Source organism: Hetaerina americana, unplaced genomic scaffold, assembly GCF_022747635.1.
Source record: "Hetaerina americana unplaced genomic scaffold, ioHetAmer1.1.p SCAF_11, whole genome shotgun sequence".
Lineage (NCBI taxonomy): Eukaryota > Metazoa > Arthropoda > Insecta > Odonata > Calopterygidae > Hetaerina > Hetaerina americana.
The window spans coordinates 9,659,980-9,732,068 of NW_027286181.1; the positions used below are offsets into that span (position 1 = coordinate 9,659,980).

The following is a 72,089-nucleotide window of genomic DNA, read 5'->3' on the forward strand; positions in this document are numbered from 1 at the left end:
ATTAAACGTAAAATATCTTAGCAAAGCAGGAAATGGGTGAAATATTTGATGCGACCAAATGGCTGAGAAGCGAAATTTTTGTGAAAAGGTCAACCTAGTAACCAAAGTAAGGTCAACTTTCTTTATATTCTGTCCAAAAAGTGTCTTTAACTTTCCCAAATGGATGGACAAAAAAGCGGTGGTGTATGCGGAAATTATCTATGGAGAAATCCTCTGGAAATACTGGAATTTGCTTGCAAATTGGGCATGAAACTGTAAAACACCGAGTAAAAGATTATTACTTGAACATCTTAGCTTACGATGATAAACCGATGAGTATAAAAATATCTCGTTCCTTAAAAGCCAAAATTGTTTTGGAATTATGAAAAAAATGTTGAAGATGTCGAAAGTTCAATGTATTTATTACTCATTAATAAAAAAATATATAGCAGAAATGATGAATTTTGCCAACTGGGATATTATATTAACGGCTTGCAGGATGATACTTTATACGCATACTTGACGATGAGAAAGAAAGGGCATAAAGGGAGACGAAACTAAAAAGGACCGTGGAGGTGGATAACATTTCTAAAAGGTTAAGAAAATGTGGGAGAAAAAAGCTATTTAGGCTTATTTCGTAATATCTATGAGGAAGGAATCTGGCCGGGAGACTTTGTTAGGTCAGGTGAAATCGATCAAAAGGAAAACAAATAAGGAACTTGGTATGGTGGCCGAAGAGAGGGGTTTGTTCGGAGAAATCCTAAGAAGGCCGAAGAAAAGGATGAAGGGGGTATTGATCTGTAGTGGGATTTTGAACACAAGGAATTGGCAGGAACAGTTTAGGACGGGATGAAGGAGAAAGGAAGCACTCAAAAATGAAGAGGGACCTGATGTAGACTAGGCTGCTGGATTGTGTTTTGTTCGGGGTTAAATAATATTTATTTGGTAGGTTTGTCCATCTAAAAACTGACCTTAACCGGTAGATTACCTAATAATGTATATATATATATATATATGTACATATATATATATATACACGAGGGTCATCCGGAAAGTAGTACCCGTTCGTGAAATAAAGACACAAAAGTAAATATTAACAAACATAAAAAATTTTATTTGAAAGAGGATACTTTAAACTACTTCTCAACATAATCTCCAAGCAAATTAAGGCATTTGTCATAACGTGTGACAAGTTTCTGTATTCCTGCTGCATAGTCCTTCGCCGCCAGCTCATTGAGATACGCGAGGGACCCATCTTGCACAAATTTTTGCATAATGCAGATTGTGTTTAACAATTTCATGAACAATTGTTCGAGAAACATTGGGAAAATGCTCACAGATGTCATCAATTGTGACGCGCCGATCGTTCCTCACGAATTCGTCAACTGAGCTCACCAGTTGGTCTGTAATGACAGACGGTCTCTCCGAACGCTCATCGTCGTGTGTGTTCCCCCTCCCCATGTTGAAGTTGCGACACCACCGCCGAACAGACGACTCGTCCATTACATTGTCTCCATACACCTCCTTTAATTGGCGATGAATATCACATGGGCGAACGTTTCTTGCATTGAGGAATTTAATCACTGCCCTCACTTCACAACTGGCGGCGTTCTCAATTTTTTTAAACATTGTAAACAATCACAGAAACAACACAGGCAATGCTAGCGTCACGCAACTTGGCTCAGAGAAGGCAGACAAGCCACTGAAGCTATCTGACCTCGTCCAGCGGCTACTCGCGTCGTCAGCACTTCATGCGGCACGAACGGGTACTACTTTCCGGATGACCCTCGTATATAATCTATATATATATATGTATAATATACTCACATATATAATATTTTATATATATATATGTATACAAAATATATATTGCGCCATTTTTTTGCCCTAAATTACCATGATCTGACTGATCTAAAGGCTTATTATGTTTTTCATTCATAATTGTGTTTTAAATATTTTCTTTGAGACATTGTTCAATATTTAGATAAAAATTTCCCAAATTTCGTCACATAGTTATGAATTATTTCACGTTGATCTCATTGAATCAAATTGAGTCTACACATTCCATGGGTATTTTTCATTATTTCCTTACATATATAAATATAACCATTGATTAGAGTGGCCGGTCATTTAATGTATTTTACTCGCGTGACACACTCTTACATATTTTTATGTCATAGATACTAGTCAAAATCTTATTTTAATAAATAATAAATTACACTTCAAAATAAATTATTTTACATTTTTCCATAAATGAGCTACAATAATCAAACACAAGCCAACAAATGTAAATTCACAACATTACGTATGAAATTCCTATTGAGTTATTGGAAGATTTTACGAAAGGATCGCAAGTTATTTTCAATTACAGTCATCTTGCTTATCTGTTATAAGGGCATCCACAGTCAAAAGAATCAAGTCATACCATTAGCCATAGCAAGAAGAGAAAAGATTGAAGTATGATCCAATATCTACTTATGAAACCTTCCGATTACTACTACTACTATTACTATTACTATTTAAAATATATTCAAACAGCCACAAACATTATTTTCCCATTATAGTTGAAATTAGGTTAAAAAATGAAACAACTTCCAGTCAAGGGTTGGAAGTGTTGGAAAATAACTTGTGAGATCAATTCAGAGTGAAATCCATGACCAATATTAGCTTCCACCCTTCCCCTTTTGATCTCCCTTTGCAAGATGCATCCCTTGGCAAAATTATGTGAAGCATAAGCCTTGAAAGTTTTTTCTCACCTGATAATTCCTAACCAAATAACTTAATTGACAAGCAGTTGAAAATTTGTTCCAATAATTCTTTATCTTTTTATTTTAGTTAAACTGCGGAAAAAAAATATGGGAACTGTACTTTGCTTAAGATGTACTGAACCTATGAAAGGGAATTACTTTCCACAACTAATCTACTTTTAATTTATTTTTCGCCAGCTATAATATTGATAGTATCTTCAGCTGATTCACTCACTAGAGCTTTTTCACATTTTGCATACCTGAGATGTCAGCTTTCCAAACAACCACGACAACTGCCTCCCAGTAATTAAGAAAATTGCCAAACTAACTAGACAGGACTACAAATATATACTTCACTTACTTCGTTAAATAGTTTGATGCCAATATTAAAGGAAGTGAAGGCTGAAAGTTGAAATTATATTTGTGAAGCTAGTATGGCGGCAGAGGCCATACTCTACGTCAAACTTTCCATCAAATACAGCAATGCATCGTTGAATATTCTCTTCAATATTAAGTGCCTGAAATAGGATTTTTTCCCAGCGTACTTACAGATCGGAGCCACGTCTTCATCTACAACGGACAAGAGGGCAATACGCAATGCAAAATTCCAGTTGTCAAGGGAAGTGCTGAAACTCTGGTCTGGCCGAAGATATTCTCATTTACATTATTTATATTTCCTGCACCGAGAACATCGCTCCAAGCTACATTCGATGGAGTGGACAACTTTTGTGGATGACGTAAAAGGACTAGTGAGTAAAATCTCTTCTCGCAAATTCGGATCTAATAAGAAAAAACTAAGTATTCCTTTGACGAATTCCCCACAAAAATATCCCTTATTTACATGTCATCACAGTTTTCGAACGGCTTCAAATTTTATTCCGGCCGCAAGAGTTGTTCACTTAAGTAACCATTAAAGAGGAGATGAAATTCTTAAAGAAAGGTTTCAAGTTTGCCCCCAACCCCCTTCCCGTAAAAGTCTCTGAAACCGACATTAAGAATTCAGCCACCGATTGTGAGGTTTCTGAGCCGAAAGAATATCTGACCATCAAGCAATAAATCTCCAAAACACTACGTGATAGTACTACCATCTAAAAGGTACCGTTCTACCTGTGTGTAGCTAAGAGTAAGGAATTAACAAATGATTTCCGAATGTATATACTTGGAGATTGCTTCTGCTAATATCTACAGCTGCGAAACCGCGTAACGGCATTAGCGTAATCCTGGGCTCACTTTTCAATTCATGGGCCCTTATTTTATTATAAACTCCGAATAAAAATATCCGAGGTTGAATTGAAGAGTGTAGAATAAACGGGTACATTCAAAATAGAGACAGATGGAGTTAGCTAAAATCCTTTCGAATTTCTTTCAAGTGTTCCCCAGGGAGGTGCTAGTCTCTGTTATTCCTATTTTACGTTGACGACCTTGACTCCGTAGTCACTAGTAAGATACATTTATTTGCCGCCAAAGCAGTGTTTTGCCGTGATATCCGTGATCCGGAGGACATAACAGCTTGATCGGATTACCTTATTCTAAACAGTGCTGGTGCGACATTTGGCAATTAGAAATAAAATTAAAAATATGCTCAGGGATAAATTTTTGGAAAAAGAGCAATTCCCACCCGAACGCCTTCTGCATTGGGAACACCGAAATGGAATGTTTAGCCTCAATTAAATACCTAGGCGTTACCCTCACTCACGATCACTCCAGGGTGAATCACATGCAGGTAATATATGGAATTTACTAGAAGAGTGTTGGGTAAATGTGATGAATAGGTCAAAGAGAAATGATATATGTCATTGGTTAGGCCTCATTTAGAATATGCTGCTAGTATATTGGATCTTTACGAAATTGTATTAGTTTCCGAATTGGATCGCGTGCAGCGTAGAGGAGCTAGATTTGTAGAACTTTGTTATGATTGAATTAGTTGTATATTCAAAATATTAGAGCGGCTAGGCTGGGAGTCATCCACGGAGCGAAGGTGAAATTGCAGATCGAAGCTCTTGCACAAATTGGAAGGAGGATGTTGAAAAGTATTTTTACCGCCATCGTACTACGGTTGGAATTATCATGTTAATTAAATTAGAGATATTAAGTGCATTACAGTTAGATTTAAGATATCAGGGTACATAAATAAATAAAGAAATAAAACTATACCGTGGATCTGGTGAGAATCTGAATTCCTTCAGGGAATGGAGCTCGGAAGTGAAGCGGGTCGGTGGTGTCGTAGGAGTTGACGAAACGCTGTTGATCTTCAGCCTTATCCCGAGGATTGATCGTGGACCTTAGGTTTGGAACCCAGTGGAAAGCATTCTATCAGGTTGCGTTCCTTCTGCATGGATATCGGGGCGTCCTTCGTCGACCTTCAGCCGGAGTTTCAATCGTGTAGGAACCCCCTTAACAGTTCTTGTGTTCACGACGCATTTGAGCCCGTCAGGTGTGTACGCGGGTAAGATATTCAAGCACTGCAAGGCAGGGTGTGTGGTAGGGGGTGAATATACACCAGACCAGGTTTTACACGAACGTGACCCTACCGCGATCGAAAAATGTTACTATGATCCCTTATCGTTCTTTGAAAAAATGGCATCTTGAATCTATCTGTTCTACATTTAATTGCTCTCATTTTATTGACATGATATCTCCTACCGTAGAAGGATGCGGTTGATGATACATTTTCAACAACCATTGCTGAAGAGACATCCCTTTAATCCATGCAAGGGTTTCAATATGTAATTCACCCTTGGCTCCGTGATGGGCTACCAGCATAGTTCTAATATTTTGGATGCGCTAATGTAATTATAAAATATTACATGCTAGGTACATTTTTAGGTCTATTGCTCAACATATAGTCCGAGAAGTAGCAAAGAAGATAACATTAATACGCTTTATATCGAAAACAGTTGAATGGGATCGAGATGGTGCGGGGGCTAACGTACTGGCTTCCCACCCTGAGGGCGCGGGTTCAAATCCCGGCGGTGTTGAATATTTTTCAGAGGTATCTCGATCCCTACTTGAGGTGCTTTGTGGAGGGCACTTTGAGTGAGTACGGCGTCCGTCGGATGGGACGTTAAGCTGCGGACCCCTTGGCGCCTTTCGTAAAGAGTAGGCTAATGCCGACGCCGGGTTTCTCTCCACCCTTCATCCTTTCCTGTCCATCCCCTATGGCGCAAATGACCTTAGCTGTCGGTCGCCTCCCCTAAAAACTACTACTACTACTACTGTATATTTAAGTTGGGAAGGCATTTAATGCAATGATTAGAATGCCCAACACAGAAAAATTATGTACTTTTCCGCCCTTTCAAATGATTCATGAAAAAATTGAAAAATCGCATTATATTATATGAGCATATATATATGGTGGGTAATTAGCTCAATCATAGTGATGTATTTAAACGCAATGCGTAACAGCAATAGTAAAAGGTCCATTTGGGTTAGTCGTATCCGACGACACCGTTGCTATGGACACATGTTTACATTGATGTCATCACTTCAAAAATGGGTGCATGTTTGTGTGAGTAGTACTTCTTATTCTCTTTAGTAATATTTCATAATGTACACTATAGGTAAGTCTTTCTTTAATTAGTTAATATTATCATTCACATATAATTTTGTGAAATCAGTCGGTAATAGCTGTGGGGATTTTAATGCTTTCCCATGTGCCTCGATGCTCTACGCAAACGGTCAATTGAAAGAAAATGGCCATCAAATGCTTACATTTGCAAACGTTTTTAGTGCTAAAAGAGATAAGCGTAAAAATTTTGAACTTAAAATAAGCCTTCAACTCTAGTGATGAGTCAAGAAGGATTTTTTTGTGTCATTTGAAAGCGACAAAAATTAATTGAAATCCGTGAAAAATGGAAATCGCATTTGGTTGAGGGAATTTTAACGCGAGAAGCACAACGAATCACTGATGAACAGCGGAAATTACAAAGCGGTAGGATTTCATTAATGGAATCCTGCTTCTTCTAATTCGCAGGTTTCTAGAAATCGAAAAAGGAGGCGGATGCTGAAGGCATAGACATAGGAGGTGAAGTGTCAAAGGAGGGTGGAGGGACCGTCGTGGAGGAACATGCAAATGTTGTAGAAGAAGGTAGCTTTGGAGACTGGGACTTAAATTCATGTGGGATGCCACCTTGGGTCTAGGGCCAAACTTAGCGGGAGGACTTCAGGAAGAGTCGAAAGAAGAACTGAGTGATGAGTTTATCGGAACCAAGACCTCAAGCCCTGGTGGTGGGGACGATTTTGAGGACCTCGCTGATTACTTTCGTGAATTCTGGGAGGGTGTTTTCCTGAGGGCGAGACACCGCAGAACGTCCCCGCTGGGAAGGCGGCATTCTATATAATGAAGGTTAGCCCTCTTAAATAATCTTTGTTCTTTCTTAAATGTACATGTGACGTCAATGAGAATATATATGTATAAAATAAACCATTTCGAAACACAAAAAAGCGTGTGTCGTTTTATGGTAGTCCTTTGAGCCAGTATTCAGAAATTATTGAATCTCCTTATAGACCTGCTGGATCAGTCATCAAATTAAGACAAACAGCATATTGAGGTTAAGAGAAAGGGTCATTCTCTTCTAAGTAACTCCTCCTATTATATTAATAGGACGAAAGCCTTAAATCTGTGTGTATCATCTTGCCTAAATGACCAAGTATGCACTTCAGCTATAACGTTAAGCATAATCTTTCTACATCACTGGAACAGGTTTTTTTTGTTTAAATAGATTCCAATCTCAAGACTATCACACTCCCTAGTGTGCCAAGAAGTTATTTCAATGTTTTGGCAGATTAAAGCTTGGTTATCAACAAATCTCCGTGTGTGCGTATATTTGCAATATATAACCACATATATATATATATATATATATATATATATATATATATATATATATATATATATATATATATATATATATATATATATATATATATATATATATATATATCAACACACATATACATACATACGTACACACAAACATGCGTAATATATTGGTGAACGTGAGTGTACATAATTATGTATTATTTATACGGCCGACATTCCTTGGCCTCAACTGACAATATTTAAGCACAAAAACATAATAGAGTACGTCCTTTATAGCTCACACGAAGACGTTAAGCTAAAGATACAACAGCAATCTGCGTTTAGAAAAGCTGAAAATTAATAATCGAAATATAGAACCAAGAAGAAAAGAAGAGCACGTTAATTAATCCCAATAAATTATAAGTAATTAGCTCATTCATTAAGTTTTCCGGCGCGAATTATCCCCAAAGCAATCTTTGAAAACCCATGTTTCACAGCGCTCATCATTTGCTTTCAGTGGAGAGAATTTGGAGCGGAGGGGAAGTCTGGAATGAAACGCCTCGTTGAAGACCGTCGATCACCGCCACACCGCAACATCGCAACATCCGAAAAATGGAGCACCCTGACCGATAGGGAGGCTTCACCACTACTCAGTTTAGGGGTTTAAGAGATGGAGGAAGAATGACAGAAAAATCTGTGGAGCGTGCATGGGAAGTGTGGGGGGAGGCATACGGATTCAAGGAATATCTGTACGGAGCGGACAAACGCACCCGTGAAAACACCTTAACGGGGAAATTTGGGCGTTCCCTTGTAAGTAAGCCAGGGAATGCAGCCTAATCGTCCAAAAAAGGCCTCCGCAGGATGCTTCAGAATCGGCCTTTTAGGGCGATATTTACGGTATAGAAGTGGTGGCGAAATCGGGCGGCATACAACAACGATCGCCACCTCAATCCAGAAGATTCCTCCTCGATGGGAGGGGAATTATAATTGGCTTTACATATTGTTCGCCTTGGAAATTTTGGAATCCGGGGTCGCTAAGCGATACCCAGGGACACTCCCCCACAAAAATCTATACATTCATCATCCATGTATTGCGCAGGAGAAATAGTACGAAGAAACCGCGTGAATATCAGAGAGTTGGTGTTTCGTGGAGAGACTGTGGAGGAATGGCATCGAAGGAACGCAGTGACTAAAAATTACTTACATTGGAAAAAATTGATGTCAAAATAGGAAATATGGCCTCTGTCTCGATAGATTAAATTGTTGCTGGTGCTCATGAAAACGTGGATATCATGTGTCGACTCAAAGTACAGGGTTCGTCCGGAAAATAAGTGTACTGACTACTGATTTTTTTCTCGCCGCTCCAGGCGCGCCCAGCACCGCTCTGACGGGCTGCGATTGGAGGGGGGTATGTTGGCAAGCGACACTGAAAAAGGCAGTTGGCTCTGAGCTGTGGTGTAGTGAGGAGCTCTGTTAACGCGAACCTCCACGCTCGACCCACGTCACGAAACGCGATGCCGAAGTTTTTGGAGCAGCGTTATTCCATCAAATTTGCGGTAAAGCTTGGGAAATCGTCTACCGAAACTGTCGGTATGATTAACCAGGCTTACGGGGAGTCAGCCATGTCCTGAAACATGATCTTTCGGTGGCACAAGATGTTCGTGGAGGGCAGAGAAGAGGTTGACGACGAGTCTTCGAGAGGTTCCCTTCGCGGGAGCGTTCCAGGAATGGGAACGCCGCTGGAACAAGTGTATCGACTCACAAGGGTCCTATTTTGAGGAATATTAGCTTAAGGTATGTAAAAGTGTAATAAATTTTTTTTCCTGAGCTCAGTACACTTATTTTCCGGACGAACCCTGTAGCATACACCGAGGGGAGTACTCGATGCAAAGTGCAATTATAAAGGGATCTTCATGAACATTCAAAGTTAAAGCCATTCAGTTAAATTTTTTAAACGAAAAGAAACTGTTTTTAGCCGTCTGGTTGGTAACTTAATGTGTATTTCCAAGTTGCATAATCATTACTATGATATCAATTTTAATGTTCAAAAAGTAAAATTTACAATAACATGTAGTATTTATTTTATTAAACAAAGGTTCGACGGTAAAAATAAACAAGATTTTTTGATTTTTATGTTATTTCTCTTTGAAAGTATAATTTTTAATAATATTTTTTTAAAAGGTTAATTTGATTAAATTGATAAGATGCACAGACTTTTTGAAAACTAATCTGCTTTATGTACCGCTCTTACTACCTCCAGATGACAAATGTCTTAACTGGGTTCCTTAAGTATTACATAAGGGTAATTCAGATGGACACCGATGACATCAAGTCCCTCCACTCGCTGTTTTCTGAATCGTCCTGTTAAATTTAATGACACCTAAATGAAAAACCATGATTGGATGTTAACGCTATTACGATGGCCTTAAATATTTATTTAACGCGAATTAGACGGCATAAGTTGGAAAATTTTATAAGGGATTCATTATTAATAAGAAGACGATCCTCCTTAAAAATTCTAAAAACCGTAATGTTAAGGCAACATTACCCGTATTGGTAGAAATGGCCGAAGTTTAAAAAACCAAGTCGAAGAATATCATAAACTCATTCAAAGCATAGGTGCAGACATAATTTTTGCGACAGAAAGCTGGTTATCCACTGATTTTATCGACAGTGAAATTTCCCCAAGATCATTTTCCATTTACAAAAATGACAGAACGAATTGAATAGGGGGTGATTTTTTTATGGCAGTAAAATATGCCAGGGTCAGCAGGGCTATAGTAATTCCGGGTAATGGTATGGAAAGCGTTTGGTGCGAAAATAAAGGTCCTGATTCCAAAAGAATTTGTGCATGCGCATTTTACAGACCGCCAGTGCAGAGAGACAAGTCAATACTAGAATTAGATCAGTAAGTCAAAGGTTTTTATCTCAACACAAGGTACGCGATTTTACGATCGGTTGGGAGTTCAATACCGCATCAATTGACTAGAGCACGTGTAGTTTAAAAACCGACGGTAAAGACAAAGATATCTGAGAATCGCTTGTGAATTATTTCACGTTGATCTCATTGAATCAAATTGAGTCTACACATTCCATTTCGGTATTCCCAATGCAGCAGGCTTTCGGGTGAAATTGCTCGCTTTCAAAAAAATTATGACGATGTACTTTTTTGAGTTTAGTTTTAATTCCAAAGTGTCGCACCAGCGCTGTATAGCATTGAGGTCATCTGATAAAGCTGCTCTGTCCTCTAGAACACGTATATCACGGTAAACCACTACATAATCGGCCAATAAACGTATCTTAATAGTGACTACGGAGTCAGTGTCTTGAACGTAGAGTAGGAGTAAAAGAGGTCCGATAACACCCCCCCGGGGGACACCTGACATAACTTCTTGTATTGAAATAACTCCTGATTATCGAGGTGTCTCACGATCGAACTAGCAACTATATATTTCATAACCTTACACGAAATGAATGTGAGGGAAATATGTCTTTAATTGCTCGGTCCCTCCTGGTCTCCGTTATTAAATATTGTTTCAGAGTTTTCCAATCTCTGGTAACCTTGCGATAGACCAGCGACTTCAGGCGAAAGGGTTATCAGCAGTTCTACAGAATCTTCCACAGAATGGTATTTATGAATGCATCTCTGTTCCGGATGATTGCATCCGCTAATAACGTCTCAAACTCCACAATCTCGTAAGAGTTTCAATCGGCTTCTTCGGATCAAGTGATGCCTTCTTCACATCAAGGAAGAAGTTGCAACGCCGGTGAAACCTTTATTAAAAAAACAGCATATGTGGCTGAAATACCAGATATAAATGCATTCATCAATAGTTTCCCAATAGAACACGTGAAAAATATTTTTAAAATAATCGAAAAAAATAAATTTTCATTCCCGCAAGGAATATCAGTGGCATAGAAGTATATTTCCTCCATTTAATACGCCAAGAAAAAGTTAACAGCCAGATTCACACCATTTCAATCAACTTTCTTTTTGCATATAATTTTACAGATTTAAACTAAACATTTTTTATAAATTAAATGAAAACTATTTTCGTAATATTTCTTTATTACGGCTATAGGAGTTTTCCTTTAATCTATTATTTTTCAATGCCGTAGAGCTCAAGTTTCGTAGATTTTAATAGATGTAATTTAGACTCACCTGTTTCCATTGTTCGCATAACAATTTATTCTTAAATCAATGTATCTTTTAGAGATATAAAAACTCTCGATAGTAAACACTAAAATATATGCATTCTAAAAATGACTTTAGGCACACAAATCCCGTGAAATCAGTTGGATTTTAATTGAAACCTTCCAAATAATACATTTCAAACTAAAATAATCGGACGGGTTAATTTGTGCATATAGTTTTGATGATGAATTTTCCTCTCAACGCGCACGCTAGGATTGGGAGTCGGGAGTGCGGCCTCTCCTTTCGGGGTCTCAAATAACCCACTGATCTCCTAGGAGATTAATCACCCAATTCCCATCCAAATGTTTCTTGGCTCTCCATTTTGTATCAATTTTGATGCAAACATGGCCGCCGCCGCGTCGCGTCGCCCCCTCCATGGGAACGGTCCGGCTTGCATCTGCATGCGGGCGGGAGGCGACGCTCGGCGCCACGTGGCCTGCACCGGCCTTCTAGATCTCTCCCGCCCTCTTGTGTGCTCCGAGGGAGGGAGGCTAGAGTGGGATGCGGGCCTCCCTCTTGGCGCACGCACCAACTTCTTTCGGAATATTTAGTGTTCCGTGTGGGCCGATACCATTCAAGGCAGAAGAAAAAAATCCACATGACTCATCAAAACGTCCAAATCAAATGTGCTAGCACATGAGTCGATTCCGACAGCCATGTCTTAAACAGTCGATAATCAAGTTATTTGTATAACAGCCATCTTTAATGTGTTCCAACGGATTTTCAGCTCCTTTTATAGCTAATATAATTATTAAAAAATATATAAGTAAAAACTTAATGTTCAACACTAATAAGGCGATATTTTAATCTGAATTTGCGATTGAATGAATGTTAGATACGATAAAATAATATCTATTCCCTATCCTTGATTAATGCCTCTTTCACTTTCGTATTTTTCTTAAAACTACCGCCAGACTAAGTCAATCTCTTTTGAACATACTTCCTGATATGGTCAAAAGTGTTTCACCTGTTCTAATGTATTACCTATTACCTGCCACACGTTTAGCTTATACCAAAGTTGCGCTCCTCTTCTTGTAATTGATTAAAATATGCAAGGATTGTTCACAACCACAAGGCCTCCACACATGATCGCAGTCATTAAGGCTATAGCATCCCTTCATCCGACCATCACGCCCGCTCCATTGCGCTGAGTCCACTTGTTAAAATGATTTATTATTCTTAAGCGTTCGAAATCTACGGTATTATAGATAAAATAATTGATGTGGTTTCCTTTGCCTTCATTACCATAACTGTGAACGTTATACGATCGCTTAATGGCCACGAACTGAAACCTTTGCAACCGTTTTATGCAGGTAAAGATTTTATGAAGTCCACCTCTTGTCTGTTCTCCCCAATTTGATCTATTCTGCATGGTTGACACTACTGGGAACACTCAGCATTCTCCCAGCCAATATAGCTCACATGGGAAGGGGCATGTTCTCCCAACACGTCAAGATTGAGGTCCATAAAACTAGTTTTAAGCATCGAAAAATCAAAACATGATATTGGATACAAAACTGTCCAATAACTACGCGAACTGAGGCCATAAAAACTTTATTTTGCAAAATTTAGTCCACATCGATTTTGTCGCCTTCCAAGTGCTTTCCATTCGTTGCTATGCACTTATCGCATCCTCTTTTCCACTGTTTAAAGCACCCTTGGAAGTCCTCCGCGGTTAGACTTTTTAGTTTTCTCGTCGTTTCTTGCTTTTTTGTGGCCCTTATCTTCCCAGTGATGTCCCCTCATCACATTTTTGCATTTTAGAAATAGGAAAAAGTCGAAGGGGGCGAGATCTGGCGAATAAGGAGGATGATTTAGAATGGTGATTGAATTTTTTGCCAGAAACTGGCGAACAATCAATGCATGATTGTGCAGGTTCATTGTCATGGTGAGGGAAACATTCATCATGTTCGGTTAAAATAGTGTGCTCTGTTGATTTTCCTAATTTCAGTTCATCAACTATCATTGGGACGGTTTTTTGACGAACGGTAAGGACAAGGGACCCCACACGATCAATGTTGTCGTCGACACAGGTGGTCGAAGGTCGTCCCGGCCTTGCATCATCCGTGGCATCTTGTCGGCCATCATTAAAACGCTTAAGCCACATGAAAACGGGTGTTTTCTTCAGAGAATAATGACTGAATGAACAGTTTATGGTGGCGGGAGTCAACCATTTCTGTTTTCTTAGGCTGAGAAGATGCTGTCATAAGTAGGAGTGATATCCTGTGGTCTATGCAATATTTTGTTTCTGCTTGTAGCCGAAAGATGCCTAGATTCAAGGCGAATGTTTTCCGTGTGGAGGATTCGCCGTTCACAACACTGCGAGATCTTTATCGATAACCCTCTTTCGAAGGAGTCATAAGCAGTATACAATTGATACAGTACACGTCACCACGAGGGTGTGTGGCAGAGTGTGTTAGGTCACCAGCAATTTGAGTAATTATTGGTCGATTTGTCGCGGCTTATGTATCCTACGGTTGCAGTCCCGAATTACCCGAGGGAAAAATGATTCCTTACCTCGATTCGGCAGTCAATATATCTTACCTTATCACTATGGTCCTATGTTTTGCGGCACTATAATTACCCCCTTTAGCGTTAAACTCGAATGATTTGTAAAACTTAGAGAAAGACCTTCCATTTCTAAGATTGACGCCAAGGAAAAACGGGTATCAACGCAGAGGATCGCCATCTCGTGTACCTGTTTTGAAAGAGCATGAATTCGAATCGTATGTCTAGACAACACTTTTTTAGATGAAGGTGAATTAAATATACTTGTTAATGGATATAAATGATTCCAAATATAAATGAGGACGGAATTAACTTAAGTAATGATTGTCACTTCATAAAAAACTGAGTGCAACATGACCTGCTGTTTTTCGCTACTCTTATAAGAAGTCTCTTTTTTTGCTTTATTTATAGTGTGTAACATTTCTAAATGGTGGCGAGTGCCAATGACAAAACTCAGTCGTTACCTTTGTGACTTTAAACCTATGAAAAATGAGACGATAAGATGCGATAAAGTCACGAAAATAGGTTTCCATTTAAGTTCCGCTTGGGTTCTTCAGAGTTGATACATGTTTCTATTGTTAAGGGAACTAAAAATAAAACTAAAAACGTCCTTAAACTCTCTCATGGCGAGAAATCCTTCAAGAAAAGTTCTGATCGATGCTTGCTTGGTCAATTTAGCTTAAAAAAATACATTCTCCAAACGAAAGTTTCTTTAACTTCGCTCAATACAAGTAAGAAAATTAAGTCATGTAGAGCTTTTTCCTTGACACTTATATTCGGTCTATGACGGTATTTTTCTCTACAAGTGCCTGAACTCTGCTTTTTTCAGTAATACTTTTTTATTGTACGAGTATTCTCCTTGCTGCACTGTGTTTGGTGGGCTCTTAGGCCATTCAAAGTATGAAACATCATACGTCTGATGACACGTTTTACTGTGGACGCCAAGGTGTATTTCTCTCCGAGAGTTCGTCAATATCAATGCCAAGGGCATTGCATTTATCCACAGACTCCACTCCTTCCGATCTGCATTACCTGGATTAAATATCAACTATTAAATATTGCAGTCAATCTCTTAAGTCGCTCGCATTCCATGACAGCCACTCACGTCTGGTCTCATCGCAGTCTTCGCCATTCTAGATTCAAATTGGAAAGTATAGAAAAGAAGGGTTCTTCCGTTGAGAATAAAATCCAAATTCATTTTATTTAGGAAAATAATAAGCAAATTAATATTTTTACCAAGGAATGATTATAATGTCCGAATAAAGCATTATAATTTTCAAATTCATGAGGATTTTCATTCTACTATTGTAAGTCGTACGTACGTATGTTTAAGTTTCATTTAGGTGAGTGTTAGTTGATTAAATAAATTTTCATTTGTTCAATTAATATAATTTAAGTAACAATAATCATTGTTAAACTTTCAAAAATAATTACATAGCAAATGCATACAAACACTCACAGGTATACTTCATACCTCCCTCCCTCTTGGAATAGGGTCCACAAAGGAAAGTCTGGCTTCACGCTATGAAAAGGGAACTTATTATCTTTATCGAATTCCCTCCATAGTGCTCTATTTTGCACATCTCCTTTGCTTATACCATAGTCATATTATTATTGTATTTTATCGTTTGAGTATGTTTTGGATGGATGCAAACTACATCAAGGTACAATGATGCATTTTCTTACCTTTCCCAACGATACACAACCGGAAATTCGACATTACAAAGAGCCCTTTTTCAATTCCTTATATGCCCTTCCTCCCTTTATTGCGTATAACATTACATTATCCTATTCCTACCCCTTCCTCGTTTACATAAAATTCTCCCCTCAATCACAGCGTTCAACATCACATTACCAATCAGAATACATCGACTCATCGCGCATATAATCTCCCTCTTGCTTTCAATGGATATCAACCCAGAAAATCTAATAACAATGTCGCGACTTTCTGTTCGTATAGTTATATTAGGTGTGTTCAAAAAGTAAGTGACTTTATATTTTTATGAAAAAATATTTATTCATTCTTCGATATTAAAGTTGTTCCCTTCAAAGGAATCCCCCACAGATATGATACACTTGTGCCGACGCTTTTTCCAATCATTGAAGTAATTCTTACTTTTTGGTATAGCCTTGAGCTCTTCCAGCGATGCAGCATTTACCTCCTTAATTGTTGCAAAGCTCCGTCCTTTCATAGGCCTCGTGTTATCATTTTTATCGGAAAAAGCTGCTTTTATTTCTACCATGGTTATTTTTGAAAATTTAGCCTTCCTCGAAGGGTCCGAAACACTTGATGCTTACTCAAAGTGATGTCTTATCAATGCGAAGCAAAAACGCTAATTATTTTTTTAAGAATATTTCCTAACTGCTCTTTAGATGAATCTTAGTATCTTTATTATTACTACCCAGATAGGTCTAAAACACTTTAACCACATTAGATCCGATAAAAGTGTGACTTCCGGATATTTTATTTGGTCTGCCAATCTAATTTCAACCACTCCAAGTTGAAAATCAGGTTTTATTCTCCCAGAAAGTCACAGCTGCACATTTGCTCAGATTTTATTGGTGACGCGATCACTAATATCGCTGAGTTTAGTCGTAGTTCAATTTGTTGCTTATTTTAGTGCTGCATCGCGAAAGTATTTTCCAATTGTGATAAGTTTCCTCTCTGAAATGTGCCAATAACCCCCACTAGCCATCGTACAAACACGAATGGGTCGATTGGTGGCGTCAAATGTGTTACAAGCGGAATGGCGCGACAGGAAACGGACGCTTCAAGCCCGATGGCGCCGCTGCCACAGACGATTTTCACCACACCACTCCATCGACACGGAAACACTTTTGGGAACCCCCGAATTAATTAAAGCTTAACAATTAAGCTGTATTATTAACGATTTCATTAATGTAAGTGAAAAAGAAGTAGGGACCGATCACAGTTCTCTGCGGATTTAATTTATAACGAGTTTCACCAGTCATTGCTACTATTGGTTTTTGCTTAGAAAGAGCATAGCAAAACCACTTAATTATTTTTTACAATTCCTCATAATTGCAGATTGTATATCCATGCATTATTTGGAAATTGAGCAAAAGCCTTCTTTTTAGGTCGAATAGGAATTTCACTACCTTTTTCTTATGCATTCAGATTTTAAGATGTGGATATGCTTATAATCCTTGTGGATTCTCACAATATCTACCATTTACGAGCTCATTTTTTGTGTTTTTGACAAAACTATAATTATTTAGTGAGTGCACGTTCTTACTGGCAATATTATGTCCAAGAATTTTAAATGATAGGGATATTAACAATATTACCATTATCTTCCGGTGTCAGAGTATTTGCTGCTAGCTCTCATGGCGTGCAGTAGTTGAACGTCTACCTTGCGATCTATAAGTACGCCATATATTAACGAGAGCGATTCGTAAAGTAAGGTCTCCTATTTTTTTCATAAAAAATCAATTTTATTCTCAACTTTGTGCACATCGTAGGAAGGGCTGAGGATTTAGCTATTTTTCTACATAGTCGCCTTGGCGATCAATCACTTTTTGAATCCTTTTAACCAGCTTTTTAATACCGGCGTCGTGTTTTTCTCCCACCACGTCACGATTGCCTCTCACCTGCATCCACTTGTCCTGTGTTCTGTGAAGTTCTCCCAGCTATCCTCTCTCCTCCCTTACCATGCCTCGAACTTTATCATTTAATTTTCTTTCCATCCATTTTATTCTATTCATTCATCCCCGCACTAAAATCTCAAGGTCATCCGATCTACGCTCTACGACCCGCAATGTCCCTGTTAAAGCTTTGATTAATCTTTTATTTAAATATTGACTTAAGGCGCTTTTCATCAACTACAACTCCTTCGTAAACTCTTACCTATCAAACCCAATTTTTTTTAATACTTCTTTACTACTCTACTCAATATCATCTTAAGCTAAATAGGAGATAAGAGAACTTTTTGTGCTTGTTCTAGCTTATGTGACCCAACTTTTATTATTTAGCTTATCTTTCTAATTGATTGAAATATCATTACCTCCATTTATAACTCATACTCATCCCATTCTTATTACATAAATTATGCACTGCGCTTAGTAATGAGTGTAACCATAAAGCTGATTGGCAAACCTTAGCTTCATCATCCACACATGTAACTGGTTTGAAAAATTCCCTCCCCCACTCCGATACTTTTATTCGTATTAAATCCTGGAAAAAGCAATGTTTAATTGTCCGTTAAAGATCATTAATTAATGGTCAAAAACAGTTCAGGCTAGTGTGAAATTTATTCATTTCTTGCTTCAGATTTATCGGAAGGGTTTTTTTGCGTTAAACCGGCCACGCCGTATTGCCCCTGAAGGAAGTTTTTCCTTAAGTTAAGTTGCCTGTTTGAAAAAATTACAATATGTTAAATCTGATTTGAAATTTATAAAAATGAAAATTTGATCGAAGAAGCTTAAAAAATGACTCCGTGTAAACTACGTTTGGCAAATTCCACTTGTGAAGTTCATCAACGCGATCTTCGGGGCCAACGGTATGATATTTGGAGGGAATATGAAGGTATCCCACAAGATACCCTGCATAACACCACGCATGCCGCTGCAAGGGTTGGGGCAGGGGGGGTGGGGTGTTAGGTCACCAGCTGAACGTGTATAATCATTACGTTTATATCTACACCGATATTAGTTCGTTGTTATAAGAGCGGCGTGGTGGGTAGCGTAGTGGGTAGAACGCTAGGTTACTAAACGGAGGGCCTGAGTTCAGTTTTGGTCGAGGCCCCGGGGCGCCCAGCCTTTCACAGGCTGTGTGATTATTGGTCATATAATTAGGTGAGCTCTACAATTATCAATGAACCCAATTGTAGGCATAATTACTGTACTGTAGCCATGAATACTGTGCTGTAGGCATAATTACTGTGCTGTAGGCATGATTACTGTACTGTAGGCATGCTTACTGTACTGTAGGAATTAATACTATGCTGTAGGCATGATTACTGTGATCCTCGGGAAACACACCTGGAACAGATAAAGGAACTGCTCCCTAACTTATTATCCCGTAAGCAAGTATGTGAATTTCACTCGCTCTTCACCTATGAAACCAACCTTCGGGTTAGTTACTGTGTTGAAAATGGCCATCATAAATGATGTATGACCTTCTATTTAGGTTACGTTGGCCTTAGCAGCGTAATTTCCCGAGGGAATTGTACTGTTGGTCAATGTGACCGACTCGTGAATTTTCAAGATCATCATAATAGATTTAAAAGTCAAAAACGTGATTCTCAAGGGAAATACACCATCGTAGTAATTTTAATACGTCATTGCTGTAACCAATCAAATCACCAAATAATCGACTTGTTTTATGATATCACTACTGTGAACTTCATAGGATTGCTACTGGTAGTAATTTGATAATAGTAAGAGCGTGATCATCGTAGTTCATTTTTAAGAGTCATACAATAATGTTAACAGGTAGGAATAGAGTTGCCTTTGATTTTTAAAATCAATATTAAAAAATATCACCTGAAAACGCTAAGAATTTGCCTACACGAGTGCTTCCCAATAAGAAGTGTATCAATTCTCATCGATCTAATAATAGATGACGAGCAGGTAGAACATCAATGGGTAAGTAGATAAGATTGATTATGATTCATCTCAAGATTTCGCAAATTACTAAGTAAGAATATTCACATCCCATTCAGTTATGGGTAAGAGCGATCAATGCCAAACATACGCATTGCAAACTGCCTTGTTTAATACAAATCTATTGTAAATAACCAACATATTTTGGGAACTGAAATGATTGAATATAGATCTATGAATATTTTACAATCAATTTAATATAATTCAAATAAGTAAAAAAAGGTACCTGTAAGTCAGTATATTCAGGTGGCTTACACATCTATTACATTCAAAGAATTATAATTTGATTTAAGGCACATGATACCATGACGAAGACCGTCATACACTCAGAATATTGCTTATATCTACTAATGATATTGTAAGAGCTGTCATTCAAACCATTAAGGAATACAAAATCACTCGTCACAACAACTGTAAGGCACTTGAGAACGCCAATGTCAAGCTGATACTCATTTACAGCAAACACATACGCACATTTTATATACACACACACATTCATTTTTCAACATTCATTCATAAAATTCCATAAAAAATAATTCTATTACGAGGGGAGAGACGAATTCCATTGATAGCCATGCGTTGATCTCTATTTAAAACTAATAGTAACACAGGGTTAAATAGACCCTGGAGCTGCAAGTGTCACCAACAAAATTTTGCCATGTTTATGACCAAAGGATATGATGTTTTTCTCTCTTGGGCAGTCGCAATTACAAATTCCCGCTCTCCTATACCCTCCGGCCTTCAATCGAGAGAATATTCTACTTATCCCACATATATGATGTTGAACTCACTGAGATGGAATCAAAACAGAGCAGCTATTATTTACATGAATTCACCAGATCAAGCTAAATCTTTAAGCTTCAGCACTGTTGCATGAGATTTTGTACTTACAATAAAAAAATATAGTACTCGGCATAAGAATAATAGTGTTTATACGTAACAAGCGGCAAGACCAATTGCAGCTCAATATTTAGTGCCAAATCTAGGAAATGACCATTAAGACTGGACGTTTCATTTTTAGCATATGGACTCTTTTCTTTGGAAGCTCATGGATGCAATCCGTTGTATAATACTATTCAAGTAATTCATTTTTACTGGGAAATTTACCTCCACCAATACGTGCTCTTCGGGGAGATACGGGATAACGGAAATATAGACCGCTATGTCTGTAGCAGTCGCTCTAAACTAAAATGTTACACAACGCAGAAGGAAAATATGCGGTCGGTGACTTCCAGAGTGGTTGAACAATGGAAGCAGACCTTAGATAGAGCAAGATATGTTGTTTCTTGGTCCATTGTGCATGATGCCCGTTGACGCGACCCGCTAGAGGCATTTGTCGAAGTCGCCTGCCAATTTTCATCTGACGAAGGCATGATGAGTTGACTGGCAACTTGCATGCCTTTCGGCGCATATGAAGAGGATGCATAAACGGGATAAACCAAAGGCATATATACATATCGCAAACAAACAATATAATAAAAATTCGGGAGTTTAAGTAGGAGTAAAACGAATAAAATACATCAATTAAAATCATAAAACCCAATTCAGTCCTATGGGTTATCTTGTTTACAACGCAGGGCCCCTGTTCCAGCCATAGAAGATTAATACACGATCCCCTCGATGTGGCAACAATAAAGAATACATTCACTACAAGAAACTGTACACAAATGAATAGAACCACGGCAAAAAAACGCCTTTATTACGAAATAGACACCTTCTAGATTCGCCTATATTCGCACTCCTGTGAAAGGGAGTGACATACCTTATATCATAACTACCAAGTAATAATTTTTTCCTAACGCGAATGAGCTGGGAGCTTAATCTTCTCCTTTGGACCACCTCAAAATGGATGGGTAGTCAATAAATCGTCTATTGACGTGCGCGAAAGACGGTCACTGATCTACCAGTCGGGAACGTAGCCGCTCAGAGCTGGAGACGGAGGTGGTTTAATGCAGGAGCCGGAGTACCATAGGTGGGAGGGAAATACGCATCAACTTCGTGAGGAGCGAATTAAACTATGGAGGGTGGGAATGTTTTACAGCGCAGGGAAAGGAGTGGAAATGTGATACCATTGCTTCGTTCGCATGCGGAACCGCGAACAGATCTGGCGAGAAATAATCCAACTCAAAACTTATTTTTGCCGAACTTTTGCCGGATGCGAATAGTGGTCACAGGTCGAAGGAGCGATGATCTGTTTCATCCCTTTGAGTTTCATGTAATTCGCACCCCGGCTTCGCACCGTCTGTCAATACGGAGATACAAAAGCTAAAGGTCCCGAAGAATTTATACACAAAAGTAAAGTACGTAGAGAACAGTGCGACAGCAGGGCGGTATGTTTCCATTCCCGGACTTCCTTCGCGATGGACGAAGTTCCTTTGCCCGGCCGCGTGCTTCCCATAAGTGATTGGCGTGTTCTCTAAGTCACCGAAGACGTATATCAGTCTCCAATCACGTGGTGTGCCAACGGGGGACGACAAGGTGAACGAAGGCCAAACAGTCGGTGTCTTCAATAGACGTCTGCGGGGACGAAATTCCTCCCGTGGAGAAATCGCTCCCTCCGCCGGAGGAATAGAGTGCCGTCCAGACCGGAGTCCACTTTGCGGCGGTCACCTCGACGAAGCGTCCGCATTGAGTGAGCGATGGAGAAAGACGCAGGCAGATATATAATATATATCTCTCTCCGTCACCCTCTTCTTCTTCTTTCTCTCACCCTCTCGATCCTTCACTGCTGCTCGTGGTCACCCATGCCTCCTGGCTGGGGCGACTGGTCCCGAGGAGGCGGCGGCAGGGGGCAATGGCCCCCCGCGACGCCGCCGGCTAACCGTCAGTTGAGGAACGGGGGCAGTGTGACAAAAGCCTGCTGCTCCATCTTGTGCTGGTCCTTCCGAGATTGCTGCTGCAGGGTAGAGGGTCCCCCGAAGGGCCCCTCCTGACCCCCCGCTCTCTTGGCTTCGTGCTGGTGGTGCAGCACCATCTCCTCCATCTCGGCCACGTCCTGCTGGTGCTGCTGCTGGTCCTGGGGATGCGACGGCGGCGGTGGTGGGGACCCCCCGCCCCCCATGAGATGCACGTACTCCTGCATACCCTTGGAGGCGGCGAGGGAGCCGTTAGCGCCCACCACCACGCCCCCACCCTGCGGCGGCCCGAACTCTCGCATGAGGGGGCTGCCGGGGGAGGCGTAGTCTGGTGGCGGCGGTGGCTGCTGCCCTCCGCCTCGGAGAGCGAAGAGGGCGTCTGAGGGGTGCCCTCCGCCCCCGGGGGGCAGGATGGCAGAATAGAGGGGCGTGCCGGGGGGCGAAGAGGAGGAAGGCAGCGGGGCTGATGAGGGCGCGGAGGAGGAGGGCGAGTAGCAGGCGCCGCCGAAGGAGGGCGAGGTGGAGTAGGGCGAGGAGAGGAGATGGTTGAGGTGGTGCGCGGTGGAGTGGTGGGCGGCGGGGTGGTGGTGTGGCGAGGCATCGTAGGGTCCGGGGGGCGAGGCGGAGGGCGCGGTGGAGGATTGCGGTCCACCGGATGGCGGAGGGGCCGCCGAGTAGGTCCACGCGTCGCCGCCCGGGGCACCGAAGGGTGACCCCAAGGTGTTGAGGGCAGAGAAAGAGGCCGGGCCCAGGGCCGGACCACCTGCTCCTGCAATAGAAGGAGGGGAAAAACCCATATCTTTATTGACAACTCAAATTTATGAAGGCATTATTATAAACCTAGCTTTATGACTTACGTATAGGTACATGTCTACATCTACAACTAAATGATACTGTAGAATGTTCTATGATTTCAGGGAGATAATGTCCTCCCAATAGATGATAATATTAATTCACTAAAGCAATGGTGTTGTAGGAGTTAATTCATTTCTTGGTCTTCGTCCGGAACTTTATGTATATCTGAACGGTCAATTAGTGTCAGAGTATATAAACTGAGGAAATTATATATTTCGTTAAAAAGAGAGATTGAAGTAGGAATTACATGTTCCCTCCAAATACATAGTCCTATCTGCGCACTCACTCTTTCAATACTCTCTTGTGAACAGCCCCCAGCGCTCTTCTCCCCATTTCTCACCCTTCCTCCTCATACATCCCCATTCTCCTTATGTTTTGACCCCACACTCCTCCTTCTTTTGATTCAAGGTATTATAACTGTTAAAGGTAGGTCGTGAGTGGTAAAAACGACCATCATAACCGTGAGAACGTCCCCTTCTTGGTCTTTCTCTATTTCCTCCTTCAGCTCTACCTAACTTCGTGTCCAATCTCCTCCGTCGTTTACCCCGCTTACGCAACACTCTCCCTACTAGCACGGTCCTCAACATCTCGTTACCATTTAATATCTACTCCGATTACTTTTTCTGTCTTTTTTTATTTGCCCTGGCAGCTAACTTTCACCTCCACCATGCTCAATTATTTCCTTTTTGAAGTTTCTTCTGGCTCGATTTATTTTCTCCATTCTCTGCAACATCCACATCTCAAAAACCTCCCATTTACGCTTATTCTCATCCCTCAAAGACCAATTTCAGATTCATACAGTAGTAATCTCCATATTCATGTCTTTATCATTCTTTTCTTTGCATCTTTATCTACTGTGCCTTTTAAAAATTCGCTTCTTCTTGCAAATGCTTCTCTCGTCAAAGCTATTCTTCTCCTAATGTCCGTTTTACCTTACAATCCAGCCCAAATACGTGAACTGCCTCTCCTACTCTATCCTATTTACTCATATTTCAATGCTCACCTTTAATTTCTTACATCTCATCTCATAGAATCTCTTTTTTTAATCGTTTTCATGCATCATCGACCATGGGTGACCATATGAGTGGCCAATTATCATTGCTCCCACCAGTGAGGATCTAGGGGTCAATAGTAGGCGCAAGTCCTCCTACCGCGTCTCCATTTCACACAAAGATGCAACTACTCTCCTCAAAGAAGATGCGTTTACCGAAGGATAAATTGTTTGAAAGTTTTCCTATTGCACTCAATGGACAGGCCATGTGGAAAAGTAGGCAAGGTAAGGTCATTCAAAGCCTATTGCTGGAGATGGGTATTGAAGATTAAATTGAGGTATATAAAATGAGAAGCAAGAAGTTTGGTGTCATTTTATCCGCTTCAAGGTCTTTCTCTCACCCTCTTCCTCTTGCCCAATTGTGATTTCACGCTGTGGGAAATGGGCGACCCTCGCCTCCGCTTCCTTTTTGTGCCACTCTGTGAAAAAAGCCGTTCCCTGTCGGCTTTCCTTTCTTGTTAGGTTAAGAATTCATATTTTATTCCTAGTTTTAAGTTTCTCCTTCTCGCAGACCACACTTCCACCTCAGCCATGTTTCTTTCTTCAATGCAATTCGTTTATCATGTACAATGACCGGTAAAGGTGGGACTCCGCTCACCGGAACGGGGTCCCCCTCCCCACTTGGGCAGTCAATGAACATTTGTGTGAAAGAGCTGTATGGGAGGGGTATGTAACAAAAGAGGAGTGTGTAAGAAAAAGGAAATTCAGGCACAATAAGGAAATTTATAGAAGGATATTAAAAGGGTAAGCTCCATAAAGGAGACCAAGAGGCGTAATATGCATGTATTTACCATGCATGGGTTACGTGAAGATGTGGTCAGGGAGTGAAAGGGTGGTTTCGCTGAGTAGGGGAGACTTGAAAACTCACCGGCCGTCATGTAGGAAGTCTTCCGCGGCGGCTCCCGCTTCCGCCATTTGGCCCTCCGGTTCTGGAACCACACTTGCACCCGGGACTCGCTCAGGTTCAACTTGAGGGCCAGCTCTTCCCTCGCGAACACGTCCGGATAAGGCGCCCGCTCGAACGCCCTCTCCAGCTCCTCGAGTTGGTACGCCGTGAACGTCGTCCTGGAGAACGGAAAGCACCAATGAGAGGACTTGCATCCGTATGGGTGGTCAATTTTTCAGGGGTTGATTGATCCCCACCCCGTCCCTGAACATCAAACATGTGATACCCACGATGTGCAGTACAAAACAAGAAACTTGGTAGCCTAATGGATTGATCATTTTTTCTCTACAGATTTCAAAAGTTTTCGTGAACATAGCGTTCCAAACAAGTAATAGTAAAACCAAATTCAACTCTTAAACGTTCATCAAACAAAATATGCTATCAAAATAATTAATCGTAGTTTCTTATTTTTGAGTTATTAAATTGTAATTTTGCGAAAAAAAGCAGTATTTAGTTTTGGGGATTTCTCTTATTTGTCCAGTGGAGAAAAATGTTTTCTATGAATTCCGAGTCTACGCTGATTGGAAACCCACAACATTGATTAATGTTCATGCTCATACTATTGAATTTGAGAATGAATTTTTATGCATTCCATCGCATTATAAAGCTATGAAGTAGGTTAAACTTAAAAAATGTGTGATTTCTTTTTATGCTTCCCAATGAGTGCGGTTTGCAACGAGTGAATCAAATTCAAGAAGCTGAAAAACTACGTTATAACCAATAAAAAAACTGATATAACTCAAAAGACGAGTCATAAAATCCAACAACGGAAATGATTTGAAAATTATTTCTCAAAGGGTTGATTTGCCTTGAGAATTAAATGCGCTTGTTGGGAACTTTCGTGGCAATAAGATTTACCGTGCGCCCCATGCGCCGAAAGACCTGGACGGATGTGGAATGACCCGCTTCGGGAATTGAATGGGGCACACAACTATTCGCACGCGAAAACTATAGCGGTCGCAGGCGAAGTTTTCAACGAAACGTGTCTTTGTGGAGGAGAGAGTGGATCCGTTCAAAACTGCGCTCTGCTTACCTCGTCTTTTTTTTCTTCACCCCGTTGTTTTCGTTCTTCTTGCTCTTTGAATCCGACTTCTTAGGCGCCTGCTCTGTTGTGTTTCCTGGAATTAGAAAAGGCAAATAAGATTTAGTTTTTTTAATACTTCCTTCTGGTAAGTAATCTATGATTCTATGTTTTCATTTTTGATGAGTGGCGTACAATATATCTTGCTAGTAATTTCAGATGGAGGTGTTCGAAAAGACAGGCTTGAAACTATAGGAAATTACATTATCAATATTCACAATACCGATAAATGGTTTGATTTTAAGGGTCAACTATAATTAGCAGTAGTCTATAGGCTTAGGGAAGGGTTTTGATGGTCCTTAACTCTACCTTAAGGCGTTTATTTGTACTCGAGATAAGATACATATGCTAAAAATATGTTCAAACGCAAACACTCTTCAGCGATGACACAAATATATGAATAAACTATAGTTCAAAATTTATCCAAATGTAGAAATAGAAAGAAAGAACACTCACAAATATGCCTGCCGTCTTGAAGGGCAGGTCGACATCTTCAGAATCTGATTTTGAAAATGATGGCCAGCCCGTCAGAAAGTCAAACATACCTTTGAACATCGAATGTCAAGCATACCTTTTAAATATATTTAAACTTGAACTCTAGCTCTATATACTTTCTATTTCCTTTAACTCCTTCAAAAATGCCTATTCTTTTCCTCCCTCCACGTTTATTTGTCAGTATTCTCCCCTCTATCACTGTATTCAACATCTCATTGCCCTTTGAGTATCTTCTGCATCCACTTCTCCTGCCTTCTTTGAATTTTAACCAACATCGTCTCTCTAATCCGATTATTATTATTATTAGGTAATCTACCGGTTAAGGTAGGTTTTTGGATGGACTTCTTCCACCTTTCCTGCCTCCATAGGATTTCTCCCAACAAACCCCTCTCTTCGCCCACCATACCAAGTACTTCCTCATTTGTTTTCTTCTCTGTCCATTTCACCTTCTCCATTCTTCTCCACACCCACATTTCAAAAGCCTCCAGTCTACGTCTATCCTCCTGCTTCAATGACCACGTTTCCGCGCCGTACGCCTCCATATCAAAGTTTTTAATAATATCCCTACTCAACGTCCCTCTCATCAACCTTCTCCTCCTTGTGAAAGCCCCTTTGCCTAGCACAATTCTTCTCCTTATGTCCCTACTACTTTGACCGTGCTGGTCAAAAACACTTCGGAGATACGTTAACTGTTCTACCTGCTCTAGTTTTTGCCCTCCTATTTTAATGTTTAGCTTAGCCTTTCTCTTTCTAGAAAATCGCATTGCCTTTGTTTTATTAATATTGATTCTCATCCCATACCTGTCGCACTGAATTTCCAATTCACTAAGCAATGCTTGCAACCCCTTGGCTGACTGACAAACTAAAGCTTGGTCATCAGCGAACCTAACTGATTTTACGGATTTCCCGATTATGTCCAGACATTTATTGTCGGTTTTCTTGGAATAGCTGCAAGGATTGAATTTTTATCATATTAATATCTGTTGTCTACCGGTTGATATAGGTTTTTTTATATGGATCTAGGGAGTGAAGAACTATTATAAGTTCCGCCCAGAACGACGCTAATTATTGTCTCCAACATTCCATTGCCACCCAACCCAAAACATCAATATAGCAATTTAAAAATTTATGGGAATAAACCGTATTATCAACAGTCATACTTAAGATAAAGCTTTTATCTTGACGCAAATGGCGAATAGCAAAGGTTAAATATTTGAAACATTTTATGATAAATGTGAAGGCAAGAAAATCTCAAGCTTCGAGTTATATAAAGTTATCCATATTAGGAAGACCTATTATTCTTCGAAATCCCTCACGTATAGTAACTCTGTCCTTTCGCATTTCCTTTCGCGGCGTGGACGATGCAGTTAGATATCCAAAGATATATTCTCATTCGCCAATATGTCCAAAGATGTGATCTAATTCATTAGTTCATTCAGACACACGTACATACAATTATAAATTTTATATATTGAATATATGCTACAGTGAATAGAATATATGCTATTGAATATATATTCAAAGATAGATAGAGGTGGAGAGAGTACAGCTGGAACCTGTCTAAAGACAAAGCTACCCAATAAGAAGAATAGAACTATTGCGGTGCTAGCAGTCGAAGGTTTCAGCCCTCACGGAGCATTTTACAGAGGACCGAGGCACAGAATACCCTTTGGTACTAAATAACTATGGACAGATATCGGGCACACTCTTCTGAAACACCAAGAAATTTAGACATTTTATTGGAAAGACGATTAAAGTGGAACTCTCTCAAACCTCTTTAATCAGGTTTCTATTCAACACCAAAGTACAATGGAAATTTTTTAATTCAAATAAATGAAATTCGTACATAAAATGGCCAAAGGCCATCGCAGCGAAACATATGTATATGGCAAATATATTTTTTATACGCCCATGCTCTAAGCTGAAAGAACAAAATGCTAATGATTTAAAAAAAATACTCACCATGCAGTAGAAAACTGTAAAAATATCTTTTGACGCAATTAGAGAAAATTAATTAAAATTCGCTCAGATTATATCACAAGCAGCATATTCTCGTTGAAGCCTAACGAGATCCATCTGGCATGATATTGTTGGGCATGGATATTTTTCATATTGAGAATATTGTCATGATTAATTGTTTATTAATGGACATTTGAGCTTCGATGATTATTATCGATATGAGCAAAATTTTTAACTTGGATGTTATTTTTGCCGTGACTATATGAAGGATATAGTCAGCGAATACAATGTCCTAGATGCTTCACGGAGAATATTAAAGGTATTACTAGATTTATGAGATATTCTCGATACATACACTCATTATCGCTCCTTTGATATCTCACCTCATTTTGGTATACGAGATTTCATACATATTTTATGAGATAATGATAATTTCGTAATAGTATGTCGTATGCCTGACGAGTGAAAGGTGACATTGCCCAAGTCGCACGAACGATTGCTCACCGGTCTGTTGTTGCTGCTGCTGCTGTTGCTGCTGCTGCTGTTGTTGCTGCTGTTGTTGTTGCTGCTGCTGCGTTTGCATGGAAATCTCGTCCGCCTTCCTCTTCTGCACGTGCTGCTGCTGTTGGTGCTGTTGGTGGTGATGGTGCATGGTGTCCACCATCGCCAGCTGGTGACCCACGTCGTCGTGAACGTCGCCGACGCCCTGTGGCACCACCTCCGGTCCACCGGGATCCCCGTCGCCTCCGTCGCCACCCCCACCGCCGGCCCCCGCGCCCGGCCCTCCGCCCCCGCCCGGCGATTTACCGAGTAGGAAGTCGGAGTGCTGCTGGTGGAGTCCCAGCATCACCTGGAAAGGGGCGGGGGTCAAACGATTAAAGCCTCCTCCTCTTTCCTCCTTTTCTTTCCTCCTCCAGACCCTAGCCCCGCCATTCGGTGCTGCGTCGATCAAAGAATAGGTGACGCGCGCGATTGCAATGGCATGTCTTCTGGGACACAGCCGGTAAATTGTTTGGCCCCACGTATGTGGAACTCTCTAAATAACAATCAACAGTAAACATTTGTTATTTACATAACCCTTAAATTAACAATGGGGAATTATAAGTTGCTTATGCGGTATCAGATTACGTCACCGATTTTTATTGTTGCTTTCACGGTCACAAAACGTTCTCAAACATGTCTGGATTGGTTTCAGTGATCAACGAAAACAGTAAATAGATCAATAGCCAATCATAGTGAGGAGAATATTATTGAGTGCGAACATTTCCACGCTTCAGCGACATCCAACCAAATTAACGCTAGCTAAATTGCGTGGACTTAGATGCCTTTAATGCCATGTTGCCTTTTCCGTGAAAAAAAAACAATTTTTTATCATCTTTTGAATTTGTGCAACTTGTAAAAACCTATTGTAGAACAAAAAATATTTTTTGCGACGTGAGTTTTGGATCAATGATGCTCTCGTACCTGATGACGACCTAGTGAGCAGTAAAGCATACCATAAAAACTCTTTTTATTCAGTGGAAAAGGACCAATATTTTAATCAGTCATTACACTTACGGTTGTCTTCTCACTCTATGTATCCTAGGGCTAGGGGGTTATAATTCCTGAGGTATGTATTTAAAGTGGAGTACCAAGTACTTCTCTCCTGGTACTGAGTACAAATGACTTCTAGTATTCTATGCGTCCCTTTCTCGGACAAATTATAACTACGAACCTGGAAAAGCGATCATCTTGAAGCGGAAAATCAATATTAAAACCCTCTACACACACACGGGCGTGGATTTCCAATGCGATCACACTTTTCAATTAGCATTTGTTATAAAGAAAGCGGAAAATCAATATTAAAACCCTCTACATACACACGGGCGTGGATTTCCAATGCGATCACACTTTTCAATTAGCATTTGTAATAAAGAAAGGACATGCATAGAATATAGAAGACATTATAAATATCGGCCCGCGCCAATGTTGAAGAATTCGTGAGCAGAGATAAAGGAATTACGACAGCGTCTAAATATTACTGGAGCAATAACTTTGGAAATCTCTCCTTATTATTGAAATTACAGTTTTCGGATGCAATCGTGTAACCGCATATAGTGGGCATGTGCCGAATTTCGTTACTTTTGCATGCAAATGTTAACCGCACAATGTTTCTCACAAAATATTTTTTGGTCCTCACTTGAATCGGAATCTCAAAAATGTACTCGAGGGCAAAATTACCCGCCGTTAAACAATAATCATACGATGGTGATATCGTCAGAGAGCGTTCATTTGCGACGTGTCTCATTGCGCGTAATCATCGCCATTCTGAAGGTTCATTCTCCGAAATTTCCGCTAAGTATTGCGTAAACTTTAATGGTTCGCCCTATTCCGAAGGAACGGAAGCAAATAATGGAACCGGCGTCATTAATGGATAACAAGGAAGGATTCGTCCTCCGGTGGCGACGCATGGGATGTTTTCACTGTTATTGAAAAAGTTTTTCACGTTTTCTTTGAAACCAATCAAAGCAAATATATGACTAAATACTTCTATCCTAAATACTGTGCATTGACATATTCCGATTATCGACTAACAAGTGCACTTATAATTTATATATATATATATATATATATATATATATATATATATATATATATATATGGTAACGTATATGCATACAAATATATATAAATGTATGTATGTATGTATATATGTACGTGTATAATATTGGACTATAGAGTACATACACATTTTATCAATTATTTTGGCAAAAGGTTAAGAATAATGAATTGGCAACAAGTAAAAAATAAGAAAAAATCTCATTGCTAGCGGGGATGGAGGGTCTATTCGCTGTAAACAATATATTAATGAGAATAGTGTTACGCTATATCGAGTTCCTCACTCACACTGGCGATGCAGGAGAAAAAAGTGAATGAAATAATGCTTCAAACATGACTTTAAAGGAAGAATATGTATCAAAAGTACATGCATACAATATATAAATGGAGGAAATATAGCCAGCAATGGTAGTCAGAGAGAGTGAGGGGAGGATAAGGAAAATTTCCTATGAATGAAACCTTTCAATATATCAGCGACCACAATTCGTTTCAAGGACAAACGATCCTTTGTCCGTTCCAGATCGGAAGTCGACATTCCGTGCTCAATTATCCAACTGAATCTTTATTTCGTGCGATTGATTTGGTTAACTTTTTCCCAATAGAATGCACGTACGGATAAAATTCAATCATATATGTCCTGTTCGTGTGTATTAGAATATGACTTCATGAATAGACAAATGTGAGATACATTTTGCTTTTTGGGCTCTATAATTTCAATTTACGTACACACTACAAGTTTTTATTATCGCATTTTCCAGTCCATCCTAACGTGTGGAATCCACCGCGTTGGTTTATTCACTCACTGTCCATTTCGGAGACTTTCCATGTCGACCACTGGCGTGATTTGTCTCTGCGTCATGGTTCTCTTTTCCTTTTGAGGCTTAATTTCCTTGCAAGGCGCCACTCCGCAATCCCACATGCCATCGAAGGAACACGGATAGATCGACCATCGACGTCAAACGCGCCCAATGCGATGTCTCGCGACAGGAAACGGATTCCCCGCTCGTCTCGCCGAAGGGCGCCGCGTTCAGTGCACCACTCCCGAGAAACGGAAAAGGTTTTATTAATGGTCACGGAAATAATTCGAGAGTAATCCCTCCGGAAGACCTGTGGTATTACTACGCCATTGACTAAGTGAGAAAATGAAGGGGACTGATCACCCCTCCCTGCGGGACGCTCCGGGCTACATACAAATAATCGGAGATAAGTTATTAATTATTACTTCCTGTTTCCGCTCAGAAAGAAAATCAAGAACCCGATCCAACCCGACCACCCCAGCTGGTGTCTTGGTGTTATCTCATACGTAATTGCAGTTTGTATGTCAACTTATGACGTGATTATTGATCAAACACTTTCTTTAGAGACTAAGAGGATTGATTGCCTTAACTCATTTTCTTCATTCATCCAATTTTAGGATGCCTTAGACGAATAACCCGAATTATGTCCCACAAGATTCATTCTTCTGTAGCCCGTGTTCTGCTTTGGCGGGAAAAATATTATTACCTAGGCCGATAGTAAAAATAATATTCTCAATCAATTTCATTGAGTGAGGATAGTAATGATATCGGTCGATTTTTCTCCGAATCCTATTGATTTCTGTTTTCAAACATATTTTGAAATGTTAGTCTCAACGTACTCAGCTACATCATGTAGCTTTTATGACCTGCTTCTCTTAGTAGTAGTAGTAGTAGTTTTAGGGGATTTACGCCATAATGGATTGATAGGAAAGGATGAAGGGTGGAAAGAAACCCTGCGTTGGCATTATCCTACTTTTAACAAAAGGTGCGAAGGGGTCCACAATTTAACGTCCCATTCGACGGACGGCGTACTCACTCTAAGTACCCTCCACAAATCACTTCAGGTAGGGATCGATATACCTCTGAAAAATATCAGTAACCACTGGGGTTCGAACCCGGCCCCTCTGGGTGGGAAGCCAGTTCATTTGCCAACGCACCATCCCAATCCCCATACCATCTTCTGAAGTGTACATAGTCCCGAGGGTGACTCCCATACCCCCTCCTAAAGTAAGTTTTCTCCGTATTACTCGCTGGCATCACGGGATGCATCAAGGTCTCGTGTGAATTATTTAGTTTCGGTCGCAGTTGACTTTCTAATGCTGCTTCCATGCTACGCGTGACCCTTCGATCTGAATTCACCCTTAGTGAAGGCTGCCATGCCATTGCTGCCCTCTTCTCAAATCATGCGTGGAGAAAACTATGATGCGGCTCAACTCCGCGAAATCCTCTTTCGGTTGATGATTCACGCCTCTACTCAGAAGAGGTTACTATACTCTCAACTGTGACTCACTAATTACTAATCCCGACCGCTATGTATATACCAAAAAAGAATGTCACTATCGTACTCTCTTTCCAAAATCCTCTCCTTTCCGCCTTCATTTCATTAAAATGAAATTCGATGAAACTTGATGGTGGAAGTCTATAGGCTTGTAACTTAAAAATACTACATGCCGCGGCTCTTCCGAAAAATAAGGATAAATTCGCCATAGTTTAGAATGGAGAGGCAGGAGAATGGAGACAAACATGGAATACTTTATATAAGACCATGTTTAAAGGTCACACCATGACATTCTAGTAATATTCCGGGCAGAGGGGCCAGTTCCTTTCCCTGTGCCGGTTATGGTTTCCCAGAAAGATCTGGTACCCGAAAAATCACTTTAGCTTGGGTGGAGCTGCAGGTGCCCAGAGTGCCTTGCCTGGAAATCGAACCCGGGACCCTCCGGTCAGCAGTCCAACGCTCTACCCACTGGACTACCGCGACCCACACACACACATATATATATGTATATATATATATATATATATATATATATATATATATGTGTGTGTGTGTGTGTGTGTGTGTGTGTGTTTGTGTGTGTGTAAGGGACACAGACAAGTGAAAATGATTTTAAAGTTATCAGTGTATGGAAAACAGGTTATAAGTTGTTCAATACTCAAAATTTTCAAATCTCGAATAAGTTAATACTTGAAAAAATAGCTGATTTTAGGATGGAAAGCAGTATTGCAGAAAACTATTTGTCCTGAAGTATTGAAAACAAATGCAATCTAACATAGTAATACAAGTGGATCATATATATTGCACCAATATTCATAAGCAGATTAACATCCGAATAAGATGCCATATAATAGAAAATAGAACCCATAAATTATACATTTTGGCTCTATGGTCCATATTTCAACGACTATTAAAAACATTGTAACGATATGAACAGAAGAAATTAGGGAAAATAAGGAATGGAGACCAGGGTATAGTCTATCCTTAACCATTTTTAATGATAATTAAAATATACAATCATTAATTGGAAAGTCACAAAACAATTTAGATGTCCCAGATTTTGACTGAAAGTCTTGAGAAAAAATTTGGAAAATATGAAATTTTTCTGTGTGAGATTTTAGCAGTTGAATCCAACTATCGACTTCAGAAATCCTTTCCTAATTCTAGAATAAAAATATATAAATGAAAAATAAGCATCGAAACCGATATTTGCTAATAATCAAGTGATATTTAGAGGCACAGAAGAATACAAAGAATTGTTTTACATCTTTATAAGCTCTGACGTCTTTCCAATTTCAGTTTACTGTTTAAAAAACGAATAGATTAGCATCTTTAGATCGCGAAACAGTGAGAATCAAATTTTTAATAGAGTAAAAACAACAGGAACAAGTAGCAAATGTCCAATTATAATAGTACATACTATATGTATATATATATATATATATATATATATATATATGTATGTGTGTATGTGTGTGTGTGTATATATGTATATATATATACAATAAATTTAAATTACTGCCCAGCAATATACTGTAAAATGAATGAAGTAGCAAGAAGAAAAAAGACGAGAATAACCTATCTAAAGCTCTCTAAGGATATGGAAGTGCAAACAAATTAAAGTAAATCTAAATCCTATGATTACCCAATATTGGAAGAAAGCTGAAACCATGAGTCTACAGATGTAGCTCCATAGATTTATAAAAGTTCGTATGTGATAAGACATTAAGGAAGGTACACTTCATGCAACAATTAGCTATACAACTTCAAACTTTAACTTCGTGGGAGTCTGATCAGCAGAAAAAGAACATTCCTGCTTCCCGCAAGAAATATATTTTCAATACACGTGTATTTTCAATAGCACGACCAGGTTCACCATTAATAGTTTTGCGGCACCCAATTGTATGAATGTATAGTAGATTCAGTTGGGGTGTGCATACAAAATAAAGTGATCAAATCTCTTCATCAAAGCTTCCTATTCCGAGTCTATTTCTAATTAATTATTAACCTACAAATAAGTCAAAATTGACTTCCCTTACAAATACTTGTCCGGCCCAGAAAGAACGAGAAAACTTGCCTTCAAATGGACTCAATTACAACTTCAGTTACAATAGCCATTCCTAAAATTTCTACAACCCCCACTTCTTCGTCATTATCGAATATGTGCCCTAGAGACGTTAACACGCAATCAGACAATACACTGGCATGTAACGAAAATTCATTTCGTTACCGAAAATTGATCGCGCACTGATCTGTTTACCTTACGGCGGCGACCAAATTCTTCCAGGCATCCAAAACGATAGGATATTGCCTTATTTTCTATTTTTATGGCGTGTTCACCAACTCTAATGGTTGCGCTACGGCGTATGAGCATCACGTGCTGTAATGCCACCGATGAGTTAGTTATTCGGCCGCGAACTTTCGCCGCGTAGCAAATGGGCGCGCGGTTGGCTGTCTCCCTGACGGATGGAGTTAAGGAGGATGGGCAGTTTTCACTCGCCCGGACACCCACCTGTATGGAGTGGAAGTTCCCCCTGGAGTCGGAGAGCGCCTTGGCGTTGAGCACAGCACCGGCCGAGGGCAGGGGCACGGGTGGAGGGTGCGGCGGCCCCCCGCTGCCGCCCATCTGCGGGAAGTCGGGGAAGAGCGGGTCGTCGAAGGGCGTGCCGTCCATGGCGTCGTAGTAGCCGGCCACGGGCGGCAGGAGCGCCCCACCGTCCTCCTCCCGGAAGAAGGGCCAGTAGCAGGCGGCAGGGGGGGCAGACGACGCCGGGGCCCCCGCCCCGGGAGGGACCTCCTCGCCCTGCTCACCGCAACACGGGGGACTGGCACCGCCTCCGCCGCAAGTCCAATCCAAACCCCCGCGCGCCACAACCACCTCCCCTGACTCCGTCGTCTTGGCGCTTTGCCGAGCACCGCCCGTCGCACCGTCCGTCGGGCCAGTGGCCGCCAGGGGCCGCCGTCAGTGGCCGAGCGAGAGGGGGCCCGGGAGCATCGGGGCGTGGGGCCCTCGAGGACAACGCCGAACACCCCGAACCAGACCGACCGACGGCGCGTGACCTCCACGAGTAGAGTTGGGAGGCGTTCAGAGTTCCGGGGGCCGACGCCGCCCTTCTGGCTGTCGGCTCAAGAGTCGTCGTCGGCGGAGACTGCGAGGGTCGACCACACGGAGTCGTCAGCCGGAGACCACTAACTAACTCGGGAGAAACTGGACACCCCCTCTATCTCTCTCTCCCGCCGCGACTGACTCCGTTCACTTCTACTACCCTGGCCTAGAATCCTCCGTCCCTTCCCTATCCCAATCCACGGAAACCAACAGGATATATCCCCGTCAGGGAATCCTTATCCCCTGCTCCAGAGGCACTAATCGTTTAGCGAAGGGAGGAGGTGTTGCGAACGATGACCGATGACCCTGAAGGTATCCGTCGCTTTGTCTTGCGAACCGGAGCGAATCTTTCATCGACGATGTTCGATCGATTGTTCCTATCTCGAAAACCCTACAATCCGTGGAGATTGTTGTTGCCGTTGAGGGATCGAAGGTTGTAAAAAGGGTTTATTGGACCCGGGGGTGGAGGGGGTTTTTACTCGGAAGGGATGAGAGGGGTCACCAAGAAAGACCACGTCGCGGCCCAATCAGCCCACCCACTATACCGCCGACACCCGCTACCTCTTCCCTCGGCCGCCCACCCCTCGTCCCCTAATCCAACCCTAATTCGACCAAAGGGCCTCAAATGGATGTGATTAAAGCGCTTAATCTGCTCTCTCCGGCTCGCCAACGAGCTCAAAAAGGGACCCCCCCTTCTATCCTGATATTATGTAGGTAGGTAGGCTGCGAAGCGTTCCCTCTCTCACTCCGTTCCCTGCCTATCCCGCCCTATTCCGGGGGCCAAAGCGCTCGCGCGTGCTGGCGTTAATGGCGCTCGATTGCCACTAATAATTCGGGTCAATCTGTACGAGAGTGGAGGAGCGCGGCACTGGAGCCGGCCAATTTATACGGCCCGGCCCCTCCCTGCCCCCACGCGGCCACGCCGAGAGTCGCGCGCCGTGGTCCAATGGCCGTGCCCGCGGGGGTGGAGCAGGGGACTCCGATTGGACGACGCGCACCGCCCCGCTGTCACCCCATTGGTCGGCCGGAGGGTCGGCAATGGGGGGGGGTGTCGAAGGGGCCGGGGAGGGGGAAGCATATAGTTTCGGAGGGTGGGTGGGGGTGGCGTGGGAAAGCGATACTCAAAATGGCGTCGAGGGTGTGTCTGTGTGTTTATGGGGGTTGATCTCCCCTCTGCGGGGGGTCCAGCACTACAACCTCCGGGGTGCGCGGCGGGGGGGTTCCAGGGTCCCGTTGGATGACGGGTGTGGGAGGCCATGAAGCGGTCCCTGGGAAAAACCACTTCGAAGTGGCCATCCTCCGCCCCCTATTCCACGGAGAACTGCCGCAGTGTTTTGTTGGGTGTTTAATTGGTAAGAAGGTCGAGGATTTAGTCTAGTGAGTCTGGCATTCGGATGCTGGTCTAAGATTGATGGATTCGATCGGATGGCTTCTCATGCCCTGGGCTACTTTCAAATTGGCGTGATTCTCTAGTTAGCAGAAGAACTTGGTGGAAAACGGCAACCGTCGCAAGGAAGAAAACTTCTACCCCTCCTACCCTGAATAATCTCCAAATTTCACACGACGAAGAACCAAATTTATACAAAAGAACTTACCAACCAAAACGGACCTTAGGGTGAAATACTGTGAAAATACGGGAATAATTAATTGCACGTTCTGAAACACTTTCAGAGGAGACACGCTTTTATCCGATTGCTCAACATTTATAATTGCTTTTATGCGATTTTCTGAACTTCAAAGTCATCAGTAGGATGGGATCCAACTCTATCGTTTATGCGTTCGTGAGGATGATACATTGTAGCGAATGAGTCTTTCGCCAACCAAGAACAATGAGGCCAACTGCAAAGTTATTTTTAATCGTGAACACGAAGAAATACCACAAAGTAACACTTGCGTCAAGGTCAATTTCACTCCTGACGGAAAATTAAATGTATCGCGAATTAGGGGAGTTTCACGATACACACTCCTCATGGCTCTATAAAATCCTCGCCTTTCAAAGTTATTTCGCCATGGCGTACTTGTGGCAGGGGGTGAATACACATCAGAATAACTTTACCCGAATATGACCCTACCGCGGCCGAACAATTTTATTATGATTCCCTATCGTTCGTGAAAAAAACCATATTTAAATCCATCTGGTCAACACTTAATCTCTCTAATTTTATCAGCATAATCTTTCCTACTGTAGTACGATGGGGGCAATAAAACATTTTCAAAATCACTGATAAAGAGACCTCCTTCCAAATTATGCAATTTGTAATTTAACCTTTGCTACGGGAGTGATTTTCCAGCCAAGCTGAAATTTTGAATTTAGTAAAAGCTATTCTTGACATTCTTTGCTCCGTTTTATTTGAAGTTGCTGACTAAACTCTTTGCAAGTCTTACCCGCTGTTGGCACCCGCTCCTAGAAGCGATCTACCAGAAGGCAAATGCTCCGCGCGAAAGTACCTCGTTGTTCTTGATTGGCAGAACTGCATGCTTATCCCTGATGAAAGGAGCAAATGAGAACCATGGCTATCTACGCCCGACATCAAGTGATCAAACAAATCGGGTGGCTCAAAATTAAATTAAAATAAATGGTTTGTGCGAAAAAAGATCGATTTTTCATCTGAGCCCTATCGTGTGTGTTTTTTTAATTCATGTTTTTTCTTGTTTCATGGTGAACGCTATGAATCAAAGTAAACAGAGACAGCATTCAGAATAATTCAAAAGATTTCGAGGAGGTTTGGTTAAGAACGCAGTTGAAAACTGCAGAGAGAAACATGAACGGTTTTAACTGTACTACGTTAGGAGAGATCATGTCAATAAAATTAGAAAGATCGAATGTAGAATAGATAGTTTTAAGATGTCATTTTTTCCTTAAAGATAAGAGATCAGAATAATATGTGCGTAGTCATAAATCTTTGGAAAAAGAGCATTTCCCACTCCAACGCCTACTGCATTTGGAACGCCAAAATGGAATGTGTAACCTCAATAAAATACAAGTACTTAGGCGTTACCCTCACTCACGATCTCTCCTGGGTGAAATACATACGACGAATATGTGGACAAGGTAACGAAAAATTAGGATTTGCTAGAAGAGTACTTGGTAAATGTGATGAATAGGTCAAAGAGAAATGTTATCTTCCACTGTTTAGGCTTCATTTAGAATATGTTGCAAGTTCATATATACAGGTATGTTATCCTCACAAAGTTGGATTAATTGCCGAATTGGATCACGTGCAGCGTAGAGGAGCTAGATTTATAAAAGGTTGTTATGATAAGCTTAGTAGCGTATCCAAAATATTAGAGCAGCTAGCCTGGGAATCACTCACGGAGCGAATGGTAAATTACAGAATGGAGCTCTTGGATAAATTGAAAGGAGGTCTCTTTAGTAGTGATGTCGAAAATTTATTATTACCCCATCGTTCTACAGTAGGAGAGATCATGATTATAAAATTAGATATAATAAGTGTAGAAAAGATAGATTTAAGATCAGAGATCAGAATAACATTGTTCGATTGCGGTAGTGTCATATTCCGGTCAACATTTTTCTGTTCTGTATTCACCCCCTGCCACACACCCTGGCGGTGGTTTGCAGGGTGTAGATAAATAAATAAATCCCTTCTTCGTCATTTCTTGCATAAATTGGCAGGAGGTCTCTTTAGCAGTGATGTTGAAAATGTATTATTACCCACATCGTACTACCGTAGGAGATCATGTCAATAAAATTATATAGATAAAACAGATAGATTTAAGATACTATTTTTTCCACGAACGATAAGAGATCAGAATAACATTGTTCGACTGCGGTAGGGTCATATCCGGGTCAAAATTAGTTTGGTGTGTATTCGCACCCTGCCGCACACCCTAGTGGTGGCTTGCAGATTATTAATATATCTAAAATATTCCGAATATCAACAGTCCGTGAAGTCCATCACTGTTTTTTCCTCTCACTTTTCGTCGCACAAGGCGAATGACCAGCCATGATCATGATCCTCATAGCATACTAACACTGGCATCCAAGTATTCTTCGATTGCGCCACTTGGCGTACACAATTCCAACTCATAAGACGCGAGAATATACTCCAAATTTTCCGTTGGATTGGGTCAAAATTGACGAGAAATGGACTTGCCAATCCAAGGAAATTGAGAAAATTGGGAATTATATGGGCACAGAAGTTGAGAATATCAATATCCATCTTGATTATCTCGAAGAAATCTTGATGAGCATTGAAACTCAGGAGAGGCGTGTCGGAGGAATCTTTGAATTGAGTTGGGGGGAAGGAGGTACTCCTCAAATTTTGCGATCCCACCTCTGACCCGACGAAGGGTGGATCGGGGGAATGAGATTTAAGGATTTGGGAAGATAAGAGGTTGAGTCAAAGAGCATGAGGGAATCCTCCCAGTCGAGGTGCCTCCTCTCGAGCAGGGCGTTCCGGCAACATCTCCCTTCACTTCCGATTTCCATAAGGAAGCGCGGCGGTCCTCCAATGGCGCCTGAGGCATCCTCCCCTCTTCACCGCCCGCCGAAGAGCGCAAGAGATGGACGACGTCGAGGTCTTCGAGTTGAAGGGGGGGAGAGAAGCAACGGGCGAGTGGAACGGAGTGGGGGGAAGGGGCGTGCGGAGATGGAGAAGGTCACCGTGAGCACAGCCGACGCACCGCGCGAAGGACAGCAACGCCACAGACACACGCACACACACAAGTACACTACTCCGGCCGTCTTCTGTTCCAGTTGACTCCCGCCACCAGAAAGAGATCACAGCACTAAAAAAAAAGAACAGCAAACGATCCAGCGAATGGGCTTGCGGAGCGGCATGAAAAAAAAACGAAAACACATATCCGCACCTCGCCCGTCGAATTTTTGGTGCAAACACTCCCGTTCCATCCACGTGGTGTGGTGGGAAGGGTAAGGGGGGGTGCTGGTAGGGTCGGGTGTGGGAAGGGGGGGACCGAAGGAATGTGGGGAGTGGTGGGGTCGTTCGCATTTCCCGGTGCAGCGTCCTTCATCCTTCTCACACTCCCCTGGGCGCCCGCACCACTCATTCGAAATCCCCACACCCCCAACCCCCTTCCCCCTCCCCTCCCACGCCCCCTCGCCCACCGGTGCAATTTCCACCGAATCAGATGGACTGAACGATAATACCGAAGCGGGTACGAACAATATGGCGTCTTTGCCGACAACCGATCGAAGAAATTCCTATCGCGTATTATCCAACGGAGACACGTGAATCGATCACGATGCGTTCGATGTTCTTGTGCGCCAAAACCGCTTGCAATCGACGTCGAAGTCGTTCGTCTTCGCTATCTGAGAGTGGTTTCATCCGTTTTCGAATGAAACCGCCCCGGGACATCGTCGCGAGCGGTTCGGACCGCGCCAGAATATCAAACCTTTCCGCATCGTATCACGTGACTCCTGGGTGACCGAACAGGGATCGCATCGAAGGCTCGGAGCCTCGAAGGACGACCCCCGGGGTGGACCGGCCGACATGGCCGCCGCGGGTGGATCGAACCGCTCTCGACCCACCCGGAACGATTTCGATCGGTTTCGATATCGAAGACCCACAATGACCCGGCCCCCTCCTCTCTCTCCCCGGCACCTCGGTCCCGGACCGGCCCTGCCCTGCACCCCAGGTCCTGCACCTCCGCAACACGCCCAACTCCTCCTCCTCCTCCACGGCTCCCTCCACCGCTCCCTCCACCTTGGGTGGTCCGAAATCCGCGGGGCCGCAGTTTCCGCGGTGCTTTCACGAGGCCCGAGGGCGAGCGGGCGCGACGGGCCGTGTGCGGCCCACAGGGGACGCGCGCGCGGTGTGAGTGAGAGGCAGGGACGGATGATGAGGAGGGCACCACTGCTGAGAGAGAGAGAGAGATAGGAGAGAGAGAGAGAGGCCGTCACCTAAATAATACCAATACTTGACGAGTTTTAATTCGCTGGAATGACAGAGAATGAGCGGGAACTAGGCAGAATTGGAGCTCATGAGCGGCGGTGGTGGATGGTGGTTGTTGTGTGTGCGGGGCCGGAGGAGGAGGAGGACTTGGGGGGAAAGAGGGAGAGGGGGCGCAGAGAGAGACAGAGGGGGTGTGTGGGGGGGGAGGGGGTTGGTGGGCCGAAGGAGACGTGAGATGAGGGGGGGGAGGGAGGAGGATCGGGTGATAGAAGGGTGTGTGTCGTTCCCAGAGTAGTCCGACGTAACCCCCGCCCACCCCTGTAAAAGGGGGTGCATTTGGGGGTAATAGGAGAGGGGGAGAGGTCGCAAAATGGTGTGGGTGGTGTGTGAAAAGAGAGAGGGTCGCTACCGCTAACGTAAACAATCCATCCTTAACCCACCCCATTTAAAACAATCTCCCTTACCCACACCCTTCGTGACCCTCGGTCGAATTCGGTGTGGTTATTACGACCGAAGTGCGACCAACACACCGGATGTCTCGCGGCCCCAATATCCCACCCCACGCCTCCCGGAAGAGCGCGGCCGTTCCGAGCGGATGAATTCGTTCGTTCAAGTTTGTCCCGGATGCTCGCCCGCCGCGAGACCATTTATGGGCGGGCGTCGCGATTTTATGGCGAGGGATATATTATATTTTATTTTATTTATTTTTATACCCTACAAGCCACCGCTAAGGTGTGTGGCAGGGGTTGAATACACACCAGACTAATTTTTACCCGAACATGACTCTACCGCTTGGACCGGTTGGACGATGTTATTAGGAACCCTTATCGTTTGTGGAAAAAATGACATCTTAAATCCATCTGTTCTACACTTTATCTCTCTAGTTTTACTGACATGATCTCTCCTACCCCGAGCACGATGGGATCATCTTTGTCAAACTCGGATTTAGTATATTTCAGATCAGGAACTGAAAATTCGCACCCTGTATATGAAACTCCAACTCAAGAATTTTCGGTCTTAGGACGGACAATCGTCCACCACCACCAAGGGCATCAAGCGGAGAGGTTAGAGGTCATGCGAAATGACGCGGCCAGTCTTCAATCAACTCTTTCAATGTCCAAGCAAACGGATATCAAGTAAGCTACACATTAATAGGGGTGTTTCTGTCGATGAATGCCAGACGTGTTGCCCAACAAACAGACGTTACACAGATCGCTGGTGCAATTGCCACCAGCACGATCGAGGGAAACGTTAATGGCGTTAGTACCAATTCGAACGCCCTCTCTTTAACTGCACACTCAAATCATCGCCATTCCTCTAAAGCCATTTTTACAGGAATTGGCCTAAACATTTCAAGAAGAACATATAATTAATAAGACCCCTCAGTCTGATGCGGCACCCGTGCCGACTAGAATTATCCGTACCGGTGGGAATCCCCACCATTACCGGTAGTTTTGGCAGATGATCGGTTAAGGGACTAGTGAGATAAGGGGACGTGTGCTTGTGTTGTTTGCGAGAAGAGGAAGCTAACAGACTATACTAAGGACTATAAGAAGGTTAACAGAATAATGACAACATACATATTTATAAATGAGAAATTAAGAAATTAGGAGAGTAAGAGTAAGGTTTTTTTTGTTATTAATTTATAATTTTGCGAAATATTTTTTTGTTAATAATATATATTTTTTATATTTATATATTTTTTAATTATTATTTTTTTTATAATACAAATTCAATATTTTATACTGAAATACTCTCCTAAACTGGGAACTCAAATCATTAACAGCTTGTCCTAGATATTCAGTGTCTTTGAAATAATCGTTTAAGATTTTTAGGATCTACAATTTAAGGTTAATTTATTTTCTTTCACCCTTATTTCGATGGAATTTTGGACGACAAGGAATATAATAAAAGACAGCTCAGAAAAAGTGCAACTACACCTTGCGGCAGAAGAAAATAAGAATCGGTATATAAATGTGAAACGGCAAAATAGAATGCAAGAAGTTATCACGTAGTGATGAGAGAATGAATGTAGCAGAAAGGAAAAAGAACTAATTGTAGCTGATCAAGGAAACGGGACATTCCACCTGAAGAGTCGAAAACTTGCCTGAAAATTGCCATCTGCGGAAATTACAAATTTTACCAATTAACCAATTCAACAGTAATGTGTTCGTTCAGTGTACAATATGGGTGTCGAAATATTTAATAGTATATTATCAAATACAGATGGGGCTAATGCTGTAATCAAACCAAAAAACAGGCTAAGGCTGTATTCAAGATATAAGAGATAGTAGGTGTTACCACGCTTTGGTTAAGCCACCTGTGAGTTAAATGAGTACTATCTTTGGGAGTAAACGTCAATGGAGGAATAAAATTGTCCGCTAAGATCGCTAACAAATACGTTATTTGGTAAACATTGCTGCGAGAGGAGAGACTTGACAGGTATGTTGGAGGAATCTAGGACAGTCCAGGCAAGAATTAAAAATTTTAGAAGGGTAAGGGGCAACCAAGTTTTCTCGCTACAAGGAGCCATTTGCTATGACACCAAATTGTATTGATATATTTGTAAACACAGCTATAAAATGAGAGAGATAGACACCATCGCAGACACATTTCAGTACTGGTTCTTCCCTCGCACGATACGCGAGTATTACCAAATCCAACCAAAGAGCCCAAACACATTAACTTAAAGACTAAAATATGATGATTTAGTCAAGCACACAAATAATTACATTTTGTAAAAGTGTGTATGTCTGCAAGTGTTTAGTATATTAGGTCATATATGCTATAATCAATGTAAAAATTAAAATATTTGCATACATGGTTGGTGCCCTAACACCCCCCACCAAGCGCCCTTCAGATTGCTTGTTCATCAGTGCTAATACTAATCCTCTTTAGAAAGGGGATTAGCATTAGCACTTTTTAGTACCCTGGAAGCCACCACTATGGTGTAGGGAAGGGGGTGAATACACGCCAGACTAATTTTGACCCAAATATGACCCTACCGCGGTCGGACAGTGTTTTTCTGATTTACTATCGTTCGCGGAAAAAATGTCGCATTAAATCCATCTGTTCTTCATTTAATTCCTCTACTTTTATTCACTTGATCTCCTAATGTGGCAAATAGTACATTTAATTTTTAGAAAATGAAATAAATGAAGCTTCAAGAAATCGGAAGGCTATAATAAACATTAATGCTGGAGGCCATGCACCAGATCAGGTGGAACAATTCACACGTTTAGGAAGTGTTTGAAAACAAGTTGAGCAAAGCAGTGAGAACATTGAGAGATAAATTGCATTTGCAAATAGGTAATTTCAAAGAGTAAGGATTTTATTACAACTGGACTGAGGCGTAAATAAAATACTACTGAAAACTCAAATGTAGAACGTAGTTTTGAATAGAGCCGTAGCTTAATACGAGTATTACCTAATTGTACCCCTTATTGGTTTTTTTCCTACATTATCTGTCTTAGTGTGGTGGAGGTCTATAGTACAAGTTGTTGCTTTTCAGTTTTATTCCCTCCTTGTCAATATACTTAAGAACTTCTGTAGTGGGTAAAATTAACTAATATTCAAAACATAACTTGCTGTGTATATGTACGTATATATGCATGCACGTCCTTTTCAGGGATTTTAATTGGATTTTTTCTTTCCTTTATTCTCACCCTTTAAAAAACCTCTCTCTCCCTTATGCCTTACACTTTCTACCTGGTACTTGTCCCCCTATCATACCACTTTTTGGTGAAGTAGTAATAGTATTTAGGGGAGGCGACCGACAGCTGAGGTCATTCGCGCCATAGGGGATGGGCAGGAAAGGATGAAGGGTGGAGAGAAACCCGGCGTCGGCATTAGCCTACTCTTAACTAAAGACGCCAAGGGGTCCGAAGCTTAACGTCCCATCCGACGGACGGCGTACTCACTCAAAGCGCTGTCAACAAAGCACCTCAAGTAGGAATCGAGATACCACTGAAAAATATTCAACACCGCCGGGATTTGAACCCGGGCCATCCGACTGGGAAACCAGTACGATAACCACCGCAACATCTCGATCCCGTTTTTGGTGAATCGTGGGTCAATTTGCTCAATCGTGGGTCGAAAACTTGATCGTTGAGGCATGAGGAAACATTGGAGGTTTTTGAGACGTGGGTGAGGAGAATAATTAGAAAGGTGAAATGGACAGAATGAAAATAAACGACGAAACTCTAGGAATGGTTGGAAATAGAGAAGACCATTGGTAGAAAACTCGAAGGTAGAACAAATGGATACTGCGTTAAGGCAACCGCAGTAGATATTGAGGAGCAATGAGATGCTTGGAGCGGTAATAGAGGGAACACTGCTGGGAACTGCCGAGGAAGAGGGAGGAAGAAAACAGGAATTACGTGTAGTATAAAGGAAAGTAGCAATTTTGCTGAGCTAAAGAACGAATTATTTTAATCTTAAACATGGGGTTCAAGGTAATTTTATATATTTGTACGTGTATTTATATATTTGTTATGTATTTGTACCTTCTAAGTGTATTATTTACACTTAGAAGGATTAAATCAAGTACTTTCCTAGCCTTATCCAGTATTATACACTATCATGATAATAATATGAAAAAAGTCCAAGAACAATTATTTATGTGCGTTAAAATTACGTACCTGAAATGAATATTAATGGATGCTAGTTATATGTATTTGCATGTGTTTAAGTTGCAGTGGGTTTCGCATGAATATATTCATCTCTGTTGGTGTGAATTGGTATGAATTTGTTAGTTTTGCAAGTAGTCTTATTCTGGTTTATGGGCCGTGTCCTAACTCCCCCGCCCCTACCCGGAACACGCCCTTGCGAGGTTATGTGAGTAAAAAATTATTCTTGAATCTGGCTTTGAAATATATCATCTGAAGTTCTCAGAGTATTCACTCATAACAATTAATATGAGTTTTGCGTTGGTTTGCAATAAGAAGTATTACATATCCAAATTAAAGCGTTATCACACTTCTTTGTGCATGTAAGTGTTTAATTCTCTACCCGAATGCAAAAATATTATTCTCTATTTTTGCTCATAACGCAATTTTTAAGATTGAATGGGTGCGTTGAAGTGTATGTTTTGCAGCATCTTTTATTATTTCCCCTTCTTCGACACACGTTTACAAGGAATAATACATACGAGTACAAGCAGTGAAAGGTCACTCAACATCAGTTTATTTGCGGCGTAATTACTTCACACAATTCGTCAATTTAACGACATAAAAACACTCACATAATAAATATGTTTTTTAGTCATTAAAACATACCAAGCATATTTCAACCACGACCTTAATTAAAAATCTGGTCGCCAAATTCCAAGTCAAATCCGATCTTAGGAAATAGATTTTCAGGAATGCCCTTTGAACTTTAAAAACACGAAGAAAAAGAATGAAAATTAAACAGCTCTGTTGGAAAAAAGGTTGGGAAGGAAAACCCCGCTATCCTACTGCTAATGCGTAATAAATTTCCTGATGAAGTTCTTCGTGGATTTAGCACATAGAAATTGAATGCAAGGCTCCGTGTTCAAACCTTGACGATTTCACTGTTCTGCACAGATCGAACACAAGCAGTGTTATTTACTGGATATAAGAACTTCATAAAAAACAGCAAGTGCTAAGCGGTAAGTATTTGGCACCACCACCTTATTAAGGCGTGAATTTCACACCCTACGCCGGCGAGGCTTGGTCAGGATAAGATCTGTCCTCTCCTATGAAGACCTGGCGTCAGAGTCACTTGCCATGACGGAGGCGTAAGCATTCTGACTCGATCGTATTGCATTGTATGTTTTCGAATGTTGAAAGGCAAATTCTGTTCGTTGGCCACCTCCGGACTCCCAGCACGCCGAGCCGACGCGGTCTGACCCACATCTCGGCGTGAACGCGCTTTCCTCGCGGCGTCGTCCACTCATGGAGGGAGGCTATTCCTTTTGAAGGCCGCAACGTCGGTGACTTTCTTACGTCAGTCTCTCCCGGTGGCGAAGTGGAGGGGTCAGCGCGTGGCCATTGGAAGTCGCCGTCCGACAGTGCAAGCGTCACGTTCAAGAGAGACGCATTAAGCATTGCCGCGCTCACGTGAGGGGATGGCCGTCAAAGACACATCCATCGGTAGCGGTGACCTTTCCGATGCGAGCGATGCATCGCAAAACAAGCATATCTATTGAAGTTTTAATCTCACCCACAACTTGATCAATTTCTGAATTCGCATATGTTTCACCTGAATTGTTTAAATGTGTCCCGAAAAACGCATTTGTTCACATAAGATAAAATCATCAAGTTGTTTTTATTCAGTATTTCAAAATCCATCCAAAAATTTTCCGATACAGCAGGTGATACCTAATTTAATCCAATTATTTGTACCTAAACTTTAAACAAAATATGATCGTATGACACATGTTTTGATGGACGTTTATTTCAAAGCCAATATTTTACACGAACTCGCTAAATGCGATTACGAGTTAAATATATATATATATATATATATATATATATATATATATATATATATGTACATAATTATCATTAATATTATTTACGAGAGCATGCCAAGAAAAATCAGAACACATTGGGAACAAAATTATTCGAAGAATTACGGCGAAACAAATGTTTCAAATCATTTATTACTGTGGTCATAAAATATAACGAATGAAAGTTTCTCAGCAAAAAATATCGTGATCCTTTGATTGGGCTATGCAATAATAAAGTTAAGTGGAAGCTTAAGCCAAAACTTGGTTTACTGCAGAGTAATAGAGGAAGATTTAAAGCAAAAGAGGAACAAATTTATCACAGAGCAGTAAAAGTAGAAAATTATAGCTACTGCAAAATTTCCATTTTTTCCCTCATGCAATGTCAAATTCTAATCTCCTAAAATAGAAGCAGAATTGAGGGGTAGACTAGTTTTCAGGATGATGACACGTTAGTTAGCCATTCAGCCCAAGGGGTTGCAATCACTTCAAAGCGCCTTGCTGTGTGATGATCTTGGGATGAGAATCAATCATAAAAAGTTGAAGCTTACTAATGAGATTCTCCATAAATTGGAAGATTTGGATAAGTATTAAAGCAGGGTGATATAAACTAGAACAGGTAAATCAGATAGGGAAGTGTATTTTGTTTGCATAAGGATGGACAAGAGTGGGAGTGACACTAAAAGAAGCATTTATTTTATTAAAGGAGCGTTTACGAAGAAGCATGCGTTGCTAAAGGCAACAAAAGTAAAGATGTAACGAAAATACTAGTGATTGATTTTCTATGGTTCTTTTTGACTTTTTATTGTGGTAGTTTTTAATGGCTTGGAAACTTGGTCGTTGGGGAAGGAGGATACAAAATGGTAGATAAATTATTGTAAACCTGTAGAAACCGAGAATATATGAAGATTCGAAATAATAATTTATAATATTTTAGCTCAAGTTTTAATTTATTGAAGAATAAAGAGGACTTAAACGTTAATTGAAACGTGATTTGACGTTAATCAATGGATTTAAAGCTGGCATATAAAAAACTTCCTATTTATCTTCGTAAGTAGAAACTCAGTCCTCCGTTAATGAATGAAAGAGCGAACTTGTTATTAATCTCTTTATAGAAAAACGCATAACTATTTTCTGCGTGAATATGAACGAACAGAAAAACGGTTAAGAAGAAGTTAATCATTGAAGCCTTAGACTCTTAAGGATACACGTAAAAATATTGGTAAGAACAATAATATAGAGCGTAGGGTTGTATTGCTCCGATACATGGTATTTGAGAATGTTCGTAGATAAGAGGCATTCCTGTTACAGCTTGAGAAAAGAATTGGAGCGATTACTGGAGCATAGAGAAAAAACAAATGAATGAAATATTTCATATTTACGTTGTATCTACATCCTGTAACAACCCGCAAGTCGTCACAAGGGTGTATGGCAGGGGGCGTTAGGTTACAAGCCATGCATGCACAATTCCAATCATGACACCTCTACACAAATTACCATTTGGTGTAGAATAAAATAAGCTAAAGCATTCGGCGAAGTTCTAAGAAGACAAAAAATCAGCTGGAGGATATACTATGGACGGTAGAGGGGCTGAAGAAGAAAATTTAGCAAGGCAAAATGCCTCATGTGTGCAGATATGCTTAATGGCTCGATTAATTCATGGAATAGTTTTAGAGAAGGACAAAATTACTATTGGAATTAAATTTTTAAAATGCAGCAACTCATAGGTCACATTGCAAAACGTGAAAAGGTAGTTCTTTAGGACCTTATAGTTACCAAACGACAGTTAAGCATACGAAAAATATAAATACAAATTAAAGAAGTTTTCAAACATCACTATTTCTGCCTGAATGGTCACTAAGAATATCTTTTAAGTTAATTCATTTCGAATATGTAGTATATTGTATCCGCGTAATATGGGAATATTCGATAAGGGGAAGCTGATGGGAAACGAGAATGTCACAGTGACCCACCTAATCGAATGGCTACCTATATGAATAACTGATAGAGAATATTAATATTATGAGCGATCCTAAGCAGAGTTAACACCATAATAATACAATATATGAGATATAAGTGTAACCGCTGTAGTTATTAGGGTAAGTGGCCGACAGCTGGGGGTCATTTGCACCATAGGTAATACGTTTATTTTGGTAGAGGTAAGATGTTTAGGGAATGGGGGAGATTGACCGGGAGTCGAAATGAGCCTACTCCATTAACGAAAGGCATCAAGGGATCACACAGCTTAACGTCCTATTAGACGAACGGCGTGCTCCAGTTGAAGTGGTCTCAATATAGCACCACAAGTAGGGGTCAGAAAACACAGTAAAAAATCCTACAAACACTGGGATTGGAATTTAGGCGCTTGGGGTCGAAATCCTGTACACTAGCTGGCCAACTAAAAACCAGGCAGAAATCAATGAAAGGAACTATACTGAACATTTATTTGATATAAAGAGCACACTGGCTCTGAATTATCTTTGTGAGTCACTCTTTTAAATAAAACGACGAATTTGAAAAAAATAGACCTTTTGGCTATTGAATAAATTTTAATACGTACTTATGCATATACACAATACCCCTCAAGTCGCCGATAGGGCGTGTGGCGGGGGGTGTCAAGATACCACCCTTAAAACAGAATAAAACCACATGCTATACTCAAAAAAATCGCCAATTCACACCCACACAGACGTATGTATTCATAAAAAATCGATTTTAACATGAACACATGCAAATACATCTACTAGCACCTGAAATACACAGTAATTAGATCAATAAACTGAATATTGACTTGAATACATCGAGGCGGAATGACAGAAAAGCATCCCGGACGACCGCTTTTGAGCAGCTTAGTCCCCAATGCCAGTCCTCTCGCTCTATCGCTCCCCGCCGCCCTCCATCACGACAACCGCGCATAATTCAATTTCTTCCACATTTCACGCCAATGCGGAACCGCTCCATCGTCTCACTTCCTCATGCGGCGAGATTACTAGCAGATATTATGAAGTGGATATCCGCTAACGCCATCGACGGACGGCGTCGATTATTTGGTATCGGAACGACTCTCTTATCTCTTTCCCCCTAATCCCCATCGTCCTCCACAACTAACCCCCATTCCCCCTCCCCCCCGCTCATTCCGCCGCGACGCGAGTAGGCATGGGGAAAAGAGACAGGAATACACCAAGAGCGAGGCAAGTTTTCCTTCCTCCCTCCCTCCTTTCCCACGCTCGCGTTCGCCAATGAGCGAAACGATATCCATCTCTCCCCGCCCAGAAGTGCCACTCTTTCGCCGATCGACGCAGATACGACCCACACGCGCTGTTGCTATCGCTCCCTTCCCCCTCCCGCCCATCCACCATCAATACCCGCATGATTGGCGAAACCCCAGGGGGGCCAGAGAAGGGTCGTGCGGGTGGGGGACCTAAGGGAGAAGAGTATTTGGGGGGGGCGGCTTGGAGGAGGCAGGACGAGATGTAGGCCCTTTCCTTAGGTAAAAACCCTATAGTCCTCCGCAGTAGCATGTAGCCCTCCCACCCTCGCGGGCTCTTAATGGATCGGAAACCCATTCTCCCGCCCTCCCGGGACGGAGGTGCTAATCGCGATCACTTTGGGGGGGGGGAGTGGGGGGACTCCCCACCCGTGGAGGCGGCGGTGGCGGATCCGGAAGAGCACGGGGGCCGCGCGCATCTCGCGAGCGCCGCAGGGGTGCTGCCGAAATGGGCGTGGCGGGTGTCCCCGGGTTCCGCCGACGGAGGTGTGAATCGGGGGAGTGTTGTCGGTCGCGACTCATCGAGTGCCCGTGCGACACACCGATGTGCAGTGTTGCGAAATATCGACAGCTACGTGCGAGGCTAATGCTCTTTATCCTCGAGCAATGCTCGAACGGCAAGAAATATAATACCCCCGTGTCGATTCGAAACGCCCAGGAGGGATGAAAGGGGCATGGGGCCCGTTTCTGAAAGCCAACATTCTATTTATAAGTTCCTGTACAGTTTTCTCGATGGGTGGTGGATGCTTAAAAAAATGGACGGATTTATTTTTCTGTCCTGTGCTACGCATAGTTGGAGAATAGGCTGAAAAGTAATGCACACTTGCTTGTAGAGCGCGAACAAAAACAAACAGCAAGATTGGACAAAAGGTATATTAAAGTAAAATTCTTAAGTTTCAATATCACATATTTATATTCCAACACAGTCACAGTTAAGGCTAACACATTCCTTCCAACGTGCAACAAGATTTTTCATTCCGTCACTGAAAAACTCTTCCGACTTTTCTCGAATCCAGGAATTGACAGCTGTCCTCACCTCATCGTCCGAGGTGTAATGATTACCCTTGAGGAGGTCTCTTGAGTTGAGGAAAAAAATAAAAATCGCAAGGTGCAAGATGGGGGGAACAAGGAGGGTGTGGAATCAGTTCAAATTTCCGGTTTCACAGATACTCTCCAGTTGCGTGCGAGGTGTGTGGACGAGCGTTGTCATGTTGCAAGACTATTGGCTCCAGGCTGACTTTAACAGGACAAACTTCTTCCTTTGATATTCCAATATGGTTTGCAATACGCTTTTGAGTGATTCTCCGGCCATTTTGAATCAAATCTTCGACGTGTTTGCGATGTTTATCGTCTGTGGCAGTGATCGGACGTCCGCTGCATGTTTCATCAACAATTATGACTTTTCCAGGCTCGCAACCATGAAATTTTACCACCCATCGATTTAGAGTAGACTTATCAACAGCATCGTCACCATAAACAGCCTTTAAACGACGATGTATCTCAATAAGAGTCACTTTTTTAGTGACTCCTATTGAGATACATCCGCGTTTTTTACTTTTTTTGTTCATTAAGGGGGAATGTTAATTCCACATACCACCAGGAGTGCTTCTGAAGGACATTTTATTTGTGGTCTAAAAGCATGTGTGCATTAGTTTTCAGCCACCCTCGTATTACAGCGCAATGGAAATATAAAACTGTGGCACTGAATGCCAGAATGGGTGAATAATTACTATTCTTTGGTAAGCAGTCAGGTTCAATAATGATAGAAGAAGCGTACGAAATTTGAGAAAATATCAGGTAATAAATTATTATATATAAGAAGACTAGGAAAAAATCAGCCAGGAATTACGAAATATTTCATTTAAAAAAATATATGGGGCAAGCTTTTCTGTGCCCGTGGGTAAAGGATAATTCATCATTGGACCAAATATCACAGGTCTTCTGGTACTTAAGAGCAGATTCGGGAACCGTTTGCCAATTTCATCTCCTCTGCAGCAGTGTCAGTCTCAACAGTTTAATATCATTGGACCAAATGTCCATGACTGAAGAATTTATGTATTCTCAATGAAAATCCGCATGATTTCTGAAACCCATTCTTCTCGTGTGCTTTCTTTGCCTCCAGTGTCTCTGCTCCATATTTTAATGCTATTAACGCCTTGCAAACCTTTCCTCCGACACTCCTACTAATCTTCAGACCGCACAGCACCACCATAACTTGATTTTGTTTCTTCAGCTTCTAATATCCTGATTTTACAACTTTTTCTCCATGATTTAGGCCATCTTTCAATTTTACCTTTGCAGCCACCGTTCATATTGTATTTAAACTTGTCCATATTTTTGTAAGTACTCTCTCTGGAGGTACGTATAATCATTTGGTCCATATCCTATTTAACTTAAGATATGCAGTCTTCTTCCTTCCAATATTAAGTTCCCTATTTTCAACTTATGATATCGTACATTTTTTCAAATGAGGGGTATATTTATAAAATGCTCACCGCCTTTATTTACTTCTTCCGGTCTCGTCAATGCCGTCTGATGGATTGGGTGACACGGAACTCTTTTCCATGAACAATGCGTATACTGGGTGTCCGCCTTCTCGGGTGATATTTTCTGGCGGTTTCACCATAATTTAAGATTTAAGTGTGCAAGAGAATAATTTGGCTACCGACCATTAAGAGGCCAATAACAAAATGATGAGATGATTTCTATAAAGTTGACAGGTATTGCGGTGGTCTACATTCGATTCCAAGGGGTCAGCTGGAATGCTGGAAAAACTCATGTCTATCAAGCCAATAGACGCGGGGAAACTCCGAGAAAATACAGGGCCCCGATTGGATTGGGCTTCATCATATATTTCATTTAGCACTGTATTTCAACTGCCAATTCCGGATGAATTGGTTTAGTTATCGTTTACATACACATCTAAAAACTCCTTTTTTAAATGATTGGTCAATTTAAGGAGGGATCGTAATGATATAATTTTGGTCCGAATAAATATTTTGCTGTACATGTCTCTTAATGTAATTTTTACGGCACGGATGATAGGAAAATACCAGTGTTGGCTCTAAAGAGGAACTTCTTGGAAAGATTTTTTAAATATCTCCGTTAAACGTAAGTGTTTATTTTTAATCTTACGTCTCTCTTCCTTCAATTGTATCAGTAATCATAGAGCTCACGTCTCGATTACCAACTCTCACCTAACTCTGAATCATCCCGAAAATAAGATTATTATCAAAATTATTTTCCTAGCTATCACCACATGCCTTGCCTGACTGCTTCAGCTCCCATGCATGATAAAGTCATTGCATCAGTCATTAGCCTCCCCCTTTAACTCCCCAATGCTTCCTGCCTTCCACACTTCATCCACTATTTCAACAAATAAAGCTCGACACCCGTGTGTCTACGTTCCGAAGCCTAGTGTGGTCATTAATTCATATTTATATTTCTTTCAACTGCTGTCACTGCGGCGAACAGCCCAAGACTGTGAGGAAATACTTCACTCTCCATATATAGGTCGTGTTTTTCTTTGGCAGCTATGCCTGGCTAATAACAAACATAGAAAGAAGGACATCGATTGGAAGAAATAGAAACACGATTGAGAGTGGTAAAAATATTATTCGGATGAATATACTCACAAACGAAGGGGCGATGAGGTGAATAAAGAAGTCCATTGAGGAATTGCAGAGAAAGGAAATCCAACTTACATATTCAGAGAAAGCCTATGAATGAAATTCGTCAAATAATAACAGATATTGATGGAGGAAGTGACTTAAAGACTAACCTAAAGCATATTGAAATGGAGAGCTTGTAAAAATTTCGCAATGTGCTTTATGGCGATTATTATGGCATGCCAAAAATAAAGAAGTTTTTAAGGAACAAATTTACAATTTTCATAAATTATTTTTAACTCTTCATTAAAACTATTTCGTAGAAATTGAAAAAACTAAACTTTCGCCTATTCTTTTTTCTCAAAAGTTTAATCATTATTTGTCAATTTTAACTGTATCTTCCGTCCCCAATTTTCATTCTTTCTGTAGATCCTGATGTCCATCATTAAATTAGTTAGATTTGCGGATGATCAAGCTTTAGTTTGTCAGTCAGCCAAGGGGTCGTAGAGCATTGCTGAGAGCATTAAAAGGTCCGTGCGATAGGTATGGCATGAAAATAGGCATACGTGAATGTTGGACGGAATGAAGGGAGGTAGGAAGTATGTGGTATTGAAGAGGAGCTTCTTGTGGTGTAGGGCGGCAGGTTAATATTTGTTAGTAGAAGTAAGTAAATGTATCGTGGTACCATTGTTTAGATTGTATCCATCAATCCATAGCCTAACCTAACTGATATAATACTGAGAACGACAGTAGGTCCTACTGTGAAGCGTGAAGATAGGCTTTCTTTATGACATAGATGTTTAATAGTCACTAGAGTCATACCGAAGTTTCTTCTATAGATAATGGCAGAGGTTTCATTGCATCAATTCAAGTGGTGTTTGAAACTTAAAGAATAATAAGGCTATTTGGGAGAGTTACTTTCCGCTTCCCTGCATGTATTACGTCTATTGGAGTTTCTAGGGATGATGTGGTACCCTAAAATTGGCACAGCCTAGCCTTGAAGCTGAGGGTGATTAGAGCCGCGGGGAATCAAACCGAGGTTCTCTGGTCAAAGCCAAACGGTCTGCCGATTAGGCTAGTACACCACATAGATTATTGAAGAGTGATTTAAAAACCGGTGGGCCCGTAACTGGCGTATGGGAAGACCTACAATTGACACTCTCGTCGCCAACACCCCGCCATCATCGATAACGAATGCCGGCAAAGCGAAGATTTGTCTCTCTCGGGCTGGGACGCACCACTGAGCATCCGTCGATGCGCTTTGATGTACATTCCCCGTCCCATGACCCTAGATCGTTCCAATGCCCGCGTCACCCGCTGTTGTTCGTCACCGGCACTGTTGATTTCTTGCCTACGCGGAGGAGGAATGGGAGGGGACGGGGGAAAGCGAGGCGTTGCTCCGTGGGGGGGGGGAGGTAGAATCACAGTAAGAGTGGGTAAACCCTTTCATGGACCCCCACGGGTCTCCATCTCCCCCCTCTCCCAAAGGGTTTGGGAGGGGGCGGCAGGGTAGGGTGGTGGGGAAGGCGAGGGTTGGGAGCGGGGCGGAACGCATTGAAAACAGGCGGAAGGGAGAGAGGGAGACGAAGGATGGGGGGAGGTGGCGGCGGTTGGGGCGGGATGTTTGTCGCCTCTCCTCGCGACGCGACGCGACCTTCGCTTGCCCCCCCCCCTTCCTTTCCCCCCGCCCCCTGGCGGGTGCCTGGCGAACGAGCGGACCAGATTGGTGACAGTGCCCGAAATTTCTGAGGCGAACTATCGGGTCACGGAATTCGGGACGAGAGGAGTTCTCAGCGGAAGTAACCGCCGGTGCCCTTTGAGCTAAATCCCCAAGAATGAGCATGTGCGCTTTACGCGCTTGTAAAACAACGCTTCAGTAAACAACCCGAACACTGAATTTTGAATCTGATAGGCGTTAGTAGATCTCCATTACCCATCCCACCTGATGCTTACACCCCCTGCCGCACACCTTTTCGGTGGATCGCGGGGTATGCATATAGATGCAGATCTCATTTCGTGCTTGACCCTATCCTTATTGTGATCTTCGTACACTGAGAACAGAGCTGTGTATCATGAATGTGTAAAGAGACTATGCTGATATATTACGACAATGAAAAGATCGATGTTGGTAATTAAGAATAAACGATACATCGCATGTCGATATTTATCATGGATATTGACACTTTTTTCGGTACGAAACGAAATATTTATCATAGCGAAAATGTTACTATATGAAAGATATAGTTTATAAATGATATGTTCTATACACTCTCTGTCAGCGTGCGTTACTGATGAAAAATATATGAACTGTCCTACCGATACTGCCCGAAGAAGACGATATTTGTCGATATAATAGATATACATGTAGTCAATGTTTGCCCGATATATCCAATAGTTACCGCCACTTCGATATATGACCGCCAAGTCTAAATTTGTTTCATTATACATTGAAATTTCGTTTGGCAAGGCTACATCGTTTGGTCCATGAACATTTAGTCCATTAAATGAAGAACAATGTATTTTTCCACTGTTCTTTATTTACGTACTACTATTTTCAACGCTTAGGGTATCAACAACGCCATCAACAGGTCCTGATGATGACGCCTAAGCGTGGAAACTAGTTGTACCAATATAAATAATATTGGAATGTATTTACATTGTGTTCTTCATTTAATGAGCATGAAATTCCACAAAGTTGACCTGGAAACCATCGAATTCATAAATCGTTTAGTCCATGTATTTCGGATTGGAAACTGTTTCCAAGGAAGGGATTGCAGTGGATGTCGTGCACGGTGCGCAACCTCGAAGATGCCTCCACTCCCGGCAGTGCCCTCCGCACAACACAGTTCCTCACGCCGCCGGGCCGGCCCGTGTTCACGGACGGAGGAGAGTGAGTCCCCCAAGGTTAGGTCGAGGAGGAACTCCGCCATGACCTGCACACGAATGGAACGAGCGTGATAAGGTTGTGCATCCTCTCAAAGATGTTGGGACTCGAGTGGTTCTTTGAATATTCGAAGTTAATCGCTCCTCTGTTACATTCTGCCATCTGAAAATTTACAGGTTTCATCTCTAGTTGGTCGCGGAACGTTAAGAGTAAGCATTTGGATTCATGCCACTTCCTACGCTAGCCAGGGTAGGAAGAGGCATGTTAGTTAGAAAAGTTAGAAAACTTCTAGTTTATCTATTTAGTACCCTGCGAGCCACCACTAGGGTGTGTGGGAGGGGTGATTACACACTAGACAGCCCTTGACCTAAAATACCTTTCCCTCCTAGCGCCTTGGGGCAAACGTTATTTTATTCTAATACCTCATCGTTCATGGGAAAAATGAAATTTTAACTCTATCTGTTCTACATTTAATCTCTCAAATTGTATTGACATGATCTCTCCTACCGTTATACGATGGGGCTAATTAACCATTTTCAATATCATCGCCATAGAGACTTCCAATTTATGCAAGAGATTTAATTTGTAATTTAGCCTTCGCTCCATGAGTGAATCCGGACCTAGATCCTCTAATAATTTTGACGTGCTACTCAGTTATTAATAACAAAGTTTAACAAATCTAGCACCTTTACGCCGCACGCGATCCAATTCGGCAATTTGGTTCTATGATAAGTCGTCAGATGTTCACTTCAGGACATCCGAAGGTGTCACATTGCTTTTAAACATCCCATATTGGTAGATTTAGGGGAGGTGGCCGACGGCTGAGGTCGTTTGCGCCATTAGTAGTGAGTGAGAAAGAATGAAGGGTGGAGAGAAACCCGACGTCGACATTAGCCTACGCTTAATTAAACCGCCAAGGGAAACTTTAACGTCCCATCCGACGAACGGCATGTACACTTAATGTGCTCCCCATAAAGCACCTCAAGAAGGTATTCGGATACCAGCAACAAAATCTGCCGTATCCAGGATTCGAACCCGGTCTTTCTGGGGGGAAGCCAGTACATCAACCACTGCTTTATCTCGATCCCCAATCAAACTTTTCATTGGCCATTTTTCTCAAGGTTTCGTCTATGTTGACTTTAATTTTAGAGTATAGGGATCAACCTTAATGATATAAGAATTCAAAATCGCCCTCTTCTTCGATTCTCCCGCGTCCAATCGCCGTTTTTCCCCGGAAGTGAACGTGCGTCGCGATAAAATATCGGCGGAGTCACAAGCGGTCCCACGATCATTAACGAAAGGTCGCACTAAGTGGTGGGGTGGATATGCTGACTCCATGGGGGCGTAAGTATGGAAGCCCCCATGGGCAGGGCTATCGCCCCCGATCCGGACCACCCGCCTACATCATCCCTACCTCATATACCTGCACTCTGCCCACCACCTATGTGCACTACGGCTATCGGAGGAGGAGACTCAGGGGCGGCGATGTTCGCCAGGGGGGTCAACGAAGTCCCCTCCGCCGGAGAGGGGCAGTGCCTTATCTCCCCACGTGCATCGCCGGGGGAGTGAGGTGGGCAAAGCGCCGAAGGGTCCAGATGTCCCGAGTGCATGGACTGGAGGGGCGAGAGGGGTCAGTGGGAAAGCGGTGGAGAGAGAGACAAGGGGGGGAGGGGGTCATGCTGTCCGCGGTCACTCTCTTACCACGTGCAACTCCATAATCGCTGGGGCCCGCGAGCCTCAGCACGGCCCGGTAATTAATTCACGGCCTTTTGGGGCGCCATCTGTGCCTCAGTGGAGCGGGGAGACGCACCCCTCTGCGGGAAGAGGGGTGAGGGTCTTTTCCGCTAACCTTTATTCATGGGCGCCCTTGTTTCATATACACATACACGATACCCCGTTAGCCGCAGCAAGGGAGTGCCGTAGCACTCCCTGCCACACGCCCTTTCTTAGACTACTACTTTCCCATTAATAGTTATGCACATACGATTAAACCATAAACATTGTATTCAACCCGAAGATCGGTTTGGTAGGTGATGGTAGAGTTCACCCTGTACTAAGCCCAACGGTGGAAGAAATTCACACATCTGGGTAGGGGGGGCAGTTCATTTCCCTCTATACACATACATACCTATCTAATTCATAGGATGATGTGTGCCTTTGAGTAAAGTTTTGTACATTTTTATTTGGGTGAAGAATGCAGTGTTTAACCTACCGGTCAATTTCATTCTCCTCTTTCTCCTTTAAAATTATAGAACTTACGACTGATTGCAACGCCATGGCATTGCTTGACATTCAGAACCTTATATTCACCAAATAATCCGAATTCAGAACCCTGCCTCACGTCCTTACGACGGCTCTCGGGGTAGTGCTGTAAATGTTAGTGTACCTTATTTCCTTCTAGAGATAAAATGGTATAGAGAAAACCAACACTAATTCTACTAATTTATGATTCTATTCGTAATGTTACGTTAAAATGAATTCCCACTTGTTTTTATTTAATTAACACCTCGATAAATGAAACTGATATATCTCCTTTTTTACGAGTAATAATTTATTCCCATTATTAAAGTCGTCGAGGTAAATCCCCTTCCCCATTCTCTTCCTCCTTCACACGCCCACGGATCCATACCGCCCTCGCACACTGCCCCCTTCTCCCTTCAGATTCGTCCCCATGAAACCACAGCGACCGCCGCGCGCTCTCTCTCTCTCTGCCTTCTTGTAGGAAGCGAGAAAATTGTCGTGGACAGTTGACGTGGTAAATTAATAATTAAGATTTTATCTTTTGGCTGTGTGGTAAAAGCTGGGCGAGACATCGAGGAAGCATGTGACAACATTCGCTGGATAGGCCTATCACCAAAGTATATTAGATAGTACTTTATACATGCATATTATAAGACCAAGAAGAATAAAATGTCGAAATAATGATTCACATCGTAATGTTGCGTATAATACCAAAAATTCAGCATATGATGAACCGGTTAGTAGGAAAACCGACGTTCGCATTAGCCAAATGTCTACGACAAAAAACAACATTTTTCAATAAGTACTCGTGATTTGCGGTGTTCGTATTTTTCTCTTCGTGCAGAACTCGGAACGAAAATTTGTGACGACACCACTTATTTTAAAGAAAATAAGTTCTATTTACAACTATTTACTCTTCGATGAATATACTATGCAATATAATGTCAAAACAAATTGATATAACATTTTTGGCAGTTAACCAAAGGATTAAAGAGATCATATTTCTAGGGAGGATAGTGAAATCTATCGAAAGAGTGACAATAATTTAGTCCAAAAACCATTTTACCTAATAAATGAAGCGTTTTAGAAAAGCAAAGCATAACTTGACAGAGAGAGATGGGTGTTGGAAACTGGCTCAATCATGATAGTTGAATACCATTCATCATGGCGTTTGGTTCATTCACGAATGCTCCCGTCTATATGGAGAACGGTACAATTTAAAGGCAATCAGTCAACAGTGTTTGACCAGCACGTATCCTGCAGGTAGAAGAAGAGTCCAGATTATCCAAAATGCTTTTTTTTATCTTGACGGAAACAATTCCGCTCCACTCCAATTTCTCCCTTTCCTCCGATTTAAGGATATATCTGTAACATATAAAAAGGCCAAGTTTTCTTTCACATGATCTGCTTTTTGTAAACCCATGGTTACGGCAGAGTACGTTTCTACGGCCGAAAAAGGCAGTTATTGCAAACAATGACATATTCTAAGACTTCACAGGTTATGGAAATCGGTCTCTAATTATTGAGGTCCTTCCGATCGCCACCTCATGCGGGTTCATGCGAGATGGCTTCCAGTCATAAAGTATTTAACCATATTTTAAAGACTTGTAAAAAATGGTTTTTGAATAAGGTGCTTGCTATGTCTGCCGCAAAAACCTTTAATATTTTACTAAAGATTTCATCTGGACCTGGGGATTTATGGGATCAAAACATTAATTAAAGATTTAGATAAGGTTCAGAGCAAATCCGCTGGGTCTGTTAAAAAATATAATGAGGAGGAAGTACGTAAGTGTCACGGGTATGCCGGAGGATTAATGCTGGGAGGCTCTTGATTCTCAAAGAGAGAGAACTTTAGAAAGTTTCAAGACATATAGAGTTTTCTTGCGACACAGAGGGAATAATAATGGCACCAAATTAAATTGGTAAATTCAACCCACGGGATGAAATATGAGAGGGAGTAATAGATCGATATTCAGGTATTTGTTCTTCCCTCGCACGATACGTAAACATAAAAGAACAGAACGCAAGAGATCAAAAAAATTCAAATAACTTGTATACTAGAATTAAGTAGTAGTATTTAGGGGAGGCGACCGATAGTTGAGGTCATTTGCACCATAGGGGATGGACAGGAAAGGATGAAGGGTGGAGAGAAACCCGGCGTCGGCATTAGCCTACCCTTTACGAAAGGCGCCAAGGGGTCAGCAGCTTAACGTCCCATCCTACGGACGGCATACTCACTCAAAGTGCCATCCACAAAGCACCTCAAGTCGGGATCAAGATACCACATCATGCCAATAGGCATTGATGTGACCAATAACTCTTTTTGAGCTGATATATATTCGTGTTTTCATGAACAAATAGTAATACACGCATGGCTGGTGCCCCCCCGCCACATTCCCTCGCTGCGGCATGCAAGGTATTGTGAACGTGTTGCCTTACGAAGTTGTTTGAAAAAAAGGATTACCATTAACTGGACGTCTTGTAGAAATTGGGGCTTGGATGTGGTTGGATGATGTGAATTGTTAAAAGAGGGCAAATTAGGATGTTCATATGGTAAAGGTCTATAGGGCCTTTTATATAAAACGGCAACATTTGTAGGAGAGAGTGGAAGGCGGATGTATGGGAAGTTTAGGCAAACATGATGGAGATATAGAGTTAGGATTTTGAGCTGAAAAGAACTGATCTAGAAAGTGTGAGGAGTCGAAGAAGGATATCATCTAGGAAAAACGAAATTTAGCATAAAATAAAGTACGAATTACGGAGTCGTAATTTATTCTGCATGCTCACAATATTATGATTTATTTTCCACGAGTACCACAATACGTCAAATCAGTTTATTATCTAAAATAATTATATCGCATCAATCAATAGCCTTTAACTATCGGTCGGGATGGTTCGGTGACTAACGGACAGGCGTCCCACCGAGAGGGCCCGGGTTTAAATCCTGGAGACAAATATTTTTCAGCGGTATCCCGACCCCGTGCTCCCTACTTGAGATACTTTGTGGAGAGCACTTGGATTGAGTACGCTGTCCGTCGGATGGTACGCTAAACTGCGGACCCCTTGGCGCCTGTCATTGAGAGTGCCGAGAGCTAATGCCGACGCCGAGTTTCTCTCCACCCTTCATCCTTTTCTGTCCATCCTTAACGGCACCAATGACCTTAGCTGTCGGTCGCCTCCCCTAAATACTACTGCTAACTTTCGGTCTACATTCCAAACGCATTTAATCTGCGCTCTTCCTCCTTACATAAGTCTTGTGGACATCTTGAAAGATTACATTAATTTACATCAATATGATTACCTGAAGCCACCGGCAAGGTGTGTGATAACAATTATATACACAGCAGGCATACGCATTACAAGAAATGTTCACATCTGCAAAAGATATTCACGGAAGCAGAAGCGGACCTTTCTCTAATAGTAACATATAACGGGCGTTTGATGCTCCATCAATAGGCTTAGGTCGAGAAGAGTCTACATCTTTGCCTACTACAGATCTCCCGATTCTGGAGATACAGCAATTTTAGAATCAGAAAGAGAGGTCACTAGTTTGAATCCCAACTTACACAATAGGAGAATTATAATCGGTGGGGGTTCATTCTTCCTTCCATAGACTGGAAAAATCTATAGTTTTATAGCAGGAGGTTTGGACGAGGAGTCGTGCGAGTCACTGCCTCGTGTTTTCACATCACATTCGTTAAACCAGTTAGTACTAACCTCCACCAGAGGAAATAATAAACTTGATCTATTAGCAACAAATTTATCCGAAAATGTCCTAAACACAGCAACGCTTGAAGGATCTAGTGACCACAAAATAGGTTCAGTTAAATTTAATCTGATTACTAAAAAAAATCAGATACCCAATAGAAAGATTTACTTGTTTGACCGGGTTGATTACGACGGACTAAGGCGTGAGCTGTAGCAGTCTTACGAATCATTTAAGGAAATCAATGGCAACAGAGACAGTGTACGTTTATGCTGTTCTTTTCCCGACATAACGTTGGCTGCAATAGAAAAATGTTTACCTAGTAAGTTGAAAGGTGAAAGGACTAAATCAACATATACGGTACATCGTAGAAGTACAAATAAAATTGAAGCACCAAAGCGCACGGTATTGAAACATGAGGAAATCGCGCAAGGACGAATCTAGCAATAAACAAAAAGAAATTATACATAGCAGAGGAACAGCTAAGGCTAAGCTAGAAAGACATGTTGCTAGGCGTTAACAGATTTACAAATACAAGATTTTTGGAGCATTTGAACGATATCCCAAAATCAATTAAGTAAACTGTACTCGAGGTTCATAGAAGCAAGTCGACAGTGCCATCTCTTAAATAGCAATGGAGGAAAATATGCACGTGCCACCAGTTTAGAAAAAGCTATTACATTAAGTAATACTTTCATAGCGCTTTTGATGATCGTTGACAGTAGCAATTCGAGTCGCTACCCGATCACTTTCATGACTCTATGTATATCTGAAATGGTAATTTCTTCCCTTGGAATCAAACGCCTACTTAAAGACATCAATCCAAACAAATCGCCAGGCCCTGATAAAATCCCTGCTTGCAAGTACAAAATGATGGCCTCAGAAATAGCTCCTTTCTTGAAAATAATATTCAATACATTCCTAAATGATCATGCAGTACCCAAATACTGGAAAAAGCCATATCACTCCCATATTTAAAAAAGGCGACACAGAAGACCCCGAGTAAATACCGACCCATCTCTCTCGCATCCAGCTCTTGCAAAACATGTAATCCCATAGTTGTAAGTTCAATCATGAAATATCTGGAATCTGAGATCTTACTTACTAGAAACCAACACGGTGTCCGAAAGGGTAGATATTGCGACACACAACTGGCATTTTTCGTTTATGATATTTTGGCCTCGGAGGAAAATTACGTTCAGGCCGATGCTGCATTTCTAAATTTTAAAAAAACATTCGGCAAAGTCCCTCATAGGAGGTTGCTCCAAAATTTGGGAAGGCACGGTGTAGATATATGAATAATTGACTGGATCCATCAATTTTTAACCGCGAGCAAAGGGTTATCTCGTATACGGAGTATCATCCGACACAGTAAGCGTCTCACCGGGTGACCCACAAGACAGTATTATCGGTTCGCTATTGTTCCTTCTATTCAATAATGACAACTGGTCTCATATTTCCAGTAAACTTCTCTCTGACGATGCAACGCTATATATGGACATTTCCGGTCATGAATGTAAGAAACCATTATCTAATAACCCGAATGTTATTCAAAAGTGGTGCGAGAATGAGACCTTGAATTAAATTTGAGTAGTTGCGTTTTTGATGAAATTTAGGATTATTTTCACCGAAATTTATTTCACCGAAAACACTTACACTTTACAAGGAACAAACGTAATAAACGTAGAATCGGTCAAATACTTGGGTGTTACGATGACTAAGGATATATCCTGGGAAATTCGTGAAATTTGCGGAATAGTAAATAAAGATAATTGGAAATTGTAATGAAAGAGTCGAGGAGGTATGCTATTTCACGTTAGCTAGGCCCTACTTAGAATATGCTGCAAGTGCATGGGATCCTCATGAAGTAGGCTTAATTTTGGAACTAGATCGAGTGCGACGAAGAGCAGCTAGGTTTGTGAAAAATTGTCATGAGTAAGGTAGTAAGGTCCCGACACTATTAAAAGAATTATAATGGGAGCCACTAGTTGATCAAATGTTGAAATGCAGGTCATATCTAATTTGTAAATTTGAGGCAAGTTACTTATCCGAGGTTTTTAAAGGAATATTACAGGCCCCCAGTTACTATGGTAGATCGGATCACAAACGTAAAATCTGAGAGATTTTTAGTAGAACGAATAAATTTTAAATGTCACTTTTTTCCTCGTACCATTAGAGATCAAAATAGACATGACACCATTGGTAGTGTATATATTTTGTCCTGCATGTTTTTTTTTAAATAGACCTATCTTTTTAACACTCCATCCATATAATTTTAATATACATATTCTGTGCATATTCTATAAACATATATTTAATATACATATACACCTTCTTCGTGTGATTAACTTTCATTCAGTGCATGATCAAATTGATGTTTGTCGAGAGGATTCATCATTCATGTGTGAATGAGATTGTGGACGCATGGCTGGTGACTTACTCTCCGCTACACGCCCTGGGGTAACTTTCCGGGTATTAAATACATGTATATAACGCGAAGTTTTGTGGTCGCCTATCGTACATGAAAAACTGGTGGTTAACAAAAAACGTCTATGACATAATGCCAATAACAATTATTTCGTAAAATTCAGGGAGAAAGGACAATCATCATTTATGTCGAGATCAAACACAAACAACCTTGCTATCTCTTAGATAGGAGTTAGAATAAAATGACATCAACAACAACAAAAAATGCCCACACCTTAGAAAAATGAATAGGTTTCAGCACCCACTGCTGCAGAGGGATAGAAAGAAAACATAAAAAGGAAACATTTAGTTTGTACTGTCGGATGCTGCTATATCTTCTCTAGTGGATTTTAGCATTCAATGCGACACTTCACGCTTGAATTTTTTTAACCACATATGTTCTACGTCATACTGCAGTCTCATTAAATAAGTTACCTACAAATTTGTCTTAAATAAATCAAATTTACATCCGATATAATTCCCTTTCTCCTTGTTATTGCCTTAACTATTTTTACCCTCATTCCTCCTGTTTGAGGACGAGCAAGGAGCATTTACATTCCCACTTGCTTGAAAGTCTTGGACCAACTCGCCTCGTCTTAACGTTGAAGATGAAGAAGGCGGCTCCCGGCGGTCCTCTTTTAGGATTATTTAACGCGGTTTCGGCCCGCGGGGGAACTCGGGGAGTAAGCCGAGTCCGGGGATAATTGTCGCCGCGCTGTCGCAACGGCAGAGTCGCCAATCGCGGACCACCTCTGCCCCCACCCCCATCCGCGCGCTATCCCCCCCACTCCCCCCGCTCCCATCCACTGCCCGGGGCGGGGGGAGCCACAGGGCAGGGGAAGGGGAGGGGTGGGCGAGGAAGGAAGAGGGTGGCGATCGTAAAACAGCCTCCTCCCTCCACCCTGGAGGCGAACGGGGCAGGAGGAGGGGGAGGGCTGGGGTGGAAAGAGGGAATAATATATCTTCGAGGCGAGGGAATGAAGCCGTCGGTGTTATTTGCGACCCTCCGCCCCCTTTCTTGCGGGGAGATATGCTCTTCTGTTCTTTTTCTCCAATCCTCTCCCCATTACAGTGGCCACTGGGTAAAAAGGGGGCAAAAAATAGGACATGAGAACAGACGTGTGGCGCGCCCCTTCCCCTTTCGCTCCATCGGGGCCCCTTGACTCTCATGAGGAGGGCCTCGTCCCCCACCACCCCCGCCTGTCATCATTTCTAACTTGTTTCGTCGAGGAAAAGAGGAGCTCCCTCTCCATTTCCCTTTCGCTCTCTCTCTCTCTCTCTCTTCCCATCTCAACTCTTTCCCTTCATTCAGAGAGGCGTCCGAGTACCGATGTTTCTTCACCAGGTTCGTGAACTGGGGCATTTTCCTTCGCGTACTCGAAAAATATTCACAAAAGTGAATATGAGATCAGTCACAAGCGTGGAGATGACCCGTAAAACTAGGAAACACAAAGTAAAACACATTTTTGGTTTTTTTAATGGTAGCACAACCCCCATTTTTAACTGATATGTGAATTTCACACGCCGTCAGGCTTAGTACTGGGTGAACTCTACCATCACCTACGAAACCGACCTTCGGGTTGATCACTGTGTTTATGGTAAATATATGATGAATGAGAAGAAAAAAATAAATAAAAGATGGAAGAATAAAATCAGGTAAAATAAAGCACAGAGATAAATCTACATAATTAATTTAGGTGGGAAAATAAAATGGCGAAAGAGACATGTTGGACGAAGGAGTGCTGGAATATGGAGAGCGCACTGAAATGGTGAGCACAGTTTGGAGTGTCGGAGATACTTCTATCAAAAAAATCATCGGAGATAAACAAAATAAACTATATCAACCAAGCAGAGTAAGTTAAAAAAAGCAATCAGAGAGATTTAGAATGCCATTTTTTCCTTTCCTGTCCTTCCCCTATGGCGCAAATGACCTTAGCTGTCGGTCGCCTCCCCTCAAAACTACTACTACTCGTACCGTGAGAGATCAAAATAGATACAACTGTAGGCGCGAAGATCCCCTTTTTAGTATTAGTATTAGTGGTGTGCGTATATATTTTGTCAATATCCTACGTGATATTTAAATAGACCCATCCTAATGACGTAGCTCTCGCATGATTTGAATATATCCTGTTATTGAATACTCTTGCATGTAATTACCTTCTTTCGTGTGATTAACTTTGATCGAGCTTATGATCGAACTGATATTTGTGTAGCGGTGTTTTAATTTAGGTTGTGAATCCAGGGCTGGTGATCTGACACACCCTTGCCTCAGCTTACTGGGTTCTGTCTAGATTTAGATTTAGTGACAATACGAGAAACCTATCGAACTGGTTCTTCATCGAACCGGTGGAGATTCAGGAAAGATGAAAAGAGTACATTATTATACTGGTAGTAGGTAGCGGTAGTACGGTTTATGGTAGGTTTTGGAAAGACGTGGACTGATCCTCGCTACTCTTCCCAGCTCCTTCAAAGAAGACCATCAGGCACCTCAAGCTACATCAAACTGTTATTTTATTCAGTATAGGATTACTTTCTATTACATCCCTCTCCTTATTTTTCATTGCGTCTAGCATGCCTGTCCTATTTCTATCCCTATCTCGCTCGCCTAACGTCCTGCCTCTGTTACATTCTTCAATATTCCACCAATAATCAAAATATTCGCCCACCAACTTTCCTACCTCCTTTACACCTAAACCTTACACCTCAAACTCCTTTCCGTTCATTTTATTTTTTCCTTCTTTCTGCGCACCCGCTTCTCCTAAGCCTCCAATCTACCCTTATACTCCGTAGAAAACCACGCTACCAATATTTTTAAGACACGTTTCTTGCTATCATTCAACCGCCCCCTTAACAATATCCTCCGTTTGTGAAAGTTTCTTTATCTAACGCGATACATCTTCTTTTGCCCAGGCTACTTTGATTATTTTGATCCAGAACACTACCGAGATAAGTTAAATATGACACCTGCTCTAAATTATGAACTCATCTTTTAATATTTGACTTAGCTTTTCTTTTTCCAGATAACCTTATGACCTTAGTTTCGTTTATTTTGATTCTCATCCTAATGATACCGCACATTTACTGAGATATGCAAAGGATGCGGATGAGTCTGGTGGCTCTCTAATCTACTCCAATCGTTTCTAATGTGTTCATTGGTTTTCCCGAATTTACATTACCAAATGCTTTTCGAAATTAAAAAAATAAACAAATACATCCTGACTATAGCCGATGTGCCTTTCCATTAATGACCTCACTACCTCTTTGGAACTACGCATACGTACCCCTCTCCTAACTAAACCCAAACTCTCCAAATCATCTCCTAGTTCATAATTTTCTTTCCTTTCCATCTTCTCATTAAGGTGTTCCCAAGTATCAGCATAGCTGCGTGCGAAATAAAAATTATTGTTCATTACTTATCACATGCCATTTATTGCCTTTTCCTTTTTTTGGCAAGTGAACTGGCATTTATCTTACGAAATATTCCGACCAAATGTCTCCCTCATAAATGCTACGAGGGAAAATGATAGTTCAGGGGTAGAACATTGAGCTCCTGGCCAGAGGGTTCGGGTTCGATTTCCGGTCATGCCTCTGGGCACCCTCAGCTTCGCCCAAGATGCGTGATTTTTTCGGGCACAAGAATTTCCATGGTAACCACAGGCGGCACAGGGGATAAGGAATTACTCCCCCTACCCTGATATGCAAATTTTAAACGCCGTCGGGCTTAATACTGGGTGAACTCTACCATCGCCTACTAAACCTACCTTCGGGTTGATTACTGTGTTAAAGGTTTTATCTTAGAAATAATTATTCATATAACAAATAAAATTATTAGATGTAAATCATATGATGAATAAATAAACAAATAAACCTCAATAATTACTTTCCCGTCCACCTTTCTAGCATTATTCGAATTTCACCCAGCAAACTTTCACTTTACGAGTCCATCATGTTAATTTTCTCCGTAAGTATTCTTCCATAGCCAAATAAAATATTTTCATTTGATAAATGTAAAAAAATTTGTATTAATCTGCGTACAATAAATTGAATTTGTATCGAAAGAGGAATAAAAAAATGTAGCCTAAGTCCATAGCCTTGACCCATGGGTTTAATAAGCGCGGCACTCGAGGCGGCAATCTCCAGGGGTGGAAGCAAGCGACGCCGGCGTCCAGTTTTTAAACACGGTTTAACCTGGCTGCCACTGAGGGGCTTGAACAAGACAACAGTAATCAACCTGGAGGTTGATTTTTGTAAGTGAATGCTAACGGTATACTAAGCTCTATACGCCGGTTGAAATTCACACACAACATGTTAGGGGGCCCAGTTCCTATCCCTGAGTACCATACACGGTCTCCCATGAAGATCTGGCACCCGAATAATTACAAAGCTTGGGTGAAGCTGCATTGTCCAGAAGAATCACCTGTAACTAAACGCGGGCCTTCAGGACAGTAGTCCATACTGGACTACCACGTCCCTGGGAG

At 41.6% G+C, this 72,089-nt stretch overlaps 1 protein-coding gene across 2 annotated transcripts; it reads right to left on the reverse strand.

Annotated features, from left to right (window-relative positions):
• Window positions 1-20,040: 20,040 nt before the first annotated feature.
• On the reverse strand, window positions 20,041-42,063 carry LOC139700920 (retinal homeobox protein Rx2-like). Of its 2 annotated transcripts, none has more exons than XM_071599388.1 (5): window positions 36,503-42,063; window positions 29,602-29,947; window positions 26,596-26,680; window positions 25,485-25,681; window positions 20,041-23,479 (listed from the first exon to the last, which is right to left on the reverse strand). In XM_071599388.1, the coding sequence occupies exons 1-5, from the start codon at window positions 36,662-36,664 to the stop codon at window positions 22,680-22,682; spliced, it is 1,590 nt and encodes a 529-aa protein (XP_071455489.1). In that variant the 5' UTR covers window positions 36,665-42,063; the 3' UTR covers window positions 20,041-22,679. The 2 variants fall into 2 exon arrangements, with proteins under 2 accessions (XP_071455489.1, XP_071455491.1); XM_071599390.1 differs by lacking the exon at window positions 36,503-42,063 and adding an exon at window positions 32,499-32,914.
• Between the last annotated feature and the right edge of the window lie 30,026 nt (window positions 42,064-72,089).

Coding starts and splice junctions, on each gene's coding strand:
- LOC139700920 (XM_071599388.1), bottom strand. CDS start 36,664: ATGGACGGCACGCCCTTCGACGACCCGCTCTTCCCCGACTTCCCGCAG. Junction 29,948..36,502: donor GGAACTTCCACTCCATACAG/GTGGGTGTCCGG, acceptor GCCCCTTTCCAG/GTGATGCTGGGACTCCACCA. Junction 23,480..25,484: donor GACTTCCTACATGACGGCCG/GTGAGTTTTCAA, acceptor CTTCTATTGCAG/GAGCAGGTGGTCCGGCCCTG.